The sequence below is a fragment of the Myotis yumanensis genome, unplaced genomic scaffold, assembly GCF_028538775.1.
Source record: "Myotis yumanensis isolate MYYU_CA2020_CCGP unplaced genomic scaffold, mMyoYum1.0.hap1 SCAF_8, whole genome shotgun sequence".
Classification (NCBI taxonomy): Eukaryota; Metazoa; Chordata; class Mammalia; order Chiroptera; family Vespertilionidae; genus Myotis; species Myotis yumanensis.
In genome coordinates, this window is record NW_027223759.1 from 58,376,379 (window position 1) to 58,448,467 (window position 72,089).

At 38.3% G+C, this 72,089-nt stretch overlaps 1 pseudogene; it reads left to right on the top strand.

Annotated features, from left to right (window-relative positions):
- The first annotated feature begins 34,766 nt into the window (after nt 1–34,766).
- On the top strand, nt 34,767–36,263 carry LOC139015782 (PRAME family member 6 pseudogene; annotated as a pseudogene).
- The last annotated feature ends 35,826 nt before the right edge of the window (nt 36,264–72,089 follow it).

The window sequence follows — 72,089 nt, forward strand, 5'->3', positions numbered from 1 at the left end:
ATTTAAATCCCTCTGTGTGTATAAACTCTTAACATAGGCCATCCTACTTCCCAGAGGAAACCACTATTCTGAATTTTGGGTTATGCATTCCTCATTTTGCTCTATAGTTTTAAAATACACACCCACACACATTTAACTAATATGTTATTTGGTTTTGCTTTACTTCAAATTATATATATATATATATAAAACAAGTTCTGTTATATATGTATTTAAGTATTTATTCCTTGTTCTTTAGAGGATTGTGATTAATATTTTTTCTGGTATGAACAAAGCTGTTATTAACATTCTTGAACACATGCCCTATTGCACATGTGTAAGATCCTCTAGGTGACATAACTGTGAGTGAGATAATCATAGGATATGTATGTATCTGACTTTAGTAGTTAATATGAAATAGTTTTCCAAAGTAGTTGAACTAGCAGAGATTTGTAAGAATTTTCATTGTTTTATATTGCCACTGACTTGGTAATGTTGGACTATGTTTTCTTTAATTTTATAAGAATAAAATACTATCTCATTGTGGTTTTGTTTTTCTTTTAATGATTAATAATAAAGTTGAACAACTTTTCTATTTTAGAAACCATACATTTTTCCCATCTTTGAAATGCTTGTTTATGTCTTTTCCAATTTATTAATGTGTAGTTATTTTCTTATTAATTTTGGAACCTCTTTATATATGTAATTGACATGACTTTTATTTTTATATGTGTAGTGCACATCTTTTCTTGAGTTCAATTTCTCTAAGAATGTTGTTTACTTTTATTTTAATTAGATAATGTGTTCTGTAAGATAGTAATATATTTTTTAAATTGTTGCTTTTTAAACACCTATAAGTTTATTTATCTAAATATTCTAAGTTAATTTGAAAGGAATGCATATTTATAGCTGTTGGGAGAAATATAGCATACATGCCCCTTCAACCAAGTATTAACTGTATATTGAAATATCTTCTATAGCTTACACATGTGCCTTTTATTTTAAAAAATTATTATATTGATTTCAGAGAGAGAGAGAAAGAGAGACAGAGAGGAGGGGAGAGGGTGAGGAGGAGAGAGAAACATCCATCTGTTGTTTCACTTCTTTATGCATTCATTGGTTGATTATTGTATGTGCCCTGACACAGCTCAAACCTGCAACCTTGACGTACAGGGATGACTCTCTAACCAAATAAGCTACTCGGTCAGGGCCTTTATTTTTGTTTTACGTTATTTATAAGTCACTAAATGATATACTTTTATGAAACCTTCTAGAGGCCTGGTGCACTAATTCATGCACAAGTGGGGTCCCTCAGCCTGGTCAGCAATTGGGGCTGATCCAGGGGGAGGTTGGCTGTGGGAGCATACTGACCACCATGGGGCAGCTTCTGCATTGAGTTTCTTCCCCCAGGTGGTCTGTGCACATCATAGCGACCGGTCATTCATTCATTGGGTTGTTCAGTCACTTAGGCTTTTATATATATAGATTACACAGGTGGGTTTGCCAATATATTTTCTTAGTTCTTTATATCTGTACTAGAGGCTGGTGAATGAAATTTGTGCACTGGGGGGGGGGGGGCGTTCCTCAGCCCGGCCTGTGTCTTCTCACAGTCCAGGACCCCTCAAAGAATGTCCAACTGCCAGCTTAGGCCCGTTCCCCACAGAGCAGGCCTAAGCTGGCAGTCAGACATCCTACCCTCAGTCCGGGACCCCTCAGGGGATGTCCACCTACTGGCTTAGGCCCACTTCCTGCAGGGATCAGGCCTAAGTTGGCAGTCAGACATCCCTCTTGCAGTCTGGGACCCCTCAATCCTTACTGCCCGCCCACCTGCTTGCTGCCTCTTACCACTCGCTGCTCCTTCCTTACTGCTGCTGCGGAGACAGGAGAAGCTCTGCCATGAGCCCGGCTTCTGGCAGAGAGGCTCTCCCCCTATGGAAGCGCACTGACCACCAGGGGGCATCTCCTGCATTAAGCAAATGTCCTCTGGTGGTTAGTGCACATCATAGTGACCGGTCATTCTGGTCATTCCTCTGTAATGGTCACTTAGGCTTTTATTATATAAATATATTATATATCATATATACATATATATGTTTAATAAATTATATAAATTTAATTTATAAAATTAATTTGGTTTAAAATGCCCGCAGCCTTATTTTTTCTGGGACTAGTCAAATACCATACTCAAGTTTATTTTAAAAACAAACAGAGCCCAGCCAGCATGGCTCAGTGTTTGAGCATTGACCTATAAGCCAGGAGGTCACGGTTCGATTCCTGCTCAGGGCACATGCCCAGGATATGGGTTCAATCCTTAGTGTGGGGCATGCAGGAGGCAACTGATCAATGATTCTCTCTCATCATTGATGTTTCTCTCTCGCTCTCCTCCCTCACCCTTCCTCTCTTCAATCAATTAAAAAAATAAAATAAACAGAAACAAACAAGTGTAACAAATAAAATGGGCAAAGAAAATGTGAAAGGGGGGAAAATAACCCTTCCAAACAATTGTTAGCATAGTATAAGGATTTAATATTTTAAAAAATACAGCGCTCTTTTTTTAATATATTGATTAGACAATGTTACCCATTTTTTAAAAATCTAGAAATTGAGCTGAATATGAATGGACATTTAGTAAGTGATAAAAATGTCATATGTAATCTTGGTAGGACATAAACTTTTATAATAAACTAGAGGCCCGATGAATGAAAATCGTGCAAGGGGCTCGGCTGTCTCAGCCACAGCTGCTTTGGCTGGCCCTCGCAGCCTCGGCCAGCTCTCACAGCCCCTCACAGCCTCGGCCAGCCCTCACAGCCCCTGTTTTGTCTGGAAGGTCATCTGGACAGTCATCTGGAAGGTTGTCCGGACAGTCGTTTTGCTGTTCGGTCTAATTAGCATATTAGCACTTTATTATATGGGATACTGCTTGAGCTATTACTTAGCCATCAGAGAAAAGATAATGATCATTTTAAAATCTCATGTCAGACACCAGGATTATAAGTCAATAATAAAAGTTCAAAATGTAAAAAGGAAATTAAAAAAAAAACACACAACAGACATTGAATTAATTCTTTTTTAATATCCTTGGATTGGATAGTCCTTACTAATTGTGTCAAAATATATAAAAAACATAAATGAAAGGATGGATAAAGCAAATTACTTAAACATTTTAAAAGTATGCATAAAAATACATCCTTAGTCAGAAAAAAGATGGCCAGACTTTAAACTACAGTTGGCACAGTACTGTGATCTCTGAGAGGAAGACATAAACTAGGTGAGCCCTATGCTTCTGTCTAGTGGCATTTGGACCGAGCTACCTGAGGAAGAAAATGTGTGTGTGTGTGAGTGTGTGCACACATGCACGCACATGTGTGAACGTATGTTATTCATACTTCATACCATAGTTAGGGAAAATATCCAAACCCCAAAGAAAATTGATAAAGGAGTCATTTCTTTTTTCACTGGCTGTTTTTAAGTCTTTTCTGCTCTACCATTTTATTAAATGTGTCTAGGATTAATTTTATATATCTATAATTTTAAATTTCATTTGTCTTCATGAATATCTCTATTTTTCTATTTTTTTTCTTTTACTTAGTTCTGAGATTGTGATTAGGCATACATTGAAACCATGCTTCCAAAAATCTTAATTTTCCTTTGATATCGTCACACTGATGTAGATACTCTGATGTAATTACTCATGACGTAATTTATTCAAACCTATCTAGCAGCTCATTAATTATCTTTCATCTTGGTCTACTCCTGTTTAACTCATGTATTTACCTTGTTTTATATTTTCAGTTTAATTTCTAGAAGTTCTATTTTTTCAGATTCCTGTTTATTTTCATACCTTCTTTTTTGTTTTTTTTATATAGTATCAAGATTTTCTTTTTTGTTAGTTAACTCTTTTTTTTAGCTTTTTTATTTTGTTAAATTTATTGGAATGACATGGTTAAATAAGATTGTGTAAGTTTCAAGTGCACAATTCTGTAATACATCATCTGAATGTTGCATTGTGTGCTCACTACCCAAAGTCAAATTATTTTTATTTTATCTGTTTTAAATATATTTTTATTGACTTTTTAAGAGAGAGGAGAAGGGAGAGGGAGGGAGAGAAATATTGATGTGAGAAAGAAACATCGATTGGTTGCCTACTATACACACCCTGACTGAGGACTGAACCCAAAACCTGACATGTGCACTGACCAGGAATTGAACCAGTGACTTTTTTCTGCATGGGACGATCTTCAACCAACTGAGCCACACCAGCAAGGCAAAGTATTTTTAATTTTTATGACTATATTTTACATGGCACTTATGAGACTAAAATTATATATAGTTTATGTGTGTGTGGGGGGGAGGCGGTGGTATATGTGTGGTTTAAGGTATGTGAGAGAGAGGTAACTCATACAAATCAAATCCATGGGCCAGAATACCAGAGGTGAAGTTGAAGTTGTCTAGTAGAGATGCATTTTAACATAAAAACAAATATTAAAAATAAAACAGTGGCAGGATGAAATTCTACACCATCGCTATCTCTAAGAAGACTGGAAAGGATGACATTGTATGGAGCAATACAACGAACAATTTATGTATTTTCAAAGTACAAATGAAACATGACACAAAATGGAGCATATGCTCGGCCATAAAACAAAATGTAATAAGTGTAATAAGTGCATCGAACAGACTGTACAACCTATGAGGGAAGGCGGGGGTGAGGGGGTAAGAGATCAACCAAAGGACTTGTATGCATGCATATGAGCGTAACCAATGGACACAGACAGTAGGGGGGTGAGGGCTTGTGCTTGGGGGTGGGGGTGGCCAGGGAGAGGTCAATGGGGGAAAAGGTGGCACATGAAATACTTTAAACAATAAAGAATTTAAATTTTAAAATGTAATAAGTATAAATGATTGAAATAAGGAGTATTCTCTGATGAAAACTGACTCTATTTATAAATTAGTAACAAAAATGGACTTAAAAACTCCAAAATACTTAAAAAGTAAATAATCTATGCATCAAATTTAGGAAAATTAGACATATTTTAATTAAATGATAACTAAATCACAACATATTGACATTTGTATAAGGTAGCTAAAGTAGTGCTCAGAAGGAAATTAAATATGTAAATGCTTGTATTAAAGAAAATGAAAACATAATATCAAAAACTCTGATTCTACTTTAATCTAGAGAAAAAATTAAACCCAAAATAATAAGAAAAAAAGAAATAATAAAGAGTATCAATGAAATGGAAAATAGAAAAAGTAGTGGAGATAAATCAATAAAATCTGAATTGAGTTTTCCTAAAAGATTTTTAAGCATTACCTTAATTGTTAAATGGGGGAAAAGCCACAAATCACAAATTACTGGTATCACAACTTTAAAAAGGAACATTAAAAGGAAAATGAGAAAATAGTATAAACAAGTTTAGTCCAATTATTCCAACAACTATATGCAATGGCAATTGTCTGAAAAGCATATATCTAAACTTAAGTTTCTAATGATTAAAATTTCTACAAGAAAATATAGGAAAAATGCTTGTGACCTTGGAGGACAGGATTTTTTAAACAGGTAAAAAAAAAAATAACCACAAAAAGGTGATAAAATTGAATCCACTTAAATTAATATATTTTGATATTTAGAAGACTCCATTTACAAATGAAGGTTTGTGTGGGGGTTTTTTTAAAGTTATTTACTGAAGAAAATATTTACAATATGTGCACTTCTAAAGGACTTTTATTCAGAATATAATGATTGCAACTCAGTTGTAGAAGATATAGTATTTAATAAAGCATTTAAAAATATTAATAAATGCATGCCCTCAGAACCAGAAAATACGTACTATGCACCCAATATAAATGCTCCCATGCATATGTGTAGCAAAAGATACATAAAAGAATGTTCATGATAGCATAATTCATAATAGGTCACACTGAAAACAATTTAAATAATAATCAACTGTAGAAAATACATCATGATTATATTATGTTGCATTCTACAACATGGGTACATTTCAAATCATAATGTTTAGTGTAAATATCCAGGCAAAAAGGTCAGGGCAAGTAAAAACCATCTACGGAGATGGTGATTGACTGCGAATGGATATTATGGGGGGCATGAGAGGTACTGAAAATCTTTTGTTGCTGTTGTTATTGTGGTCTTTCTAATATTCCCTTTAAAAGAAATAGACTTTCTTCTGAAAGCAGCTTTATAGCAAATTTCAAAAACTACAGAGCTTTGCCATATACCCCTTACACCCCGCACATGCAGAGCTTCCTCTGTTATTACCACCCCCCTCCCCAGAGTGGTATATTTGATACAACTGATGAACCTACATTAACACATTATTATTACCCAGAGTTCATAGTTGCTGGTCACGTTTTATTTCTTGACATAGTGTATTAAGTCACATTCAATGTAGGAGCTTTTGGGTAGTGATCTCAGGAATGTAGCCTTTAAAGGAGCGAGGGAACCCTAAATGGCTAGAGCAGCGATTTTCAACCTTTTTCATCTCATAGCACATATAAATTAATTATTAAAATTCTGTGGTACACCAAAAAAAAATACTTTTGCCCATCTGACAAATAAGTTAGGTATAATTTTGATTCATTCACACCAGACAGCTATTGTTGTGTTGGGTGTTGTCATTTTTTTAATTTGACATTCTAAGGGAAAAGAGGTCAGATAATGGCATGTTTTAAAAATTCTTGCCCCCGTTGGTTTGGCTCAGTGGCTAGAGTGGCCTGAAGGGTTCTGGGTTCAAGGACACATACCTTGGTCGTAGGCTCCATCCCAGCCCAGTCAGGGTGGCCGCCCACAGCAGCCAACCAATTGATGTGTCTCTCTCACATTGATGTTTCTTTCTCCCTGTCTCTCCCCCTTTCTTTCTGTCTCTCTAAATATCAATGGAATCCTCAGGTGAGGATTAACAAAATAAATAAAAATTATTGTGGCACACTGATTGAAAAATGCTAGGCAAGAAGAACATTGAATTGTGATCTATGAATCTGCAAAAATGCCCTCAGCTGAACTACATCTATGGGACACTTCAAATCTGGGATAATCCTTTAATGTTTATCAAGTTAAGATAAAAGTGCCATTTTTTTGTAGCTCTATTGTGACAAGTTACTAAATGGAAGATGTTCACAGGAAGAGACATAACCTTGGGTGATACCTTCCCTGTAGAAGACTTCAGCAGATAAAGTTTCTATTAGCTTGGGGGAAGGAGAGCCTCAATCATTGTTATGGGCTAAATTGTGTCAACTTGAAAGTCATATGTTGAAATCCTAACCCCCAGTACTTCAGGATGTGATTTTATTTTGAAATAGGCCTGGTAAAGGGATGATTAAAAGAAGGTGAGGCATTTGGGGTGTCCCTAATCCACTCTTACTGGAATCCTTGTAAGAAAATTCAACACACAAAGAGCTCTCAGGTGCATGTGCACACAGAGGAAAGACCATGTGAGAATAGCTAGAAGGAGGTCATTTGCAAGCCAAGCAGAGAGGCTCAGAGGAAATCAAACCTCTGACACCTTGATCTTGGATATCTGGCCTCCCGAACCATGAGAAAATAAATATTTATTGTTTAGACAACCTATTCTGTGGCATTTTGTTATGACAGCTCTGCCAACTAATTCGGTCATGAAGGGATGATCTAGGTGGAACACCACAGAATTTACTACAACTGACCCCCTGCCCTACCTTTATTTATCTATTTTGTGTAGAAAGTTTATCCCAACTGCAAAGAGTTTCAGCAGGATTCTAGCTTGCTTTTTTCCCCCTAGAGAAACTTAAAAGAGGAAAATTAATGAGATAAATCACATAGGACAAGGGCTGCAGCTGGTCTAGAGGCCACAATTGGTATCACAGCGTTCACTACTATGTGCCTATTTTAAATTTTCTCACCCTCAACTTGTATCTCTGCTGATCCATATGGCTTATTTGGGGAGGGATCTGGTCCACTGGTCATCATGTCCTCTCAGATTTGTTGAATTTTATCCATTTTCCATCACCATTGTGCAGGGAATAGCAAGAGGTACTGTGTTGAGCTTATAGTTGCCAAACATTTTAAGTACATGGGCTCAGATGCTCCTATTCCGAGTCCAGAGTCCTATCTCTTCCCAATCGCAGCACTGATCTTAGCATAGCAGACTTTCTGGGACTGAACATCATCCTTCACTGGAGCTCTGTTACCACTAGAATGAAGTCCTGGACCTGATGACCACCTTTTCTGCCCTCTTGCTGCAGCAAATGAGTCTCTTTATATGCTGCCAAAGAGGCCCTCTGGCTCTTACATTTCACCTTAAATTGGTGATTCATTACCATAAGCCTTTTATTGTTTTTCTTCAATGCATGATTAGTCCCATCCAATTTCATAGTCCTTGTAACTATTATTTTCCCCTAATGTCTCAAATGCTTGAAATAGTGTACCCACCAATGCATTAATTTTGATTAGTATTTCAGTCCAGTTCACCACCAGTGTAAGTTTTAACAATTGCACTGCTACGCATGCCACAAGCTATCAGTATTCTACCTACCATCTACTAGTATAATTACTAGTAGAGTCCTCATTACAAGGAGGCCAGTGAATGATACATTTCTATAGTCCTGTTTTCAATGCTACTTTCTAGGATCAATTCTCTTACCAACTCTCTTAGATGACATCCTTTTGAAAATAGACACTGAAGCAGAAATTTAGATTCATGGACTCTTGGGGAAACTATCCCCAAGATAAGTAGGGTTGGACAAAACAACAACAACAACAACAACAACAACAAACACCACACGTTGAACTGCAAAATAGATGCAGGAGGTTCGACTGATACAATGGTGAGCTTTGGGGCTCAGATAGCCTTTAGGATTTATCTTATTCAAAGCAAGGGTTTTAGGCCTTTGTACTCACCTGTCAACCTGTCATTGGATGAGTTCCGTACCCAGGAGACAACATAGCCTTGAAAATGGCAGCCACTTTGGGCCAACGGTATTTCCTATGGAGGCACTTAGTTGTGAGGAGCCAACACTCTTGGCAACTGAAGAAATGAATGTCTCACTCTCAAGAAGAGAATTTCAGTGGCAAATACAGCATACTTTGCACCTATGAAGTGATTGCATAGGTGTGATAATTTTGCCAAAATTAACTGACTGGAAACAATGCTTTTTGAATTTGTAGACGTGTATTTTTTTTTAATAAGAGTATTAGAAATTGGAAAACAAAGAGTATGCCAATCGTTGTAAAAACTTAAGAGTAAACTGTAAATTTACACCAAGAGATAGCAAAAGCATTGGGGTGAGATGCAATTCAAAGTGTTGCAGTGTCACTTTTTATGAAGTTCTATTTCGCTTACCTAATTTGCAATATTTTGTTTGCTTATATCAGGTAAATGAATGAATAACTGAATGTAGTTCTATAGTTTATTTCTTTGGAATTTTTTTCCTCTTTGTATTTGTTCTTGAATTATGAAAAAGAATTATCTGATTATATATTACTCTCTACTGATTCTATTATCTATCTATAATCTATTATGTATATCTATCTATCTATCTATCTATCATCTATCATCTATCTATCACCTATTTTCTATCTATCTATAAATCATCTATCATCTATCATTATTGACCATTATATTTCTGGACATACATTAGTATTTATTACTCATTTTCCATTTCTTCTATTGGCACTGTTTATGCTTTTTTGAAGAACACCAGGGAGAGGTAGGCAAGGGCAGTGCCTCTCAAATTCTGCCTTGTGCGTATTAGCAGACTGACATATCATGTGGAGGAACATGTGTTCTTTAAAGGGTAAAATGTGAGGCTTTCAAAAGTGATCTGCAAAGATTAAGGTGCTCTCAATAAGAAAACAATTTAAAAATGATGGTTGTAGAGTGAAGAGAAAAAAGTTTCAGGGGGAAAAAAAAAAGAGGACCAAGAATATGGCATTTACAGAGCACGTGTTTATTGTGTTTCATAAACAATTTCCTATGGTGAAAAAGCAGACAATGAACTTTAATATTCATAATAATTTAACATTTTATTTTATAATGGCCCTTTAATTGTACAAGATTAAAATTTCCATAAATTATAATGAAGTAAATAAAATATCTTGCTTACAAAGAATATAATCTGTTAAGAGAAATAGTGCAATCATGTGAAGTAAATTAAGAACACAAGATTGGCAACAGGTATAAATCAGAACAGGTACTAAAAATTCTCCAATGACATATAATGGAAAACAAAGTGGTTCTAATAAATACAAGATTATTTGAGATGCTTTAAAATTATTTGAAAAAGTGTAAATTTTCTGACATCATATGTGATTTTTCCTCATTTTCCTTTATTTTGATGAGATCCAATTTATAAAATTTTTCTTTAATAAATTCTGCTTTTAGAGATATTTTAAAGAAAATATTGCCTACTACAGGTTCACAATTTTTTCCCTTAGAAATTTTCTTCCAAGCTTTTTATAGTTTTACATTTACATTTAGATTTATGATCCATTTTGAATAAAATTGAATATAACAATGTGGTATATTATCATAGTTAATTTTAGTATTCGTATATCCAATTCTTCAGCATCATTTGTTGAGAAAAGCACTCTTTCACCAAGAAATGTTCTTTGCATTGTGTTTGGAAAGTAATAGAATACATATACGTGTATCTATTTCTGGATTGTCTATTTTGTTTTAGTTATCTACATCTGTCTTTATCCCAACACTATGCTGTACCAGTTATAGTAGAAGTCAGTAAGTTCTGAAATCTGTTAGTGTATTTCATAATTAGGTGCAAAGGATGCAATTAAGTTTTTTGTGGGTTTTTTTTGTTTTGTTTTGTTGTTGTTGTTATCTGAGGATATTATTCCTATTGGTTTTTAGAGAAAGTGGAAGTGGGGAAGAGCGAGGGAGAGAGGAGGAAAATCAATATGAGAGAGAGAAATCAATTGGTTGCTTCCTGCATGCACCCTGACCAAAGCTGGGGATCAAACCTGCAACCCATGTACATGCCCTTGACCGGGAATCGACCCCAAGACCCTTTGGTGCCCCAGCTGATGCTCTAACCACTAAGACACAGCAAGGGCAAGAATTATATTTTTTAACTGGGAATCCATGTACCCTAGAAAGTTAATACCAATGAAATAAAGAATGGACTTAAAAGGGACAACTTATCAGTCACCATAATTATCTGTTCTTATCAGTCACCATAATGATCTGTTCCTTTTGCCAACCAATTCTTTTTCCCGTATATGAAAAATATTCACAAATAACCAGGGGGAAAATATCAGTATCCCATATAGCAATTACATTCAATTTAATGTCCAGAATATATCTTCTCATGATCTGGTGACTAAAAACTCAAAGAAAATTATATGCCTGTTAAACCAACTGAATGTATAATGATAGGTTAGAATAATGATGAGTGCATTTTATAAGTTCTATTTCAAAAAGTTAAAAATAGAATACATAGAGTGCTCACAATTACATATCAATATTAAAAATCTGCTATGCAAGAACTGCAGAGACTCGGCCCTGAGAGTAGAATAAGTAGAGAAAACGTAATGTGCTATGTTATATATATTTTTTTCTTGAGAGTTGGCCTGACTTACCACCTGCTATTCTATAACAATAGGGGCACAGATTAAAGCTATATCACTAAAAGGGGATGTTCATGAATTTCAGTTTAATTCTGTTCATTTTCACAAGTTACTTTGGCAGGATACTGGTTAAAGCATGAAAGATTTCTGCTACACAGAATCTGTGAGGAAAATAATTGGAGGACAGGACAAGTCCACAGATCTGTGATAGAAAGGATTATTTCACTGGAGGAAGTTATTGAAGTTGGGTGCTCCAGGCACCTTGGAGGTCATAGAACCATTGGCAGAGATCTAGAAGTGGCAAAAGTAAGGGGTAGATTAGAGACTCTGCTGGGAAGGATTAGATTTATAACCATTGAAAGAACACAGAACTATAAGATTTCAGGGAAAGAAACTGGGAAGAAATTAAGTTTCCTCTGACAGATACAACAACAGAGCAGAAATTTTGCTCACATGGGTTCTATAGCACGAACTAGAAACATTTCAGCATTAGCTGAGTCCATAACTATTTCCTCTCCAATTAGAAGCCATTTAACATTAATTTCTATAAACATTTTTTCTATCACAAAATCTGCCTGTGGTATCTTCTTTTGTCCTTTTCTCTATGGAAAGTGACATTTCTGTTCTAACTTGTCTTGTGTCCTTGCCTTTTCCTCTCCATCTTTGCAAAGATTCGGGGGCCATTCTGTTTTTTCTTCCAAGCTCTGTCGTACTTTCCAACACTCTGCGGAACATCTGCTTAATTCAAATTAAGCAGAATAACAACAGTAAATATCAGCAAGGTGTTGGAGCAACGAGAATGCTCATGTAATGCTGGGAGGATAAATTGATATGAATTTAGAAAATAGTTTAATAAAATCAGGTAACTGTCCCAGGTACAAGTTTTGATCAGGAATTACACTCCCATATTTATACAAAACAGAAACTCAAGCAAATATGTACCAGTAACAAAAGGCATTTTAAAGTTTCTTATCTTACATTTTAATTTTTACAATACAGGGCATGAGGATCTCAGTTATTCACACTTGTTTTTGTCAGTTTTTTACATTTTAGTCTTTGTTTTTATTGTTTCTCAAATATCCCCAAAATTGTCTGTGATAATTTAACTCTTAGAACATCAAATGCTGTTCCATGAGAAGCTCTCAATGCACTATTGTTTCTTTCACAATTGAGTCTTTTTTTAAAATACATATTTCTTTATTGATTTCAGAGAGGAAGGGAGAAGGAGAGAGAGATGGAAACATCAATGATGAGAGAGAATCATTGATCGGCTGCCTCCTGCATGCCCCCTACTGGGGATCGAGCCCGCAACCCAGGCACATGCCCTTGGCCGGAATCGAACCTGGGACCCCTCAGTCCACAGGCTGATGCTCTATCCACTGAGCCAAGTTGGCTAGGGCCACAATTGAGTCTTTTGATGGTTATCTATGTCTTTATGCTATATAGACATATGACAAATTGTGATGATTTCCTGGCTTTATTAAATAGAATATTATTGTAAACTAGTAGCCCGGTGCACAAAATTCATGCACGGGGGGGCTGTCCCTCAGCCTGGCCTGCACCCTCTCCATTCTGGGACCCCTTGGACATCCCACTCTTAATCTGGGACCGCTGGCTCCTAACCGCTTACCTGCCGGCCTGCCTGATCGCCCCTAACCACTCTGCCTGCTGGCCTGCTCGCCCCCAACTGCCCCCCTCTGCTGGCCTGCTCTGCTCACCCCCAACTACTCCCCCACTGGCCTGATCACCCCCAACTGGCCCCTCCTGCCGACCTGCTTGCCCCCAAGTGCCCCCCCTTGCCAGCCTGATCACCCTCAAATGCCCTCCCTTCCTGGCCTGATCGCCCCTAACTGCCTCTGCCTTGGCCCCACCACCATGGCTTTGTCCGGAAGGTCTCCTGGTCTAATTAGCATATTACCCTTTTATTGAATAAATAACACACTGCTTTTTATCACTTTATTATCAAATATTATTACAAAACAATTCAGTCCATGAAGAATTATATTTATGAGTGAAAATAATTGTAAGCCTTTTTTGATCTCCACATTTTGTGAATCATTTTCATTCTCAACATTTGGTGTACTACTACTGTTGATTTAAATGAAAGCGTATATTTTCCTAATAAAAACAATTCTTGTAATCTTGTTTCACCATGTGAAATTTGATCAAAAATAAAGAGTAGAAATTTTACTTTCTTAATTTATATAGTAAATGTTGAACTAAATTTAAAAATAGCCTTCAATAAAATTGATCATAAAAGTAACAAAATAAATAAATGTTTAGTTATTTTTAGATTATTTTTAGGGGCAGTTACAGTTGAAAAACATTATATCAGTAGTTTATGAATTAAAATATATTTAAATATATCTGTTAGTATGAATTGACAGAAAAGCTGAAATAATAAGAAAATAGGAAATGTGAAAACATTTTATAATATTCCCTTTTATTATCTCCCTTGTCCTTTTGGGTTCTGTTGGGTATCTGAAGGGGGTATGGAGGATAACAGAATGGTCAAATAGTGCCTCAGTCCTGCCACAAAGCCACTGTGGCAATAAGAATATTAAAGACATTGGAACAATTCTTAGGCCATAAATATTCACAGAATCAAATATGCTTCCATATGGAGGTGACATTTAATGTGAGAATGGAAATAATGAGTAGGATTTTAACAGGTGTGATTTCATCAGACAATTCCTCAGACTGACACTATGGCGATTACACCAAAAACAGCATAGAAAAATAAATCTTGGCCTGGCTAGGGTGGCTCAGGTGGTTGAGTTTTAGCTCATGCATTGAAAAGTCTTCAGTTGGATTCCTGGTCAGGGCACTGTGGGAACCACTCCAGAGTCCCCCAGACAGCCAAGGCCACTCAGAGTGTGAAAGGCCTCATATTAATATGCCGCACTGGCCAAGGCCACTCTGAACATGGGATCCTAGTCAGAATGTCCAGGAATTACACAGCTGCAAGGCCACAGAGATCTGGTGGTACACTGTGCCTTGCTGTAGCCAAATGATTGATGTCACTGTTGGCAACTAGCCTCCTTTGTGGAAGTAGAATTAAAAAGTATATTGCTAAGGCTAGAGAGCTCAGAGCTGTGAGGGAAGCTCAGAGGTAGTTACTATGTGAGGCTACAGAGACCAGCCAGTGTGCTGGGCAGGGGAAATAGGAGAAGCTGCTGAGCCAGAAGGGCTACCAAGGAAGTAGCTCTAAGAGAGAGCTTAGGTCCTGCTACGATGTGAGGGCTGAGTCGAGGGGGCGGCATGCAACTGCTCAGATAAGACTGTGGGTACAAAGACTATTAGAGGTGCTAATGTGTGGGAAACATGTATTTACCAGCTGGTGTATGGCTGTCTGATTGGGACACTGTTATGAAGGTCTGTCTTGTCTAATGGCTTATGGCCACTGTATTCTGCAATAAAGACTCATTCTTATACACCCACAGCTTCTCACGGCTTCTCTGTCTAAGACCAGGCATCCTAGGAGGCCCAGCCCCAGGCAGAGGGTCTCAGACCCAGCACCTGTACTTAGTGAGCAGAAGATAAAGGAGGAACTTGGACTGAGTTCCCAATAGTTAGTGCAGTGGGCAGGGTTCCAGAAGGAACCTGCACTGGAGTAGTCGGGAATAATTTAGAAGAATATATGGACTCAGAGCAACTCAGAGCAGCAGTGCTGTACAGTGCTCATGTGTCTCTGACAGGCACATACCCAAGTTTCGGGTTTGATTCCTGGTTGGACTTGTGAGGGAAGTGACTGATCTCTCTCTCTCTCTCTCTCTCTTTTTCTCTCTCTCTCTTCCTCTCCCTTCTTTCTCTCTCAAATCAATAAAATAGCCCTGGCCAGCATGGCTTGGTGGTTGAGCATTGACCTGTGAACCAGGAGGTCATGGTTAGATTCCTGGTCAGGCACATGCCCCGGTTGCTGGCTCAATCCCCAGTGTGAGGCATTCAGGAGGCAGCTGATCAATGACTCTGTCTCATCATTGATGTTTCTATCTCTCTATCACTCTCTCTTTCTCTCTGAAATAAATAAAATATAGTTTAAATCAATAAAACACATTTTTAAAAGTCTTCTGTTTTCTCACCATGCAACCTTGTGGCAGCTAACTTCTGAGAGAAAGAGATAGAGAGAGAAGGAAAGGAGAAGAAAGGAAAAAAGAGGAGAGGAGAGGTGGGGAGAAAAGAGGAAAGAAGAAAATGGACAAGATGAGCACCACAGTGACTTTTACAACCTAATGTTAGAAAGGGCTTACGGTCACTCTGGCATGTTCTATTGGCAATGCAGACCAACTCTGTCTCACGTGTTAGGCTGAGGAAACCAGAAGTGGCAATCTCTGGGGACAACTTGGAGGCTGTTTCCTACTGGCTCATTCACTGTGAGGCTACCAGTCACTGTGGTCAGGAAAGCAGGACAATGCCATCTTTCATTGGAAACAAGGGTGGAAGCTGTATTTTCAAATAATTCTGCCTAAGAGGGTCAGGACTGTTCCCAGGGGAAGAAAGTAGTACTGTGCAATTGCCTCCCTGAACCACAAACACACACACACACACACACACACACATACATACACACACGTCTACTACAAAACGAGAACATTTTAGGTCATATTCATTCAGTGTCATCATTCCATTTCTTTTTCTGCTTTACCTTCTTTTTGACTTATAGATCAAATAGTTGAAAACTATCTGACTCAAACAAAATATTTGTATATTCAAAATGCAAATTCAGTATATTCCCATACATTTTTATTGGAATCATCACCTTGTGTGTTTTTGAGTGTCTAACACGTAAGAAATTTAGTTTCACATCAATTATGAAATAAAAGAAAGCAAACATATGTTGTTATGAGTTATACTTTCACTTTAGCCCCTCAAACAAATATTTCCTATGGAAACAGAGGCAAGAAGTGTTATAGTATACTATCATATTTGTTCCTTAGGTTTTATAATCCATATAGACTCTTCCAATGATGGTTCTATTTTTAGAACATTAAAAGTTTTCTTTGTTGTTGTTGTTTTATGTCTCCTATGTAGAAAGACTCATCATGATGGCTTAAATGGAAGACTCTGTATACTTTATACTGCTCAAAGTAGCCTGGTTTTAGCATTTTTCAGATGTATAAAAGAAATGTAAGTAGTTACAGGACAATATCTTTCAGAGTCTTGAAATAGGTCTTTTTATTACTTTATTTGTATAGTTAAATTTTTGTGGGACCATAAATTTAGACATATATATATGTGCAATTCTAAAAAGCACCACTGAGAGGAGCTCTAACCAAGATGATACAATATCTGGCTCTGATCCATAACCCCTTTCCTTTAGTGAAGTTAACATGAATTTGTTTTAAAACCTTAGTTTTGTGTTTCATCTTTTGGAAAGCTGAGGAATATTTTTGCCTTAATTTACAAGAAATATCATTATTTTTCTCTAAGGTCCCAAATTTTCTGTAGTTTTGACCATTGTAAGTGTAAAAAGATCCATGCTTACTTACCACACAGAAATATAGAAAAGCCTTTTTCCTTGAGGAAAATATTTGCAAGGATCCTGAAACATACAGTAGTACTTAAATAAGCAAGTATCTATATCTAAAATTAATATAATTCATTTTATGGATATAATACTACTCTTCTTTTGTAAATGTATTATCATAAATTCAAACTTACCTAATAATAATAGTAATAATAATAATAAGAATAAGAAGAACAACAATGCTTTACATATCATTTACTCAGGTGCATCAATTGTTAACATTTGCCCTATTTTTCCTATTCCAATTTGTTAAGCCATTGAGAGTAAGTTGTAGTTATCCTAGTGATTTACTTTTACAAATACCATATTTTTCCATGTATAAGAAGCTATATTTTTTTTTTCAAAAATCATTAGACTAAAAATTGAGGGCATCTTATATACAGAAGTCAGCCGAAGAGGGAGCCACATGGGTGCGTAGCTGCCCATACCTTGTCAAATAGGCTTCCTTCCATCAGGAGCCTTATCATTACTGACGTCAGCTGATGCCGTAATTGGAGGTGGAGGTAGAGAGTGCACAGATGCAACAGGGACCAGAGCGTTCCGAGCGTATAAAGATTCAAAAAATAAAAAGACAAATACCAGTAAGCGATTGTCTTACTCTACAAAATTCAAACTGAATGTAATCAGTTATGCAAAAGAACATGGAAATAGAGCTGCAGAGAGACAATTTGGACCTCCTCCCACTGAGTGTATAATCATACAGTGGAGAAAACAGGAAGAACAACTCCTTAAGATGCCAAAAAAGAAGAAGGCCTTAAGAGGAAACCCAGCAAAATGCTTAAAATGTTGATTTCTTAATTTTGAGTTGGAAAAGTGGGAGGCACCTTATACATGGGGGCATCTTATACATGGAAAAATATGGTAACTGTGTATTCTAAAAACAAGGATATTGCTTCATACAACCTTAGTTACAAAAGTCAAGAAATCTGTTATATAACTGATATTGACATTGTGGATGAAGGGGGTCACATACCAAACTTGCATGGTGGCCTTACAAGCTCAGAGACCCAAAATAACCGCACAGGATGGTCTGAAGTTAAAACTTCTTAACTAACAGTGAGTCATGGTCAGTAGTCATCTTCAAGGCCAGTATCTTCCTTGACAATAGTTAATTGTTACCTTAATTGAACCTGTCCATTGTCTTTTTGCTTCTAGGATAACATACCTTGGGAATGTCAGAGCAATCTCCTTTTCCAGGACCCTTCAGGGCACAATATCTTACCAGAGCAGGAGACCACAACCCCTCACTGTTATTTATTCCCCCACACCATCTCTATGTCCCATAAATGTTCATTGTTAACTATCTTACACCCACCAATCTAAAGGAAGTATTTGTAACCTCATTTTACTTTTTGTCCAATCTCAGAGATGGTTCTCCCCCTCCCGCCCCCGCTTTGCTTTCTCCCACCTCCCTAATCTACCACCAATGGATTTCATGTAACCCTCCTTATGCCTCCTCCTTTAATTCTAACGTAAAACATAAACTGTAAAACTGACATTCTTCAGAGCATTTTCTCAATCTATTGAGATTTTGCTTCATCAGTTTGGCTCAAATAAACTCATAAAAATACAGGATTGGAGGTTTCTTATATGAGCAATAAAATACTGTTGATATAATACTGTTATCTAATCTATAGTTCATAATAAAATTTTTTCAATTTTCTCAATAATGTCTTTTATTGCCACTTTTTTTCCCTCTTCAGGATCTAATCTATGATCACATATTGCTGTTAGTTGTCATGACGTTTTATAGTTTTTTTAGCTGGAACATTTTTCCATCTTTCATAACCTTAACATTCCAGGCCAATTATGTTGTTAAATGTCTTTTAATTTGGGTTTTTTTAATCTTTCATCATGATTAGATTCAGGATGTGCGTTTTTGGCAAGATTTCCACAGAAGTAATGCATCTTTTTCATCATGTCGTATTAGTTTCTCCTAATTTTGGCAATGTTATTTTTGATCATATAAGTGAGGTGGTATCCTTTGAAATTAATTCATTTGTAGGGAGACTATAGTATTCATAATTATACTCACTAATTTATGTGTTTCTTATACAATGTACTCTTAACTAACACTATTAAGAGGTAAAAATTATTTATTTTTACTACGTAAACAACTTAAATAGAACATTGGGGAAAGAATCAAAGATTGAGTCTTATTCCTGCCTAAAATTGTTTTTGTCCTCAGATAAAACTTTTATTTTTTTACGCTGTACTACTGCAAAACTCTAAAGTAAGTAATTTGGCTCCCAAAGAGCAATTATTCTACTCCTTTTACACCAATAATTTGCTGTTACTCCTTATTTTTAACTTTATTTTAATTGTTGACACTATTACCGATGCCCACATCCTCCCCCCTTCCTTTGCCCACCTCCCCACATCCCTCTCCTCCCCCTTTCCTCTGGCAATCACCACACTCTTATCTGTGTCTATGGGTTTTGCATATATTTTCTTTGGCTAATCCCCTCACCTTCTTTCACAGGGTGATCCCTGCCCTTTCTATTCTGAAAACTGTTGGTCTGTTCCATGTATCCATGCTTCTGTTTCTATTTTGTTTGTCAGTTTATTTTGTTCATTAGCTTTCTCACATATATGATAAGTGAGATCATATGGTATTTGTCTTTCTCCAACTGCTTTATTTCACTTAGCATAATAGTACCTGATATATTTCATAGTGCCATAGTCTTAAAGCTACAAACATTTCAAAATTAACCTCCTTGTCTTTCAAAAGCTTTTACAAGAACTAATTTACATTTAAATCACTGTATGTGTTACTTCTTGTAAACCATAAAAACTTAGATGAAGAAATATTACAGAAAATTTTTGAAGTTTTAATGGGTGTTTAAATATGATAATGTTAATCACTATTTAAATAAAATCTTAATTTTAAATGAAATTTGATTATTGTCTTAAATTTTGCTGCTGGAAGGAGAAAAGAGCTGAACTGTGTAATCCATTTCTTTAAAAACTAGATGCCTGGTGCACAAAAATTTGTGCACTCGGGGCAAGGAGGTCCCTCAGCCTGGCCTGTGCCCTCTCACAGTCTGGGACCCCTCCGGGGATGACCATCTGCTGGCTGAGGCCTGCTCCCCAGGGGATTGGGCCTAAGCTGGCAATCAGAAATCCCTCTGGCAGCCCGGCAGCCTTCGGGGGATGTCCACTTGCCAGAGGGGAGCAGACCTAAGCTGCACTCAGACATCCTTAGTGCTGCTGAGGAGGCAGGAGAGGCTCCCACCACCACCGCTGTACTGGCAGCCATCAGCCTGGCTTGTGGCTGAGCAGAGCTCCTCCATGTGGGAGCTCACTGACCACCAAAGGGCAGCTCCTTCATTGAGTGTCTGCCCCCTGGTGGACAGTGTGTGTCATAGTGACCAGTCATTCCTAGTCTTTCTGCTGTTAGGGTCAGTTTGCATATTACACTTTTACTATATAGGATAGAGGCCTGGTACATGGGTGGGGGCTGGCTGGTTTCCCTTGAAGGGTGTCCCGGATCAGGGTGGGGGTCTCGCTTGGGTGCCTGGCCAGCCTGGGTGAGGGGCTGATGGCTGTTTTCAGGCTGCCTGCACTCCCTTTAGGGTAGGGGTTGCCACTGGGGTGCCGTGCCAGCCTGGATGTGGGACTGATGGCTGTTTGCAGGTTGCCCGTACCCCCTTCAGGGTGGGGGTTTCCACTAGGGTGCCTGGCCAGACTGGATGAGGGGCTGATGGCTGTTTTTAGGCTGCCCGCACCCCCTTCAGGGTCGGGGTCCCCACTGGGATTCCTGGCCAGCCTGGATGAGGGGCTGATGGCTGTTTTCAGGCTGCCTGCACCCCCTTTAGGGTAGGGGTTGCCACTGGGGTGCCGTGCCAGCCTGGATGTGGGACTTATGGCTGTTTGCAGGTGGGCCAAACCTGCAACTGAAGCTCCCAGTCTCTCCTTTTTTTCATTGTTTTGTTTTGTTTTTTATTCTGGGATTTATTTACCTTCTGTAATTGAAACTTTGTTGCAGCTCCAGATCTGAGGCCAGCTGGCTGAAAGCAGGTATCTGGGGTTTGTTTAGCTTCTATAATTGCAACATTGTTGCTTAGAGTGCAGCTCAGAGCCGGGCGGGGAACCTTGGCTTCCTCCATCACTGGAGCAACCAAGCCTCATGTTCGCTTCAGCTGCCTGGCTGCCGGCTGCCATCTTGGTTGGCAGTTAATTTGCTTATTGCCCTGATTAGCCAATGGGAAGGATAGTGGAGGTATGGTTAATTACCATGTTTGTCTATTATTAGATAGGATTAGAGAAATCAGAATTTTATTTTTTATTTCTAACAATAGCAATTCAGGGAGAGTTTCTTTTTAACTTGACAATTGGAGAAATATTAAATGAATAATGCATTAATTTGGGAAATTAAGCTTCTGCTTTCCAAGCCAATTTTCCAAGAGACACAGAATATATATACTCTTAATAAACCATGCCCCTCATGAGTTTTTGTTCATTCCTATAGATAAATCTCTATTACACCTTTTCTTTTGTGTGAGATTAGGACTGAGGTCTGTACCTTGAAAAATAAATCTGCATACAATGACCAAGGATATTACGACACTCTATAGATCTAATACTGTGTAAACACAAGCCTATTTGACTCTAGGGCTTTTCTAATTTGGGTTTGAGAATCTCAACTAATATAATCACATGAACAGCATATTCTGATGGAAAGTCAAGACTCTTCATTGGAAATGCAAACTTAAGAGGCTTCATGCTGTCAGTACTTTCACATTTGTAAACACATAGTGGTTGTTGGTGACTGTCTCTTGAGGTGCACAGAGGAGGTCCTAGTTAGTTAGACCTTATGTGACTAATTAGATGGCACTCTGTCTTCTTGAAGCTTGCATTTCAGATGTTATGTAGAACGTCTCAAAGATCATTAATTACTACCCACTCCTGGTGATTCATTTTGGAACAAACAATTAGAAAAAATATAAAATGTATTTTTCATGGTTTTAAAAACATAAAATATGAAAGTGAATTACTTTTTGGCATAGGCACTTAACACTTATTTTTAATCTTTTGCTTGAAAGGAAATAAAGGTCTGGGGGTTCAAAGATTAAAATTTATATACCTAGAAGCTAATGTTTGAATATGATCTTAAGAACCAGACACTAGAAACTTCCATATACGTGCCAGAAAAAACAGAACACGCACACACAACAACAATAACAAAACATTTATCACTATTTCTGAAAGAAAAATGATCTCCCAGAGTGGGCACTACCTTATATAATTCATTTTCTTCTCCCAAGTCACTCTGAAACATTTGTTTTGAAAAGCCCAGCCTACATTAGCAAACTAACAACAAAGCTGTCTGTAAAATAAAGGGGTTAGCTTTCAAACTTCTGCACTCTGGAAAGACATGCTAAAGACTGTTGAAATAAATGTTGACAAGGCAAACAATATTATATCCCATAAACGTGGTAGTATTCGTAGTAGGTTGGGATTTTACATTCACTTATCCAACAAATATCTGAGTGTCTCTTAGGTTCCAGGTAGTCTTCTAGGTGCTGGTATACAATAGTGAACACGTGAGAATTGTGTGGCGTATATTAATAGACAGTGTAGGAGTTAATTACAAAATGGCTCTAAGTTTTCACCCAATTCTCCATCCAATGCTTCAAAAGCAGCATGATTTTACAGCTCCTCCTCTCAAGAAGTAGAATCTACTTCCCTACATCTTGAATTTTGGTTGGACTGTGGATTTTTCTGCTTCTTCTCTCTTCCTGTGAAGCCTGCCACCCCCAAGAGAAGCATAAGTAAGACTGCCCACCTGCTGGATGGTGAGTAACAACCTGGACAAGAGGAGAGTCATCCCAACCCTTCTGATGAAACCCTTCTAGAGCAGGTATCAGCCAGCCTACTCTCAAACATCTCCGAAAGCGAACTAAAGATTAGCAGACTGTGTATCAACCCAAAATTACATGTATGGTCCTAGTCAAGGCAGAAAAAGCTGCCCAGCTAACTTGAAACAATGTGAGTTTTTTATGTTTTGTTTTGTTTTTTAATATATTTTATTGATTTCTTTTTATACAGAGAGGAAGAGAGAGGAATAGAAACATCTATGAGAGAGAAACATCCATCAGCTGTCTCCTGCACGCCCCCTACTGGGGATGTGCTCGCAACCAAGGTACATGCCCTTGACTGGAATCAAACCCGGGACCCTTCAGTCTGCAGGCAACACTCTATCCACTGAGCCAAACCGGCTAGGGCGAAATAATGTGAGTTTTGAAGTGGTTTTCATACATGGCAATAGGTAACTGATGCAGATGCTACACTTTCTTTCAAAAATATATATGTAAGTAAAAGGAAGATATTATAGTAACATATACATATTGAGTATTTCATATATTATATGTGTACTTAAGTAAAAAAGATGTTATAGTAACATACATATTGCATTCTGCATATGTATATATGGAAAGATTTGTTGTACATAGAAATGGGTGAAATATGTTAGTATTTCGCTAAAGTAAAAATTAAGGGACTTGGGGAAGACATGATGTAAAAATTAAAATAGAAATTTACTGTAGATTGATGAGTAGAAGTTATAGATAACTAATTTTATTTTAAACATTGTAAAGTTAGTATTAAGGTAAAATATAATGGTGATGATCCACTAAACTTATTTTTATTTATTTTTTTATTTAGGTAAAATTCACATTTTAGGTTGAAATAAACTATACAAAATTGATTTTCTTTACCAAAAATAGCAGCAATATTTTCTGTATTATTCCTAGATAAACAAAAAACACATTTTTGTAGGTTTCCCAGGTTTTGCTTATAAATCATGATGAGGCGATAGATATGCTCATGGAAAAGACATTAAACAGACAAATCAGTTGTCAGTATCCATGGCTTGAGTGTTCAACATATATATACCTGCCAAAAAGATTATGGAGCTATAGGCTCAATAAAGGAATGTAAACAGCAACAACCTGATGTCAGGCAACAATGGCAGGTTCTTCTATTCAATCTTTAACTGTAACTTGTTCCTTTAAGATCACTGAGTAAAGACAAAGTCTACACTGAAATCACTAGTTTTATATTGATGAATGTCTTCTTTAAACAAATATGGACTTTATGTATGTCCTGTATTGACTCAACCAAAACTTAATTTCTCAGAAATAAATAAGGATATACTGAGAGAAGTTATTTTTCCCTAAATACCTACCAGTAGGAATATTTATTTGTGAATGTTTAAATCATGGAAGAATCTTGAAGTAAAGGAAAATGCTATTGGTGGCATAGAATGTTAGACCCAATTTAATGTACTCTTTAGATTTTATGACAGTGGAAAAACTTGAAAGAAATTTCATGAACCATGGCATGAAACTCAAATAAGAGAAATGAATTACATTGACTGGTGAAATTCCAACAAACAAAATTTATTATAAGTAATCTTACTAATCATACTTAACTAGGTGATAATGATATTATACATAAAGTATAGGAAAAGGCTGAGAATTATACTTATGGCAATGTTTAGAATAGAAATTTCTAAAATATTTTCGCTGTACTTGGAAGTGCTTAAATAATGTGACATATGTTTTCTCTATTTCTCGGGGGTGTAAAGAAAGGACCAATTTTCTCAATTCTTTTTATAATACTTGGAATTAGGCCTGTGCTCCTGTATTTGTCCCACTACCCCAGGGTTTCACACCCTGTGGTAGGTGATGATCAGTGCCTATGAAATCATCAGGAAGCAGCATCACTGAAGCATGTAAGTTCTTCTTTTTATACTAGTATACTCTCCACTAGAATATGTCCTTTTTCTACTTTCAAATTATGGAATTATAGACCTAGAAAAGATTTTACAAATCATCTAATCCTCGCTTTTCATGTACAACAAAAACCTTTAATCTTTTATATGATATATAGAGAGTGAGGATTTATGTTCAACAAGATCTATTCTGATCACTTAAAAATGTGATTTTTAAGGTTATTTCAATTGTGTGTTCTTTCTGATCATTTTTAAGTAAAACAGTAACATATGCCTGTATAACTCTACATTTCTGATGTTACTTATCATTAATTCTTTTCACAATAAATCTCTTCGGGGCACTACATGTAATTATCGAGGCCGTAACAGATGGAGAAGAGGCATTGCCTGAGTTATTACTAAGGCTGGCCAGGTTTAGCAGCCAGCGCAAAGGGAACGCAGTAGATGGCTGTCCCAGAAGAAGCACACAGATGGACAGCTTTCTCAGTTGTCTGGGACATTAATAGAATGGAAAGCATTTATATACAGGGTATTAACTGGTCTATTAAAAATGCTGAGGCAGTTTTTCCTGCTGAGTGGCATTCTAGCATGACATAGCACAGAAAATTGGTAGATGATTTCTATTTGCCTTCCTACATTATTAACCTGTATCTTAGATTTGGCTCTTCCATGGTAGAGCCCAATCTCAAGTGATGGTGATCATTGGGGATTGGGTTAATCTCATTAAACTGTGTGTGTACAAAATAAGGTCTTCCAGAATTTTTTTCCTAAACATATTTGAAATTGAAAATGTTGTAGGAATTTAATATTTCATATTATTTAATAAATATAATAAAGAGAAATGATAGTTTATTTGATGATTCAGAAATTATGATTTCTGTTTCTGATAAATGCTCATGTAGAAATTTGAATTTTGAAAATAAAATTCATATTGTCAATAACCTAAAATACAAGTGCAGGAAGAAAATATTCCCATATTCTTAAAATCCTTCCTTGCTGAATAATATAACTTATTTTTATAAATTATGTATTTATCTTTTCTTTTTCTTTACATTTTGATGTTATAGAATAAAAGGTCAAATATTAATTTGCCTAAAACACTCTATTATTTTGAAAATAAAGTTAATATTTCAAATGTTGAGAAACTAATCTCTGTTTAGAAATATTTTAATTTTCATGATAAGACTATTTCTTTTCTTTTGGATAAAAGAATAAATATGTTTTCTAGAGTACACAGAGACGTCACCTTCCATCAACATAGAAAAACTGACCCAGAGTGGTAATTCTGGAAAATTTGGGATAAGTAAGTTTTATAACATTCATCAACATTTATATTATAAACAAGTAAGTGGGCTATAAGGGTGATAGTAAATAAAAGCTTTTAAAAATAATCTAGGTTATGCAATTTTCCAGCAAACATAAACATACCATATATTATGCAATATAATTAAAGTATTAAGTGACTATCAGAATTTTATATTTATTGAGATATATATAGATTTTTCTAAAAATGCAAAATGAATGTATCATGAATTGAAATTACTTAGGAATGCAAACACAAACAATAATCTCACTTTTCTAGTCTCACCCAAGTGATTAAATTTACCATACAGATTTATTTGTAAACTAGAGACCCAGTGCACGAAATTTGTTCATGGGGAGAGAGGGGAGTGTCCCTCAGCCCATCCTGCACCCTCTCCAATCTGGGACCCCTTGAGGGATGTCCGACTGCCCATTTAGGATCAGGCTTAAACGGGCAGTCAGACATTCCTCTCACAATCCAGGACAGCTGGTTCCCAACCGCTTGCCTGCCTGCCGGCATGATTGCACCTAACTGCTTCTGCCTGCCAGCCTGATCACCTCCTAACCACTCCCCTACCAGCCTGATCGATGCCTAACTGCTCCCCTGCCAGCCCGATTGCCTCTACTGCCCTCCCCTGCAGGTCTGGTTGGAAACTGCCCTCCCTTTCAGGCCTGGTCCCTCCCAACTGCCCTGCTCTGCTGGCCTGATTGCCCACAACTGGCCTCCCCTGCTGGCCATCTTTGACCACATAGGGGTGGCCATCTTGTGTGTAGGGGTGATGGTCAATTTACATATTACTCTTTTATTAGATAAGATTACTTTTATTCCATAAAATTTATGTCATTGCTTGAAATGAAAAGGACTCTGTCCTCTTGGGAAAGGGGAAAGCATCCCCTGACATCCACGATCTTTTATAATCTCCTGAGCCGTGGTGTTGATATAAGCTGACTAGATGCTCATAGTTAGGCCTTGGTGTACTAGTAACAATTTCACATAACATCACTGTCAGACAAGGCCATTCTGTGACCTGGTGGATTAAGATAAAAACATTCCATATCATATCTGAACACAGACAACACATGGGCATTCTATAACCAGAAAATATCAGCTATCCCCTTGTCCCAGCTAATGTGAATGACTGCCACTTCTTTACAATTACTGTATAGTTTTGCTTCAGCCTAATATGACCTCCTAGATAAGATTTAGATATTCAGTCAATAGTATTCCTCCTGCCTCTCATAGCATCTCATCTAGAGCAAAATCTGTTTGTTTAAATCCTCAGTCCTCACCCAAATCACCAAACATGAGGCAAAATCCTGTCTTAGTCCTTTACAAAGCCTCTTGTTGAAGTGTCAAAGGCATGGATTCTCCCTTGTCACGTTGAGCACGGAGATATCTACATGCAGCCATATGTAAGGCCCTATCAGGGGTCCTCAAACTACGGCCCGCGGGTCACATGCGGCCCGCCAAAAACATTTATCCGGCCCGCTGGGTGTTTTTGCCGCCACTGTGTGCATAGGAATTTGTTCATAGTTTATTTTAAACTATAGTCCGGCCCTCCAACGGTCTGAGGGACAGTGAACTGGCCCCCTGTTTAAAAAGTTTGAGGAACCCTGCAACTACTCACTTCAAACCACGCCATATTAATTTATTCACTATTTGTTTAAAATAATTATGTTAAATATCCTTTTAAAATTATTTTATTGTTCCTTTTATATGGTCTCTATTTAGTCAAACTCAGATGTTACCTCCACACAGGGGTTTCCCCAGATCACTCCATTTAAAGTCTGTAAGAGACTTTCCGTATTTGTCAGTCCCTGCACACACTTGCTCAGCCTACTTGGAGGGTAGCAGCAGACAGTTCCTAGACACAGCAATAGTCCCCTGTACCTCCCTGCCTGAGAGTGTCCTCCTTTCATTAAAGAGAGCCCAGCCAGTGCCAGGAGCTGAATGAAGGGGCTCAGGGGGTCTATTAATGCCCAGAAGCAATAATTAGGGATGGGAGTTGTTAGTTGAATATCCCAGCTTTCTCTTCCTTCTTTGGAACAATGCTGAACTGTGCTATTTAGTTGTTCAGTGGGTTCCTAGTAGAATTGAGCTGTAGTCGTCACCTGCTCCTATTAATGCTCCCTCTATTGACCTTCTTCTCTTCTTATTTCCTCACTCTCCTTCCATGCTTACTGTGAACACCTAAATAAATCAAATGCACCTACATGCTATTGGAAGAACTTCGTGAGCACTCTGGTTGGAAATCTGGAATCAAATGACTCCACATTCAAATGGTGACAATGAGCCTGTTGTTGGTGAAATCCGAGCTTGGAGAAGGATCATGATTGCTCAACCTTTCTTCACTTGCAGAATATTGTCCTAAGGTGTATATATACCTTAAGAAATTGTTCTAGCATTGGAAGATCTGAGAGCAATACTAATTATAACAATTAAGGACCTGATTGGATTTGCTAGCCAACAAAGGCATACCAAAGGGGATGGGGGGGCGGGGAGGAAGAGAGAGAGAGAAAGAGAGAGAGAGAGAGAGAGAGAGAGAGAGAGGTTTAGGTTAGTCAACTATCAACTCAGGGCATGCTGTAAAAACGAAGAGCCTCCATAATACAGAAACTTTCATTTCCTCTCACTCGGAAGGAGATAGTGCTGGCAAAAAAGCCCAAGATTTAAAGGTTAAAGGATACAAAGAAGCTTGGATTAATTATTCTGGCAAAACTCACATGCAGGGGCCAGAAAATTATGGCCCATGAATAGAATATAGCCCACATCCTTTTCTTTAAATTTGTATTAAAACATATTATTGAAAGTATTACAGATGTCCCTCTTTTTTCTATTGACCCCTTCTAGCCTGCCCCTTCCCCATCCTATTGTCTGTGTCCATGGGTTATGCATATATGCATACAAGTTCTTTGGTTGATCTCTTCCCACCCTCTTCTCCCACCCCATCCACTCCCACCCTGCCTTCCCTCTGAGATTTCGCTGTTTGTTGTTTCTTTTAATTGATAAGGGGAAATGAGAAAATGAAGTTTTTATGGTATATGAGGTTATCCTATGCAAGCTTAAATAAACAGAATTTCAGATTCTTTGCTTTTATCTTTATTCATGTTGCCGAAATATATACCAAGAGAGATGAACTCTCAGAAAACTCTTTCCTAAGATTGTGATGACTCTTTCTGGGGATAGAGTACTGCAGGAAAATGCATCTTCATGATACTTGTGTCATTGGTGATACTTGGGATTTTGAAAAATGAAAAAAATACATTTAAATTGAGTACCTTGGAAAGTAATTGGCAAATTCTAGAGAAAGACGATGTGATTGTGGGTTCAGAATTACTTGAAACGAATTTTCTTAACTGGAAACAGCTACATCTCAAGAAAACATTTAATTAACAATGTTAAATCAGGAAGGTATTTAAAAGATTATTGGATCTCATATGTTTTATGTTGTGGATGATGAACTGTAATCTATCTGCTTAAGTCAGATCACAACTGTCAGCTGGTCTTGTGTGTGCTCTTCGCCATTACATTCTTCTTTTAATTCAGTTTCCATAACAAGCAATCTTGGTTTACTTCCATTCCTTATTTTTGATGATTTCTCTAGGAAATAGGAACAATCAGAATTATCAAAAAAAGATTTATTTTGTGATTTGTGTCACTATTTTCCATATTGGGGGGGGGAGCTTTTTTTTTACTCATATGTGGTAATCTAAGATTTTCCTCTGGAATCAGCAGAATCTGGAAAGCAGTAGCACATTTCATTATAAATTGTGAACTCTCTCTGTGGATTACCCATTAGATGGCAATGTCATCATACGTATCTGGAGGTGCAGATCTACTGCTAAGCAACACTAAGAAAAATAACATTGCTTTTTTCATTTTCACCGTTTAAAACGTAATTTTTATTACACAATGCTACTGTACAGCTAAAGGGTGATTGTGAGCAAGGGAATGCTCTTGTGTGGGTGTGTACATACTGGGTTTGAATGTTATCTTTGCACTTCTGTACTAAACCGTGATTGCCTCTTTTAACACTAAAATTAAAATGGTGAATTCAACCTTGATAACTTTTCATAAAATCTGGCCAGCTCATGAAGAGATGTGTGGAATAGAAGTGGGAATTCTATTGACATATTACTCCACTCAGTGGAAATGAAAAATTTTTTATTATACTTAATTATTGTATTATTTTCCATATGAACAACTGTAAACCTACTTTTATCCTACTCTGTATTTGGTTTTCACTGAGTCTTGTGGGTTTGCCTTGGATAGTAATAAAGAAAATATTAGAACCTAAAGATATGAAGAGGTCCATCTGGATATCATTGTTCGAACAATATATTTGAATATTACAAATCTAGGTAATATATATGAACTGCCCAACTTTTTTGAGTGAACCTAATAGGCCAGGTGAATAAGAGTGAAATTGTGGAATGTGGTCTACTCTAGGGATATTCTGCAGAAGTTATTGAAAATGTAATGCTTAATGCTATTGTGCTTATCAAGGACTCACAGTAATGTTGAAGCTAAAAAATATGTTTGGATCAAAAAGTAACAAAAAGTAATATTGGAAAATAAACTAATGTCTATAAAAAAAACATTGCATGGTTGTTATTAACTGCTAAATTAATATTGTAGGAACTTTATTAGAATCAATTGCATTTAAAATAATTTGTGAGATTTCTCATTTTGCAAGAATTTCAAAGTATGTACTGACTGCTGAAAAATTATAGCCAATTATCAAGTACATGCATTACTCATATCATTAACTAATTTAGAAAACAAAATTGCTAAACTCTTTTAAAAATTATTGTAGAAAAATTTCAATATAGAATGTCAAATGCAATTTTATTATGATCATACTAGAGGCCCAGTGCATGAATTTTTGCATGGGTGGGGTCCCTCTGTACAAAGACAAAGATTCATAGGGAGAAAGTTATATGATGAAAACAGAGATTGGAGTCATGCATTTCAAGCCAAGAAATATCAAAGATTGTCAGCAAAACAACAGAACCTTGATTTCACTTCTGCACTACCAAACGGTGAGACAATAAATTTCTGTTAGTTTAAGCCACCTAGTTTATGGTCCTTTGTTATAGCAGCCCTGGGAAACTAATCAACCAGCAATCTAAATATTTACTGTCTTAAAAAAAAATACAGGCCATACTTCAGATGATTTTGAATGGTTTTGGATATAATATTTTGGATTCCAGGTTTACTAGAGTGTCAAAATTGCAAAAGACCTTAAAAATTAGTATTCAGGTTCATTTTATAATCAACTTAACTGAATTTAAATGTGGTAAAATGGTGTCTAAAGTACTAAAAGAGGTAATATTGCCTAAGTCAGTGATGGCGAACCTATGACACACGTGTCAGAAGAGACACGTGACTCATCTTGGGTGACATGCATCGACAGAGACAAAAAATTGCATAATTCAAATATTTGTCTCTCGCAACGGCCAAAGTTGGGCATCATTCGAGTAATATTATTACTCATGTTACTCATGATCAATAATGCAATTCTAAAACCGGCTGTAAACATGTACATTGGTGTTGTGTAGCAAAGATACATAGTGAAAACATCCAAGAAACATTGTTTGAAAATAGACATTAATATAAAAAGGCTAAGATTTGCACTATAAAGAGATTAATCTTTACTCATGACATTTTATTTTTACTCGAGTGACAAAATGCCCAATTCTGGAAACGGCTTCGTTATTGTCAACATGTGCCTCGGGTAAGCTTCCTGTGCATTCGGTTGCATTCGGCAAAAGGACACACTTGATCACCATGTTCGTTAGGAGACAAGAGTGGGAGGGTTAGAAGAAAAACATATACAGTGCAACAGTGCTCGACGAGACATTCTGCGTGTTGGATAATTGATTACAGCACCATATATTTGTTGGTTATACATACTATCTTTGAATTGTTTTGCACCAGGAGTCAGTGCAACAATACTGCAAAAGGTAATAGGTAAGAAACCTATCAACCTTTTATAAAAAACGCGGTGATTTATATTTATTTATTTTTGCAGCCTTGTGATGGAGAATCAAAAAATAAAAAGCAAGAATGAATGATAAAGGAAGTGGAAATAGCAGTAGCCAACCCTTTCAAGACATATGGACTGAGATGTACGGGATTGTCGACAGAAACAACAGATCATTGTGCATACTGTGCAATGAAACGGTAGTAAGACCTCCAGCTGTCCAGTCACTGCGGTGGTTCTCCACCAGGTCTGAGATCTGAGCCCCAGCCAACCCGGTCACAGCAGGAAATGCCAGCAGAAGCCTAGCTTCGGACTCACTGGTCATGTCTGGTACTACTGTGCATTTGGCTCATGGGCCCACAGGTGTGATTTTGTTCTGCAGACAAATTCCATGATTCCTCGTGGAGGCAGCCTGTGTTTGTGCTGTCCGTTTCCAGGAGAGCTCAGCGACAGGCATCAGCCCTGACAGCAGTGCCTCCCCTCCTCACTCCAGGGTCTGTTCAGTGGCCCTGTCTTCTCTACGTGACTCAGAGCTCCCCAGAGTCAGAGCCTGGCACACACAATGGGTGCTCAGGGGTGTCTTCAGGGTGAGTGACTGACAGGAGAAGGATGGAGAACTAGAGGAAAGCTGTGCAGGCCAAGAGCTCCACATGGCAGCAGTGGGCTGGCCACAGCTGGCCTCTCTCACACCACCAAGAGCCACACATTCATTCCACAGATGTCTAAGGAGCAATGATTGTCCGTGGCTTCAAAAAGCCTCTGGTCCTGCAGACCACAACGATGTCAGACAAATATAGAACACAGTGATATTGGGGGGCAGGCTTACTGAAGTGGGGACATTGGGAGCTGGTGGTCATAAGGTAGATCACTGGGGATGTGGTGAAGTGAAGGGGTGCCATGAGGGCAGGAATGGGACCGTGGAGACACGGTGTGGTGAGGGAAGGCACTTGCTATCTGGGAAGGGTTCTCTGTGGAAGAAACCCGACCCTCAGAAAAATGCCACTTGGTGGCAGCTGCCATGATGTTGACAGGGTTAGGTGTGACTGGCCCATGTTTATTTCTCTCCAGGGCTCCAACACCCAAAAGAGCCCATGCATCCTCCTCCAGTGCTTTTTGGGCTTGAAAATGTCTAACTCCCAGGCCTGGCCTCTTTCCCTCTGCTCACATTCTTAGATTTCATCTTCTCCACCCAGTTGCTGAGCTAATCCCATCTTTCCCACAGGAGACCCACCCTTTCCTCCTGGGAGGGACAGAAGATGCAATCTCTCCCTTTGCCCTCTAGGATGGCACTGTCTGTCCTCCAGCTTGTCTCCTTTTAAACCCTAAATTCACCCACAGAAGAGTCTTTCCATTTCTCTTCTTTCCAAGAAAAAACACCCATCTGTTACATGGCCCTGGGTCATTCACAGAGTTCTATTAGGATGGCTCAGCCCCACCTTGCTCAGTCCTGACCCTGCTTCCAATGGAGGTTCTTACCTGACCTCCCTCAGAAAAGCCTTGGGGTCTACAGGGACAGCCACATTCTCACCTGCCCACCCCTCAATCCCTGTGGAGCTCATGATCTGCTATGGCACCTGACATAAAACCTCCCTTGATGCATGGACACATTTCATTTGTTTTCTTTGGGGATGACACCAAATGGTGTCAGCTGTGGGTGTTGGCTGCTTAACTGTGGATACATTTGGAGTACTCTGATGCAGCCGAAGACCTCCAGCCACCATGCTCTCAGGTTGTATTTTTCCTATTTAACATCAGGAACCAATTACACCTTTGCTGGTAGCCGGTCCATCATTGCTGCTTGACATAGTCGCTGCGGGGAAGAAACATCTGCACAGCATATGTTTCAAGGGACATGGGATATATGGCATACTATTCTTAATATGTTTGCTCACCTTCTTGGCGCTGTGTGTTTTAACCAAGGTCACCTCTCAGAGAAAGGTTGTTTCCCCAGGTAGGGATTTTTCCCTGAAGTTAGGGAGGGAATAAAACCCCTTAACTAAATGCCAGGCAGGTAGTTAATCCCTTTAACTACAAATAATCACCCTTAAGCTACATAATCTTTACTCCCTGGAATGGAGATAAGAAACGCCCTAACCTTTGGAATAGAAACTGATAGGATTATAATCAACTGGTATAAATACAGATGTAACAAGAAAATAAAACACAAAACTTGGCTGGAGAACTTGGCTAGCGATCCTGGCTAGGCTGCTGATCAACTGAACACTGATTCCTTGTCATTTCTTCTTTGCTGACTCCATCCATACCTTTGGGGACCCCTGGACTGCCAGGGTTGTACTCCAACACACCTTCACTGTCTCACACTGAGGATGACAACTGGGGACCATCAGTCAACCTCAGTCAGTGTCTGTGGAAGGAATCAATGAGACAGGCCTCAACCTAGCCCCTCCCTAACTTTCTCTCAATCCATTAATCTGGAGAGAGGAAATAATCCTAATAAGATTAAGGGGTGGAGTCTGAGGTTTCTGATTGGATGTGAACTTTTGAGAAGGTGTTTAAAAATCTCAGGCACCAGAGGAGAGATTCAGAGTCCTCCAGCTCTGCAGTCAGTGCTGTGGTTCTCCATCAGGTCTGAGATCTGAGCCCCAGCAAACCCAGTCACAGCCGACGATTCAGAAGGATTCCATTCTGAGCACCATGAAGATGGACATCCAGACCCCACCCACACTCCTGCAGCTGGCAGGAGAGAGCCTGCTGAGGGACCAAGCCTCAGCCATCGCAGCTCTGGACTACCTGCCAGCTGAGCTCTTCCCGCCGCTGTTCATTCAGGCCTACCGCAGGAGAATCCTGGAGCCCCTGAAGGCGATGGTGCAGGCCTGGCCCTTCACTGTCCTCCCTCTAGGGGGCCTGCTGCAGCTGCCTGAGCTCATGGTCTTAAAAGCCCTGTTGGATGGGCTTGACATTCTGCTTGCCCAGGAGGTTCGGCCCAGGAAATGGAAACTGCGGGTGCTGGATTTAAGGAGCACAGGTACCAACTTCTGGAGAATGTGGTGTGGAGACAGCACCTGGAATTGCTCACAGAAAGTACCAGTGGCTGTGCACAGCTCCAGCCCCAACCAGGAGCACCCCTTGGCTCCCTTGGAGGTGTTCCTAGACCTTAACTTCAATGAAAGGGACGACGGGGATGAGTTTCTCAAGTACATCATCCAATGGGCCCAGCAGAGGGAAGGGTTGCTACACCTGTGCTGCAAGGCGCTGAGGATTTCTGAGGTGCCCTCCCAGAGGCTCAGTGAGGTCCTGGATAGGGTGAAGCTGGACTGCATCCAGGCGGTGGAAGTGAACTGCACCTGGGACCTGCCCACCCTGGGGACGTTTGCTCTTTACCTGGGTCAGATGAGTAACCTGCAGAGACTCTCTCTCTCCCACATTCAGGTGTTGGCAGAGGAGGAGGAGTGGGAGGAGGAACAGGAGTGGGAGGAGGAAGAGGAACAGGAGTGGGAAGAGGAAGAGGATTGGGAGAGGAAACAGCAGGAGGAGCAGCGATCCTTTTCCCAATTCCTCTCTCAGATGCTCAGGCTGCGGCACCTCCGGGACCTCAACATGGATTGTCCCTCCTTCCTCCAAGGCCGTCTGGACCAGATGCTCATGTGCCTGCAGACCCCCTTGGACAATCTCTCCATAACACATTGCCAGATGCTGACGCATTCAGACCTGACACACCTGTTCCAGTGCCCGAACCTCAGGCAGCTGAAGTTTCTGCATCTGTTTCACCTCAGCCTCGAGGATTTTAGTCTTGAGCCCCTCCGAGCTCTGCTGGAGGCAGGGGCACCCACCCTCCAGGTCCTGGGCCTAGATAACTGTGGGATGGGAGACTCCCAAGTCGAGGCCATCCTGCCTGTCCTGAGCCGCTGTCAGCAGCTCAGGTGCTTCACCATCTCTATGAACAACTTTTCCATGGCCACCGTGGAGAAGCTGCTTCGCCACACAGCCGATCTGTGCAATTTATACCTCGAGCTGTACCCCGTCCCTCGTGAATGTTACAGGATCCAGGGGATCGTCAACCAGGAGAGACTTGCCCAGATCCGGGCTGAGCTCAAGGCCATACTGAGGGAGTTAGCACAGCCCAGGACCATCTATCTTTGCGACAAGTGCTGTCACACATGCAGCAACAGTGACATTTATGACGTGGAATTTTCATGACCTGTAGCCATGCTGTGCCCCTGTAATGACCCTGCTCAGTGGGATCACTCAGCAAAAGCTTTGTTCTGGGGCCTTGGAAGCTGTAATATAGAAGACGGTGCATTATGCTGGGGTAACCCATGTTCCAGACTAATGCTCCTATGAACGGGGAAAGGAAGGGACCAAGCCCAGGTCCACGATTACAGGGGCAAATGTTGGGGAGTTCATGAGACCTCAGGGGGCAAGTGTCCTAGAATCAGAAATAATAATCTGTTTTGCTTGGGGGGTGGGGGTTGCGCTGCAGCTGCATGTGTGGAAGTTAATGCTGAGGTGTATGGTTGTAAAGGAATGATCAGAAATAAAGACAATTTCAAAGGCCAAAAAAATAGAATGGTAGTAAGCAGAACGTGTTATGTAAAGAGACAATTTGAAACTAATCATTGTCAGCTCTTGAAAAAAAGTATCGATGAAAGGAAGGAATACATTTCTAGGCAGCTACACCTCTATAAAAATCAATCAAATTCCATCATTAAATTTGTAAGATGCTCTACAAATTAACATGAGCAAGTTACTGTATTACTCACCCCGTAGCTCAGAATGGAAAAGCCCTCAGAGATGGAGAATTTCTTAAGGAAACATTTCTAAGATGTGCACCAGCTCTATTTCATGATAGGAAAAATAAAGATGATACTACTAAAAGATTTCTGAGTTACCACTCAGTAGAAATACTATCAAAGACAGAATAATAGATCTTAACAAAAACGTACAACATCAATTAAAAAAGACTTAAATAGTTGTAAATATTTTTTGATTTCTCTTGATGAAACTACTGAAGTCACATCAAATGCTTGGTTGGCCATTATTGCTAGATATTCTGATGGTCTCACAATGAAAGAAGAGTTGATAAAGTTAGAATCAGTGCCAATAAGTACATCAGGAAATGAAATATGTAAGGTTGTTATAAAAACAATCAGTGACCTAAACATTGATATCTCTAAAATTGTGTCAGTCACAACAGATGGGGCACCAAATATGGCAGGAAAAAATGTGGGATTCGTGAAATTGTTTATGGAAGCTATTAGACATCCACTTGTACCTTTTCATTGCATTATCCATCAGGAGGTGTTGTGTGCCAAATCGGGATTCTCAGAATTGAATGATTTAATGTCAGGTGTAACAAAAATTGTGAATTTTATAGCTTCTCGACCCCTTCAGAAGCAAGAATTTACTGCACTTTTACAGGAAGTTGATTCAACCTACAGTGGACTACTGATGTTCAATAATGTGAGAGGGCTGAGTCGAGGTAAAGTACTTGAGCGATTTGTGGAGTGCTTTGAAGAAATTACGGTATTTATTGAGAATAAGGATCTGGCAAACTTTCCTCAGATCAATGATCTTAAGTCGGTCAGCAATTTGATGTTTTTTACAGATCTCTCTGTTCATATGAATGAACGAAACTTAAAATTACAAGGTTTTGGCAAAAGTATTGACGTTATGTTTGGATACATCAAATCTTTTGAAAGTAAACTTAAAATTTTCAAATGAGATATTATAACTAAAACTTATAAGTATTTTCCTCGGATAAGAAAGTATTTTGAGAAGGCCACTACAATGAGTGTAATGGAGTCCATACTTATGTACCAGAATATAGTAAACTCATTATTTGAACAGTTCAGCAAAAGATTCGACCAATTTAGAAGCCCAGAACAGACCATTAAAATAATTAAGTATCCGGCCGAAACCGGCTTGGCTCAGTGGATAGAGCGTCGGCCTGCGGACTGAAGGGTCCCAGGTTCGATTCCGGTCAAGGGCATGTACCTGGGTTGCGGGCACATCCCCAGTGGGAGATGTGCAGGAGGCAGCTGATCGATGTTTCTCTCTCATCGATGTTTCTAACTCTCTATCTCTCTCCCTTCCTCTCTGTGAAGGATCAATAAAATATATTTTTAAAAAAAAAAAAAAAAAAAAAAAAAAAAAAAAATAATTAAGTATCCGGATGTAGTTGTTTACAGTATTTTGGAATTAAAGGATTTCCAATGGATGCAAATTGACGATTTAGAGATGCAACTTGCAGATTTTCAAGGTAGCATTTGGACTCATGTGTTTGTCGACTTGAGGTTGAAACTTGAAAATCTGGAACAAAATCGTTTGAATAATGAAGAGTGCAACTACAAACAAGAAATTTTGAGTGCTTGGAACAGAGTACTTAACACTTTTAGCAACATAAAAATCTAGCGATGGCCTTGCTAACAGTTTTTTCATCAACATATTTTTATGAGACTTTGTTCTCAGCATTAAATAATATTGAAACGAACAAAAGAAACCGGCTAATAGATGAAGTTAGTGGCACTTGCTTGGCCTTGAAGTGCACCAAGTATGAACCTGCAATCGAAGAAACTTCAGCACCAAAAAAGTCACTAATTTCTAGTTTTCGTACCATTTGATTATCATTTTTTTATTATTATTTTTCCTAAATGTACATTGTTTTTCTGTTTTTTTTTCATTCTATACATATTTTTGGTTGGTTTTTCTTTGTTAAATGGCACTTAAATATATAAAATAAATATCAAAATTATAAATCTTTTTTTTACTATGGTTGCAAATATCAAAAAAAAAAATCATGAATATTTCTATATGTGACACAGCACCAGAGTTAAGTTAGGGTTTTTCAAAATTTTGACACTCGGAGCTCAAAAGGTTCGCCATCACTGGTCTAAGTGGTCATAAAGTACAAATAAGTTTATTCTCAGAATGATTCCATTTTCCTATGGTTATGCAAGCATGCATTTAGGACCGTTGAGAAGTCAGGATAGTGACTTTGATACCTAGGGCAAATGAAAATGAATGTCTCTTTCCCACTCCTCATAACAACATCCCAGGAATGTAACTTGCACTGGACAAAATATCGTTGCCCAATGGCATACTTTGTTTTTAAGTAGAGGGTTCTTAACAAACAGCAAGAAGCCTACCACCAACTAAAGCACCTACAGCCAGGCACTCAATTCTAAGGAGCATCTTGCCTTCCCTTCTTTCAGCCATGTTCTTATTTTTGAATTTACTCCATTTTCCTCCCAGTTTTCAATCACTATATGAACAAAGAGAATAGACTATATGTCAGTCCCTTGCTATTCAGTGGTGAACAAGACAAATGAATAAAGTCCTGCTCTTAGGTGACTTAGTACATGTGACTTTAGATGTTGTCACCAAAGCCCTTATGTGGTACCCTGGATGGGAAAACTGAACTCAAGTTTCCCTAATCATGTACTTGATATCTCTTCAGGATTCAGTGTATTCTCAGCTCTGGGTTTTCCACACGCCTATCTTCGTTTGAAAGTCCTTCCTGATCAATCGCCAGTCCCTGAGACCTATGGTCTCCCCATCTGATGCATATCTATCTAAGCAGGGCTCCTTCATATATCCTTAGAAAGGAAAGAGAGTACTGCAGAGTTGGCTTGATGGCTTACCCAAGAAGCAAGGTTGACATAAGTTCAACCATTAAAGTCACTGATATGTCACAGGGGCTGAATAAATATTTATTTTGTTCTGGAGTGAACAATAGTTTATTGCTTAATATTTTTACTTTTATCCCAGAATGTTAATTAAATTAAAATTTCAGCTTATATTTATTGATGTTTCATTATAATATTTTCATCATGCTGGATTTGAACAATGCACTAAGCATTGGAAATAGTTCTACTCAACTCATTCAACTGAACTACTGCTTTTAAAATACATTTATGTAATAAAAACATATTGTGGTAATTTTACCAACAGAATTACTCTGAGTCAAACTACAAAGAGTAAGCCATTCACTGACACATAAAAAAATACAGATTAATTCTCTCTTTATTAGAGGACAGATAATGCAAGGAATTCTCAGATGATGTTCTTTTTTCATTGTAAACTTCCAGGGATTTGGCATCTTTCCTAACTCTTCTAGCCCCTCTATTTATTATTGTTTATCCCAACAGTTTTGTTCCTTGCTCACATTTTCTCTTAGCTCCATTTTGCAACCACGGCAGATAGACAAGTTTTTCTGTCAGTACTGGTGATCAGCTTTCCTGCCACTAAAGACCGAGAACTTATTTCAAATAATGTTCTTTTGCCATTAACCCTAATTTTTGTATAACTGCACTTAGAAATTAAAAGTATTTGTGTGTTATATAAAATATATGTGTATGTATATTTGTATTATTTTATATAATAAAGCAGTAATATGCAAATTGACCATCATGCCCTCACACAAGATGGCCACCACGATGTGGTCACAAGGTGGCTGCCCCCATGTCATCACAAGATGGCCGCCATAAAATGACTGGCAGGGGAGGGCAGTTGTGGGCAATCAGGTCAGCAGGGGAGGGCAGTTGGGGGTGATCAGGCCAGCAGGAGAGGGAAGGCAGTTGAGGGGGCAGACCAGGTCATCAGGGGAGGGCAGTTAGGGGTGACCGTGCTGGCATGGGAGGGCAGTTGTGGGCAACTGGGCTGGCATGGGAGCAGTTAGGCATCGATCAGGCTGGCAGGGGAGTGGTTAGGGGGTAGTCAGGCTTGCAGGCAGAAGTGGTTAGGGGCAATTAGTCAGGCAGGTGAGCGGTTGGGAGCCATCAGTCCCGGATTGTGAGAGAGATGTCCAACTGCCAGTTTAGGCCCAATCCCTGGCAGTCAGACATCCCCCAAAGGGTCCCAGATTAGAGAGGGTGCAGGCTACGCTGAGGGACAACCCCCTTTAGTGCACAAATTTCATGCACCGGGCCTCTAGTTTTTATATATACATACATATATAATAGTTTACCACCATTATTAGCCACTGTGGCTTATAACATTCTACCATAGAAAAGGACCATTCCAACCATAAATCTCACTTCCAACCCTCAATGCATACAACTTTATTTTGTGCCACCCTCTATTTTTTCTAATATTAAATTTATACAATTTAATACCATGTTTATGTTACTTACCTCTTCTCAAAATAGAGTCTGTTTTCTTTATGCCTAGATCCAAGTATGGGTGATCAATTGTTGGAAACCAAGTGAAATTCGAAATTGTTTTTTTCATGTTGATATTGATAACGCATATTCTATAAGCCAATTACATTAGAATTTATTTTCCCTTATTTTTAATGTACTCTCCATATTCCAAAGTTAATTTAAATTATTTTATTTATTTTTCTTAAAAATTTTTAAAAAATGTTTATTGATTGTAGAGAGAGAGGAAGGGAAAGGGAGAGAGAAAGAGACATGAATGAGAAGAAACATTGATTGGCTGCCTCCTGCACACACACCCCATCTCTACTGGGGTACTTTGGATCAAGCCTGAAACCCAGGCTTGTGCCCTGGCCATGAATTGAACTGGCAACCTCCTGGTGCATGGAATGATGCTCAACTGAGCCACACCAGCCAGGCTAAATTATTTTTAGAATATAATTATTTTCCAGTCTTCTTTGGAATCCTAAACTTTATAGATGCTATTATTTTTCTGAAAGAGTTTAATCTGTGTTCCAAAGAACTGAGTTAAAGCAGGTCAAATATAACACAATCTATTGCATGGATTATAAGCATGATTTTACATATGCTGAGATATTCACTTCTTTATTTCACATATTAATAATATACCAAACAAAACTCACAGTAAAATGAAAGCAAACCACTTCAAAATAAGCTTCTGTATTTCCCATAGAGACCAATTAGGTTTATAATGCTAAGACATTTCTCAAACTTATTTGGAAACATTGAAAGATGAGTTATCAGAGAAAATTACAATTCATTCCCCCTGGATTTAATTATAGGATGTAATTCAAAATATAAGGCAATGTGTGTGGGAAACAATCAAATCTCTTTGGGAATTGATTACAAGATAGCCACACAACATTACCCAGTTCCATATTTCACTTGAACACCTTTCATTAATTTAGGAAGAAAGTATACTGTGTCTTCAAAAAGTAGAATTTAAACGCTACCTCACTGACCATCATCACACTCAATAGTTTTATATGACAGAACCACACTTGAAAAAAAAAAAAGAGTTACAATAAAACCACAAGCCAATGGTTTATTTTTATAGTCAATTGCACGTGTCTAAATCAACCACTGACTCTTTTATTTTTGATCTGCTTTTATTCTTTTTGTCACTCATTTCTAAATGGTTGTATTTTTAATTCAACCATTCCTAAATATTAATACCAGTCCTGAAGATATTTAAAAACCAGGTTGGATTGCTCTCTAAAAACTTAAAGCTTGTTGGTGAAGAACAGTAGGTCTATTTGCAAAACCCTTGAATCCTATAGTTATTCTTCTTATCTTCACATTAAACTAAGATTTCTTGAAATAACACATTGTTGAACAACCATACTCAGATATGCTTTTTCACCTACCAAATTCACAATAGCCAAGAAGAACAAATGCATAAACAAAATAAATTGTAAAAAAAATATTTTGTGCATCAGATCGCAACACTTTATTTTGTAATATCTTCTTCTTTCTAACTCTTAACAGACAAATTTGTCTTAAATTGAAAAGAGAATCATTCATTCTCATTGAAGGTTGCATACAAATGAATTAGGTTAGATTAGACTCTAGACTCCAGTGACTACAGATAGAGATTCAGGTTAGAACCATATTTATTTCATCTTCTTTGAACTGGCAGCTACAGGGCTCATGTTTGTTTTACGTGACCCATCCTGAGACCCATGCTTTCTGAGACATATTCCTCTCACGATAGGCCATCTAATCATAAGATCCAAGGCAAATCTTTGTTTTTGGTAACATCATTACCTTCCATTATCCCAAGTAAGTAATATGGCCGAGCCCCACATTAACGCAGGGAGTAATTATGTTTTACTCATATAAGAGGGACAAAATGTTGAAGTTTTACAAAATATAATCCAAATGATCACGTGCATACTTTTATTTTGCATTCTCCAACTTTACCTTTATATTTACATTTAAATTGTGGCTATACTCTAGGACTTTTATTCTATTAGTGTTATTATTCAATCAAAGTAACTTTTATTGTACAATCTTTTTTCAATAAACTACCTATTTTATTATTATAACTAATGAAGTACCTATTCAATGCTATTAATCTAAAATAAGCACACTTTGCCCTAACTAGTTGGGCTCAGTGGATAGAGTGTCAGCCTGCGGACTGAAGGGTCCCAGGTTTGATTCTGGTCAAGGGCATGTACCTTGGTTGCGAGTACATCTCCAGTAGGGGGTGTGCAAGAGGCAGCTAATCAATGTTTCTCTCTCGATGTTTCTGACTCTCTATCCCTTTCCCTTCCTCTCGGTAAAAAATCAATTTTTTATTCAAAAAAATAAAATAAAATAAGCACACTTTAATAAGCTTCTTTTTAAAATTACTAGACTACATGCTCTCAATCATGAATGAATCTCTTTCTTTCATTCCAAAAATCACTTTTATGTAAAACAATTTGCAGTTTTATGAAAATATGCTTTGAACCATGACAGCTTTGAAGATTTGTGCTTGTGCTCACCAATATTTATTTTAAAACTCTCTTACTCTAAATTAATCTTGGAGTATGATTTTGAGAATTTTTGCTCTTTATATTTTTTCTATTTTTCTGTATATCTATTTTTTAAAGAGTAATAGATGGATATGATTGGTAAGGACCCAGTCTGATGATATAGTTCATATCTATAAAAGAACAATTACATAATTTTATTTTTATCTATTTTTAACATCAACTGATATGCACAAATTTAAATAAAGAGGGCCTTGGATAAATCCTATTAAAATTTTCTACCAAAGATGGAACTCCCTACCAAGCAAAACAAAATGTACAGTTTCTTATGGGTAATTATAATTATAACTAGAGGCCCAGTGCACAAAAATTTGTGCACTCGGGGCGGGGGTCTCTCAGTCTGGCTTGTGCCCTCTCGCAGTCTGGGACCCCTCAGGGGATAACCACCTGCTGGCTTAGGCCTGCTCCCTGGGGGATTGGGCCTAAGCTGGCAATCAGACATCCCTCTGGCAGCCCGGGAGCCCTCGGGGGATGTCCACTTGCCAGCGGGGAGCAGGCCTAAGCTGCAGTCGGACATCCCTAATGCGGCTGAGGAGGCAGGAGAGGCTCCCACCACCACCAGTGTACTGGCAGCCATCAGCCTGGCTTGTGGCTGAGCCGAGATCCCCCTGTGGGAGCGCACTGACACCAGGGGGCAGCTCCTGCATTGAGCGTCTGCCCCCTGGTGGTCAGTGTGTGTCATAGTGACCAGTCATTCCCAGTCATTCTGCTTTTAGGGTCAATTTGCATATTACCCTTTTATTACATAGGATAGAGGCCTGGTGCATGGGTGAGGGCTGGCTGGTTTGCCCTGAAGGGTGTCCTGCATCAGGATGGGGGTCCCGCTGGGGTGCCTGGCTAGCCTGGTTGAGGGACTGATGGCTGTTTTCAGGCTGGCCACAGCCCCTTCAGGGTGGGGGTCTCCACTGGGGTGCCTGGCCAGCCTGGGTGAGGGGCTGATGGCTGTTTCCTGTCTGGCCAAGTCCCCCAGGGGGACCCTCACCCCATAAGTGTGTGGCCAGCCTGGGTGAGGGGCTGATGGCTGTTTGCAGGCTGAACACGTCCCCCAGCCACCCAAGCTCCCAGTGGAAGCTGGATGGTAGTAAGTATCTGGGATTTATTTATCTTCTATAATTGAAGCTTTGTTGCCCTGAGCAGAGGCCACAGCCAGCCAGGGCAGGCGGGAAGTTTGGCTTCCTCCATCGCCGGGGCAACCAAGCCTTCTGCTTGCTACAGCTTTGTGGCTGCTGACCGCCATCTTGGTTGGGTTAATTTGCATATACTCGCTCTGATTGGCTGGTGGGCGTGGCTTGGGGCATAGTGGAGGTGAAGTCAATTTGCATGTTTCTCTTTTATTAGGTTACTAGAGGCTGGTGCACAAATATTTGTGCACTTGGCAGGGAGACGGGGTCCTCAGCCCAGCCTGTGCCCTCTCGCTGTCTGGGACCCCTCAGGAGATAATGACCTGCTGGCTTTGGCCTGCTCCCGGGTGGCAGAGGGCAGGCCCAATCCCTAGGTGCAGCCCCTGGTCGGGCTCAGAGCAGGGCCGATAGGGGAGTTGGGGCGCCGCCCCCTGTCATGCACAGAGCAGGGTGGATCGGGAGGTTGCGATGCTACCCTCAGTCACGCTCAGGGTAGGGCCGATTGGGGGTTGGGGCACCGCCCCCTGTCACACTCAAGGCAGGGTCGATAGGGAAGTTGCGGTGCCACCCCCTGTCATGCACAGAGCAGGGTCCATCAGGGGGTTGGGGAGCTCCCCTCTGTCATGCACAGAGCAAGGCAGATCAGGGGGTTGGGGGGTTGCACCCTGTCACACACAGAGCCACAGGGCAATCAGGGGGCTGAGGAGCTCCCCCATATCAGGCACAGAGCAGGGCTGATCAGGGGGTTGGGGTGCCTTCCCCTGTCACGAACAGAGCAGGGCAGATAGGGAGGTTGTGGCCCCACCCCCTGTCACACACAGAGCTGCAGGGCGATCAGGGGGTTTGGGCGCTGCCCCCTGTCATGCTGATCCCAGTGCTGGGAGACATAGTACCCTTTTACTATATAGAATAGAGGCCTGGTGCATGGGTGGGGGCTGGCTTGTTTGCTCTGAAGGGTGTCCTGGATCAGGGTGGGGGTCCCCACTGGGGTGCCTGGCCAGTCTGGCTGAGGGGCTGACGGCCGTTTTCAGGCTGGTGGGTGACTGAAGCTCCCAATTGCTTCTTTTTTTCTTACTTTTTTTTTGTTATTCTGGGCCAGCTTTAGCTCTGAGGCCTCCTCTGCTGCTGAAAGCAAGTTTCTGGCCTTTGTTTCCCTTCTGTATTTGATACAATGTTGCAGTCCGGCTGGCTGAAGCCTGGCTGAATAAAGCAGGTTTCTGGGGTTTTGTTTAGCTTCTATATTTGCAACATAGTTGCTTAGAGTTGCATCTGAGAGGCCGGCAAGTCAGGCGGGGAACGTTGGAGTCCGCAGTCACTGGAGCAAGCAAACCTCCCTGTTGGCTTCAAGTTGCCTGGTTGCTGGCCGCCATCTTGGCTAGCAGTTAATTTGCATATCGCCCTGATTAGCCAATGGGAAGGGTAGCGGATGTACAGCTAATTACCATGTTTCTCTTTTATTAGATAGGATACTTTAAAAATATATTTTAGAAAGAACTTTCTATGTGGCCTTTTGTTCCTGGAAAATTTGATTTCTAATCAGTCACTTTTATTAAGACTTTCCACTTCATTGTTTTCTTATTTGAGGCATTAAAGGTTTTTGTTGTTGCTGTTCTTTCTGAATTTTGATACTGGTACAATATTGTAAATGAATCTTTTCCAAGACATGGAATAACACATGAAAAACTGGTGAAATTATGTTATGAAGAGTGTATTTTGGAGGTCTTAAATAGAATTATATTTTCAAAGCTTTTGCCTCTAATTAGAAAAAGGTCTAAAAAAATTGTTTCTTTGTTTTATGATACAAACTCTTAATTGATTAAGTAGCTTACATATATCTGAATAAAAAGGAAAATATACTGGTCATTGGTAATATTATTTCAGCCACAATCTTTAGGATAGAGTAAGAAGCAAATATTTCAGGATTCTAGTGACTTAGTTATTTCTTATTAGAGCAGGTATTTTCAAACATTTTGGGGGGATTTGGCTCTTTAGTCTTGGGGTATTAACACCTCTTACAACATGGTTCTAATATATTATTGTAGGGTCCTAGAATGAGTCCACAAAGAATGAAAAAGAGATTATTTTTGCTTCTGGTATGTAGGATGTAGCCACATAGAAAAGTATATCTTCTTAATTTGGGTGAAGATGATGATCTTGATGATTATTGGAAATAGAATGATCTTATGTCCCAATGCAAAATAGATTTGGTGATAGAATATGGAAATTATGGAAAATATGGTATTTCCTAAGTCCATTTAACTCAGTGGATGCTAAATGAGATAAAAGCAGAGGAGTCACCCACTTGCTGATATTAACACATGTTTTTTCTTTTCCTGGAATTTCTAATTCATGTAAATCTGGGCACTCCTACTGAGCTTTCACAATTCTGCTTAGAAATCTTTCCTTTTGTGATACTTCCCTAATGATTACAGCTTCCTGAGAGAATTAGTTTAATTTTTGAGTCATTTCTGGAACACCTACGTACTTTTACTGCTGCAAAGATCACAAATTACATTGTTTTTATTTATGCATAAGTTCAGCTCAGGTGGCAGTACCTTAATTCTCTTTTTTCCCAGCCCAATACTAAGATTGGCAAATGCTAGTTAATATATACCCATGGAAAGGAAATGATGTGATCCAAGAAATGGGAAGATTGAAAATGTTTTTTGTCAATTTTGGTTTTAATAATTTTTACAGATGTTTTTCTACCTTAAATATGAATTAGAAAATATTCTAGTGAAAAGGTAGGGAGAAATGCCATTGTATAGAAAAACGAATTTTAAAAATTGGATGGAGATATCTCAGCTGTCTATAGAAAGGATACAGGAATTTTTTGTGGAACATCAGAATTTTTATTCTCAAGAGCCTAAGAAATGGAGATATGGCACAGTTTATTGTAGATGAACTACACAGAAAGCAGATTTAAGTCAAGAATTACCCTTTGAGTAGCATATAAGTGAGAAAACTGAGGGTGAACAAAGAGATGGAGGAGGATGTGTCCAAGAGGAAAATATCAGAAACTATGAAGTGTTCACTGGAACTTGGAATGCAGAGGTCCAGCAATGAAGCATAAAATAGTATATGTCAGCACCATTCTATAAAGGATGCTTTAGAAAAACATGATTTTTGGAGGGTGGGAGAGAATGGAAATTTTCCTTAAGAACAATAAACTTTCATTTCATGATTTCTGTTTCTTCCTCATAAATGTAAGCATAATTCATAGGTTTCAGCATAAAATATTTTAACTTAAGTATACATTTCATTCTTTGTTATGCAAGAAACACCCAGGCTATTTTGTCATATTTTCTCAAATCATAGCATTGGTTAAATCCTAATCTGTCCTTCCTATAACAGTGGTGACTTGAAGGAAAAAGAAAGTATGGTACTGTTAATTATTGCAAGTTAGTATAAATATAGAGTGTTCAGATGCTAGGCTTATTTTCCTTTTTAATTTCTATTTAAACTTAAGCTAGTTTAAAAATTTGCCTTTACATTAAAGTGTATGAAGAAATAAAAATGTTAATGAAAACTCTAAATTTGTTCTTGGGTTCTGATTAACGATGTTAGAAGATACTTGGCCAGAACTCAGGATTCCTGACTGGTTAATAAGGCAGAAGTACAGAACAGATTCTCCATGTCAAATGACTTTCTTTACAACAACAAGACTCCTGACTCATATCACAACATAGTCTTCTGAAGTGGTAGACTAGCACACTTGAGTAAAAAATTGCCTCTTTTTTTTCTATTTTTTTTCTTCAAAATTCACCAGAAGCCTAAGTACTACACTAACTGTAAACGAATGGATTCCTTTGGGAGTACTAGGTATATCCTGAATATTTTACCACACAATTGGCATGGAAAAAGTGAACCGATGTGGGAGGCAGATATCTCTATAATACATGATTTAAACTGTTCACTACATACCTTTTTCTAAGGCCCCCCCCATCCCACTGTATTCTGCTTGATTTTTTTTATGGCCATGGAAGGGGGGGGGGCAACATTGAAGAATAGTTTTCCTGTTCCTTTTCAAGCTGTGACTAAACCTATATTCCAAGAAAGTCCATCACTAGAAACTAATTTCAGAGAAAAAGAGATAAAATAAACACAAAGCAAAGTAATCAATCCTACAGAATTAGGTATATTGAGATTAATCATACATATTTAAATATAAAGCTTTACCTGAAGCAACATGGTTGTAGAATGAATATACCTGAATCTAACTTAGTTACTTCATTCCTACAGAGGAAATAAAGAAAACAAAACAGATATATTAAACTCTCCAAAAGCCAATAGTTTTCAACAGCATATTTTGTAGAAATTAATAACTGCTGTAGATGCAACTTTATTGTTCTGCAGACATTGAGTGCCATGGCTAGTATTTCCAAATTCTTGATTTGAGAATCTGCATTTAGCTGGTAATGGGAAAAGAGAGGGTAACCTGCAGACCTAACAGGAGATTTTAGGAGTCGTATCAAGTTGCCAGTGCCCACATTCTATTGGACAGAATTAATTTAAAAGTACAACTTAGATGCAAGGAAGCTGGGGAATAGAAGGGAAATAAAATAATTGGATAAACATACTGCATGTTTCTGTCTAAAGACAAACCATATTCACTAATTTTCTATTCCAGTCAGACCACAATTCAATGAAACAAAGCTACAGTCAGTTCATATCACTCAACAGAAACTGAACTTTACTGATTTCCCTGAAATGAAACTATTCTAAGATGCTTACAGGAAGAGTGATGGGAGATGATTTTATAACAACCTACAACAAACAACAGTATGATCTCACTAAGGTAGCTAGGATATCAGTATAATGAAAATATCAGGATTTCAGGAAAATTTTAGATATATTACTTTTGAGCTGATATTGACAGATAAGTAGAAACTTATCAGGGTGAAGCAGTATGAAAGCAGAGGCTGAGAAGAGTTTAATTAGCAAAGAAAAAGTAGAACAAAAACATTAAGGACTCATTAGGGACTTTGGAGTAGTTCAGTCTGATTATTTCATAGGGCCCAAGAAGAGAGGAGAGACAGAAAGATTAGTGGGGACTTAAGTCATAAAGTCTTTTATATGTCGGTAAGGATTTCAACTTGGAGATGCTAAAGAGCTGTGGGGACCCTGACCAGAGTATCCCGGCTGTTAAAGGCCCATGTGCCATACACATGTGCAAAGGCAATGACACAGCAGTCTTACTGTGTGCACTGCACATGTGCACCTTTATCTTACGTAACACTGATGTCATTATTTGGCAAGAAGCCTCTTTTGCCTGAGTTAGTATAAAAATGTGTTGCTGAATAGCCGGTGCGGGGGCTACTTTGAATGGCGCTTTGGTAACAATGGCTGCTGTGTTTACAATGGCGGCTTGGTCTTCAATAAAACATAACCCACCTGAATCTGGCTGCTCACGTCTTCTTTCCATCCCCTGCTTCCAAAGAGGTCCTGTCCCTAGCAGAGGGTGTTGGATCCAACAAGATCAATTAACAAATTTTAAGCAAATGACTGGTTAGATTTCAATTTAGAGATAGCATTAGTTTCAGAGTGAAGAACTAGAAATAAGGGGACAGGAGTGGGCAAGAAAGGAGACAGATATTGAAATAACAGAGGCGATAAGTAAGCTCAGAACTAAACAGTTGGTCTAGATTTGAGAAATGTTTAGAAATAGAGTTGACAACTCTTGTTAGGTTACTGGATGTAGGAATTTAGGAAAGTTAGGTCTAGGATTGTGGTTAGGCTTCATGCATTGGCATTTGGGGAAGTAGACATAACAGATGAGTAGAAACTTTTCAGGGTGAAGCAGTATGAAAGTCATGGATCACAGGCCAGTTAGTCACTCTTATCTTTCTCTGAATATTATATGATTCTCTTATGTCTTCTGGTAAAAACGGATGGAATAGGTTTTGGAACAACCAAGTCTTATGGTGGAGATGTTCAATTAAAAAAAGTAGAAACACATAACAGAAAATAAGAGAATTCTCATAAATTGATGTATATTAGGGAGATATTACCATCTAGAATATCATTGAAACCACAAGTGGATAGTTAAGAAAGCTAGAGAGTATCATATTTAAAAACTTAGCAAGGAAGGAATAGCTCATAAGGAAGAGTAAAATTCAGTAGCTAGAAAGGTAGAATGAAAACCAAAAAATGTTGACATGAAGTTATCAGTATTAAATTAGGGCACAAAATAAGGAAGCCTTAGCAATGGGCATTAAAGTTAATAAATAAAAGATTACAGATGACTTGAACCATAGTGTTTCAATGAAATGATGGTAGAAATCAGTTCCATTGGTTGAAGAAGTAAGAAAGAAGGGAGATATCAGGGCAGCTTGTGATGGCTATATTGGACATTGGTGCATATGCTTATAGGGGATCAAAAAAAAATAGGAACTAGTACAATGCTCCCAGTAGGGTACTTTCACTTTAATTATAATTGTCTTTACAGTGAACACTAAAATCTAGAGAAAACTCTATGAACCATGAACCCACAGAAAAAAAAAGAATGAAGCACTTAGAACATTTATATTTAAGGTTGGTTAATGAATGCTAATTAGCTAAGATATGTAATAGTGTCTTTAACTCTTGCTCAAAAGCTGTATTTATATGATAGATTCACCACATAAAAGTGCAATAGAGAAATATCATATTTAATAGAATTACATGGACTATATTCTCTGATATTAAAAAAAGAAAACTGAAATTTTGCTTGATGTTTTAGTATTATTTTTGCCTATATTTCTACATTTTAATAGCTAAGTATGTAATTCATTGCATCCACTAAGAGTGTCACATTCTTATAATACCAAGGTGTCTGTTTCTTTTTTTCAAATTAATTTCCCTGGAAGTAAATGGTGTAGTGTTCAAAAATCACTCAAGTGAGTACTTGATTATACTAAGTGTTATGCTAATAAGTGAAGATGGATATAAAAATATATATCATAGCCTCAGCTATCCTAGAGCTTAATCTATAAGAAAATTGAAAAATGTTCACAAATAAGTACAAAAGGTAGTGTGGGAACAGTTCCATTAGTATATTCTTTATAATTTTAGAGGATCAAAGATCACTTCAATTTGAGGTCACCTGTCAGGGAGGAGAAGGTGATATTTACTTAGCTGGGAGGATTATAAAGTTTTGATTGATTAACATTGGGATAAAAAGTTAAAATAAATGTTCAAGGGGAGGATGTGACACTAGAGATGAAAGCCTTAATTAAATAGTGTAGGGACAACTGCTTCAGGGTGAAGCAGTATGAAAGTCATGGATCACAGGCCAGAGAGTCACTCTTATCTTTCTCTGAATATTATATGATGCTCTTAAGTCTTCTGATAGAAACTGATGGAATAATTTTTGGAATACCCAAGTCTTATGGTGGAGATGTTCAATAAAAAAGGTAGAAACACAGAACAGAAACTAAGAGAATTCTCATAAATTGATATATATTTGGGAGATATTAGCATCTAGAATATCAATGAAACCACAAGTGGATAGTTAAGAAAGCTAGAGAGTAGATCCTTTGTAGTAGATCCGGGAATTTAGTGATATATATTTGAATGAGTGTGCTAGTAGTAGGAAAGGAAGGAGAGAGTTATGAAGAGAGATTTCAGGAAATATAAAAGGTTCTGACAACTTTTTACCACTAGTTAGTGAGTGCAGATCAGAGGGTGAACATTTACTGCCACAAGAATGGAAAATTGAAGGGTCTAAAGGCATTTAAGTTATTCCAGTGTAATTCTGCACAGTCTTACTAAAATCGTTCTTACATCTGCATTGTGGCCTTTGATTTTAATTCTTACTCTTTGGAGAAAGTGAATCCTCATTCAGCAGCCATTTGTTGTTTGGCTGCACAGCTCTTTTGCAGGAATTCATCACATCCTTACCACTCCCTAGATTGAATTTTTCGTCAAGATTTTTCTTGGAAAATTTCCACTCATGTGGCATCAACCAGGCATCCATAATCTGCTGTTTTATAACTGTCTCTCTATAGAAAGTATACATAAAAGTAAAAAGACAAAGTGATAGTAATCTCTATGCATAGAGATTGCAGTTAAAAAGATGTACATGAAACAAGAACTGGAAAGGAATATTGGAAATTTTTTTCCATACAAATATTATAATAATATAATATTAATAATAAAATGTTGACTATGATTAGCCCATTTGGTAATAGAGGAAGCTGAAGCTTAGAGAGGAGTAGGTTAAGAAATATTTTAAGTGTAATCTGACTCTGCAAACTATATTCTAAGATGTACAATGATTATCTATATATACATATATAGATATATAGATATATAGATATAATCCTAACATGGAAATAGATCAAACAGTGGAACAACTGAACAACCGGTCACTATGAAGTCTGCTGACCACCAGGGGGTATGCGTGGAACATGGTGGGCATTTGCAGCAGGAGGCAGAGTGTGGAACATGGCAGGCGTCAGCCATGGCGGGATAGTGGAGCAGTTGAGTGGGGGTGCCAGACCAAGGCAGGGCGCCTGTTGCTGTCATCAGGGGAAGCCTCTGGTTGTTACTGAAAATTCTTTGCTTCCATACTCCACAGTCCTGCCCGGAGCTCATACCTACTGCCAGCGCCAGCCCCACTTACACCCGCAGCCGGTGCCTGGTGTCAGTCCCAATTGTTTGGCACCATCAGTGGGTATGAGTGGCAGCTGCTGGCCCCCATTGCCCCTCAAGGCTTCTCCACTTCCCCCTGCTCCTGAAGGGCTATTGGGGCAGCAGCCACTGCTCACACTGGCTGACGGTGCTGGCCCCGCTCGCACCCGCTGCTGGTGCCAGCCCCAATCGCTCTGGGTCATCAGAGGGTGCAAGTGGGGCTGGCGTCAGCATGTGGGAGCAGTGGTGGCGGGAGTGGGGCTGCTAGCAGAGAAGGGACTGGGGGCCATGGTGGGAGGGACCAGGCAGGGGCGTGGAGGATGGACCAAGACCCACCCCGTGCCCACTGCAGGTTCACAGCCCACAGTTCCTTTCAAGGTGCATGAATTCATGCACTGGGCCTCTAGTATACTAATATATATATCTATATATCTATATCTGTATATTTATATCTGTATATCTATATCTATATCTATATCTATATCTATATCTATATCTATCTATATCTATATCTATATATAGTTGAATGAAGTAACTGTCTCTGTAGCATACCCTCCTATGAAATGAGGTAGTAGAATTAACACCTGCACTGAATAGCTAGAATGCTTCCAATTGTAAGTAAAGGAACACTTGACAACAGGTCCTATAACAAACAAGAGCCTATTTTTTTCTCATATTATAGAAAGTCTAGAGATAGTTTGTTCCATTGATGGCTTCAAGTCTTTCCTAAATTTCTACTCTTCCATCTTCAGTGTGTCACTATTACCACCTCTCATGGTCACACAAAAATGACTATGAAGGATCTAATTGTTCTCATACAATAGTCTACAAAATCAGAGAGGATGGGCCCTTCTGTCTCCTCCCATCCCCTCAGATAACTTCTGTTGCAGTTTGTTTACATTTAATTGGGATCTTCAAATAGTAGACATCAAATGTAGTCTATAGACAAAATAGCCTATCTAATAATAGAGAAACATGGTAATTAACCGTAACTTCGCTACCCTTCCCATTGGCTAGTCAGGGCGATAAGCAAATTAACTGCCAACCAAGATGGCAGCCGGCAGCCAGGCAGCTGAAGCGAACAGGAGGCTTGCTTGCTCCAGTGACAGAGGAAGCCAAGATTCCCCGCCTGCCGCTGCCGGCCTCTGAGCTGCAGTCTAAGCAACTATGTTGCAAATATAGAAGTTAAACAAAACCCAGAAACCTGCTTTCAGTCACCCAGGATCTCAGAGCTGGAGTCGCAACAAAGTTTCAAATACAGAAGGTAAACAAAGCCCAGAAACCTGCTTTCAGCAGCCAAGGTCTCAGAGCTGGAGCGGAGCCTTGGAGCTAAAGCCAGCTCTCAGCTCCAGTGACAGCTATAGAAGGTAAATAAATCCCAGAATAAAAAAAAGAAAAAAAGGAGAGGTTGGGAGGAGCTTCAGTCACCCGCCAGCCTGAAAACAGCCCTCAGCCCCTCACCCAGACTGGCCAGGCACCCCAGTGGGGACCCCCACCCTGAAGGGGGTGTGACCAGCTGCAAACAGCCATCATCCCCTCATCCAGGCTGGCCAGGCATGCAAGCGGGACTCCCACCCTGATCCGGGACATCTTTCAGGGCAAACCAGCCGGCCCCCACCTGTGCACCAGGCCTCTATCCTATACAGTAAAAGGGTAATATGCCTCCCAGCACCAGGATCAGCAGAGCAGCAAGGCTTCACTGCCCCTGTGTCAAGCGGAGCCGTGAGGCCTCCTAGCACTGGGATCAGTGGAGCTGCGAGGCCTCCTAGCACTGGGATCAGCTGAGCAGCGAGGCCTCACTGCCCTGGTGTCAAACAGAGCCGAGAGGTCTCCCAGCACTGGGATCCGCAGAGCTGCGAGGCCTCCTGGCCTCTGGAACAGCGTGACAGGGGGCAGCGCCCAAACCCCCTGATCGCCCTGCAGCTCTGTGTGTGACAGGGGGCAGGGCCACAACCTCCCTATCCACCCTGCTCTTTTCTTGACAGGGGAAGGCGCCCCAACCCCCTGATTGGCCCTGCTCTGTGCCTGATAGGGGGGAGCTCCCCAACCCCCTGATCCGCCCTGCTATGTGCGTGACAGGGGGTGGTGCCACAACCTCCCCATCGACCCTGCCTTGAGTGTGACTGAGGGTGGCATCGCAACCTCCTGATCCGCCCTGCTCTGTGCATGACAGGGAGCGGCGCCCCAACTCCCCAATCGGCCCTGCTCTGAGCCTGACCAGGGGCTACGGGGCAGGCACCTAGGGATTGGGCCTGCCCTCTGCCACCCCGGAGCGGGCCTAAGCCAGCAGGTCATTATCTCCTGAGGGGTCCCAGACTGTGAGAGGGCACAAGTGGGGCTGAGGGATACCCCCCCACCAGTGCACAAATTTTTGTGCACCGGGCCTCTAGTAGGTATATACTCCTATATAATAAAAGCCTAATATGCTAAGTCTCTGTTTTTATATCATGTTTTTGTTGTTTTTATATCATGTTTTTGTCATTTTTATACCATGCCTCTGTTATTGTTATATCCTTATGTTACTGTTTATTTATCAATAAATTTATATATTATTTTTATGTACATTTGACTAATTTCCTTTCATCTCTTACACTTCTATTATAGAGAAAGTGCAAATAGTAATTTTAAAATATTTCCACTAATTAATTCCCTTTTAATGTGCACAAATTTCTTGCACTGGGCTACTAGTATTCAATATTAGCTTATGTAGAAGGGCTTGCCAGTTTAGTGATATGGGATTGCATGAAGAAATGATTAATCAATCCAGTTTAAATTTTGACTCCATTCATATAGTCAAATTTAGAGTTATCCCAGAAAGCATTTTCATGACCATCTTAAAATTATTTTTCTTAGTCTTTCAACACTTGCTGTCATGATTTGACTTCTGGAGGACTTTAAGGTACAGGGAATTTATTTCATTTAATTGAAAGAATACAAAATATTTCAGGGAACAACTCAGTAGGGCAGAATGTGAGATGAAAACACTACTGGGTTTTAGTTAATATTCTAAGGAGAAGAGCTGAACAAACTGAGATAGTGTTCAAAAGACTGGGTAGGCATAGGCATACTTGTAATAATTATTAATGGTGACTAATATAACATAAGTGGTGGAACAGAATAGTGGGACATTTAAGAAGCCAACAACCCTTGGGAGCTAAATGAAAGGAAGTCATTCCTGGTAAACTAGTCATAAATAGCAGGACTTCCAGAACTGGATGGGATGTAGAGACAATAAGATTCAGCCTTCTTTAGGGAGGATGTTGGCAGGAGCTAGGCAGACTCCCAGTTGCTAATGAGGAACATGAGTGAGAGTGACTTGTTCCAGTGGGACTAGACCAAGTGACTTGTCACACTGTAAGGAAGATTTAAGACTGATGAAAATATAAGTTGTTGAAACTTGAATGATTCATTCTCAACAAGTGCTAACATTTATGAATCATTCCTGAAGTTAGAAAACAGTCATGAATGCTAACAAATTAGTATCTGGGGAACTTATGCTAGACCTGCTGGGTACAGGGCTCCTAATAATCTTCATGCATGTAGCATAATTGGCTCAACATACACCTTGGATCTAGAACTGTATGTAGTCACCATCTAAAGCTTTACCAAAAAAAAAAACTGAAAAGAGAAATACAGTGTAAAAGGACAAAGACTGCCATTTTTCTGCATACTTGAGACAGATTATTTTATTTTTAAAATGAAATGTGTGAGTCTCTTAGTTGATTAGTGCATACAGCAGATATGGTGAGTAGATTTGTGATTGACATGAATGTTAGTCATCCAACAAGTAAGTTGCATTACATTACAAAAGAAAAACATCAAAGGTCATGTCTGATGATAATCAGCTTTGGAAGAAACCACAGTTCCTAAATAATAACTTTCAGTTACAGGAAATGCAAACCATAGAAATGTTATAAAGAGATGAAAGTGAATATCAGTGTCTGATAGGGTAGTCTATTAATGGATGTAATGGAAATAAAGATGTTTCTAGTGAAAAAATCTATAAAAATGAAAATGGTCCAGCTGTTTATAGTTCATCTGTCTTTTACAGTCAGCTCAGTGAGGCTAAGAGAACAGTGGTTTCCTAAGCTAAATATGTGGGTTTAAAGAGTCAAGGCACTTCATTGAATCTTATTTTCCTTATTCTATTAAATAATATTTTTTAAATTTTCATATTTGAGCTGTTATATTTGTTTACATCTCAGTTATGTTTCTGAGGAAAATCATCACATTTTACAGTGATTAAATTTCTAATATATTCTAATTTTTAAATACAAAGCATGTTAAAAGACTGATAAAATAATGCTGCATTGCAATGTTATTTACAATATCCAAGGTTTGGAAGTAGCCCAAGTGCCCATCAGTAGATAAGGGAATAAAAAGGCTGTGGTACATTTACACAATGAATACTACTAGGTCATAAACAAGAAGGGAATCTTACCCTTTGCTACAGCATGGATGGAGCTGGAGAGCATTATGCTAAATGAAATAAGCCAGTCAGAGAAAGACAAGTACCATATGATTTCACTGATATGTAGAATCTAATGAACAAAATAAACTAACAAACAAAATAGAAACAGACTCATGGATACAGAAAACAGAATGAGAGTTGTCAGGGGGGAAGAGGTTTGGGGGACTGGGTGAAAACATAAAGGGATTAAGCAAAATAACATACAAAATTCAGACACAGACAATAGTATGGTGATTCCAGGAGGGAAAGGGTTCTTGGAAGGTACAAGAATGTGAAGAGGAGATAAATGGTGATGGAAAGAGACTTGACTTGGGGTGGTGAGCACATAATACAATATACAGATGTTGTATTAGAGAACTGTACACATGAAAACCTATATAATTTTATTAATCAATGTCACCCCAATAAGTTCAATAAAAAGCAAACATTTTAGAAAAGATTAATGAAATAGAAACATCCAACTTAATTTCTTAATATAAAGGGAATGCCCATATAATTACTATGTAGGCCAAGTAATACCATGTTGCTGACCCTTCAGAGACCCCTGCCCCTATTTTGTATACTTTCCTTATAATAATATCATTCTTGCCCCATAAACGGTACCACCCTTCTGAATTTTATGATAAGGAAAGAAAATCTTGCTTTGCTGTTATTGTGTTTTACTATCTCAAGAAAATCATCACTAGTTTTGTTTTCTTTGTTTTTATCATTTTAAAGCTTTAGTTAAAAGGAATCTTGGAGTATATATTTTTTGTGTGTTTATCTTCTTTAATTCAAATACTAAAACAATAATTTCACTATACAGATTCAACTGCAGATTTGAACAGGCAGAAGAAAGAATCAATGAACTTGAAGAAAAGGCATTTGAAATTACCTAGTTTGAGATTGGGGTGCAGGTGGGGTGAACAGAACCTAAGGGACTTAAGGGGCACCATTAAAAATAACAAAATATACATAGTGCAAGTCCCAGGAAGAGAAAGAGATTGAGAAATGGACGGAAAAATTATTTGAAAAAATAATGACTGAAAACTTTCTAAATTTGATGAAGATATGAATCCATACATGTAAGAATTATAATGAGCATGAAGCAGGATATACTCCAAGAGATCTCCATACCAAGTAATGCTATAATTTAACTGTTGAATGACAAAAACAAAGCCCAGGCCCAGATGGCTTCACTGGTAAATTCTATCAAACATTAAAAGAAGAATTAACAACAACCTACCCACATCCTTTTAAAAATTAGAAGACACACTTTCTGTCACATTCTATGAGTCCAACATTACTCTGATATCAAAGCCAAAGGTATAAGAAAAGAAAACTGCAGAGTAATGTATTTTATGAATATAGGTATAAAAAATACTCAACAAAGCACTAGCAAACTAAATCACCAGTACATTGAATTGGTAATACATCATGACCAAGTGTGATTCATCTCAGGTATGAAGCTTGGTTCAACATAAGAAATCAGGTTAATAGAATGAAAGAAAAATAAAGATCGCACAGGATCATTTCAATAGGTGTAGAAAAGCACTTGCTAATACTTACTACTCTTTTATGGTTAAAACACTCAGCAAACTTCTAGCAGTAGAAGGCAATTTGCATACTTCAATAAAGGGCATTTACCCCAAATCCGCATTTTACATCATAGTCGCTATTGAAAGATTGAAAGTTTTCCCCTTAAGATTTGAAATAAAACATAGACACCTGTTTTCAATTTTGTATTTGATGTCTTAGGCAGAACAATTAGGTAATTAGACAAACACCATTCCATCACTCCAAATATTTCCTTGTGCCTTTTGTAATCCATCTATTACCACCACAACTATCTCCTGACAACCACTAGTTTATTTTTTGTCCTTTAATTTTGTCTTTTTTAGAATGTTATATAAATTTAATCATATAGAATGTAGCCATTGAATTTGGCTTTGTCATTTTGCATAATACATTAGAGATTCATCTACCTTGCTATCTATACCATTGCTTTGTTTCATTTTATTGTCGAATAGTATTCCATTGTATAAATATAGCACAATTAATTAATCCACTAACCAGTTGAAGGACCCGTGTTCTAGGTTTTGGTGATTACAAATAGAGTTATTTTTAAAATTTACATGCATATATTTTGCATATACATATGCTTGGATTTAATCTATTTCCTCCTGCGTGAGCATTGTAGTTTGTGTCTTTAAAGACTTAGTCACTTTCATCCAAGTTATCAAATGTATAAGCATAAGATTGGCCATAATATTCCCTTATTGTCTTTTTTTGTTTTTATGCATGATATCTATGAATTCTGTAAGCATTCTAAACACATTTGCTTAAAGTAATTTTTAAGACTGTTTAATTATTTAATCATTTAGATAAAACCATTTTCTTCATTGTTTCTTAGCATTAGATTTCTTTGTGCCATTTGGGATTTTTGTTTGCTAGCTAATTTTTGAGGAAGGTTCACCATTGTTAGCTGCCCCAGTCATATTCATCCATACCTTTTCACGTGCTCTACCATTTCCTTTGGGAATGCAACACAAAGATATAGTTTATATTGATGATCAGGGCCTTCTCAATCGCTATCATTTTGGGAATTTTGAAATAGCAGCCAGACATGTTATGGCTTTAATTCCTGGTTGCATGTTTGTATATCTTCTCTTCTATCACTCCGATGCAGTGCCTTCATATGGGCCAAAACCCCAAGGGGCTGGCCACTTATTCAGATTTATTCAGATTCCTTTCATGAGCTGGATGTTCCTTTTCCAGGCATTCTTTTGAAGAGATGTTTTTATTTAAGCTGAGTCTTTCACAGTGAAACACTTCTTTGTCTACCTTATTTTCCAGGCACTGAGCTTCTGGCTACTACCTGTTTCTACCCAGATACAGAGACAAGCAGTTCTGCAGTATCAGCTCTAACCCATAGTTCATTTGTGTAATAGTTCACTCCATTTCAGGTATATATTGAATTTTAGATTTTTTTGTGTGAATACAGTTCAATATTTCTAATATTCTTTTTTAAAACATTTTAAAAAATATTGTTTAATTGATTTCAGAGAGGAAAGGAGAGAGAGAGAGAGAGAAAGAAACATCAATGATGACAGAGAATAATTGGTCATCTGCCTCCTGCATGCCCCCTACTGAAGATCAAGCCCACAACCCCAGGCATGTGCCAGACTGGGAATCAAACAATGACCTCCTGGTTCATAAGTCAAGGTTCAAACACTGAGCCACATCCACTGGGTTCTAATGTTCTTTTTATCTGTTATGTATTTGTATGAAAAAAGGAGTTGTCTCAAAGTATCTTGCAGAGCTATCTTCATCAGAAGTTCAACCTCTGTTTCTTCAAAATTCCTTGTCTCCGATTTTATAAAATTATGATATGTCTCAGAATTTTGTGGTTACAAATACAGCAGGATAAGATAAGGTAATTTATATGACTCTGCACACAGATTAAATATGTAAATAAAGTAAAAATGCTAAAAAGCTGATATATTATTAAACAAAGGAGTTTACTTAAAAATAAATATTCATGATATTACTTGACCAAATTAGAATTTCTAAATATAATTATGTTAATTGGTTAGAATAGAGCCCTGTAGAAAATGTTCTAAAAGAGAGAACTATGGAAAAATCAGATAACTGTGAGAACAAAAGGGGACGGGAGGCCAGATATGAATCGTGGTATGTTTTCCAAAGAAACATTTAACAATATGAATTGTGCATAAGATAAAATTTCTCTGTCATTAAACTAACTTATTTACTCAGACAGCCTCAAGTGAATTTTGTGTTCTTGTGTAGAGTTTAACAGACTTTGCTGTTAGTGAAAAGAATTTATGTCAGGAATGTATCAATAGAGAACATTGCATCTTTTATTAATAAAGTATTTAAAGTAAAAAAGAACACATATTTACTTAGTTCCTGGGTTTGACTCAATAGAAAATTTTATTCAAAATGTTGAAAGAATGAAACACTATTTCTGTAGGGAGCGGCTATAGGGTTAAGCCTCAGACTGACTGTTGGCAAAGCCACAAACAAGTCCCAACTTAGAGGGCACAGCCCTCATAGCATAATTAGGCTTGACCTTATGACGCCCCCTAGATCTTATCTGGGAAGCTAATGGGCTGTGGGAGGTGCAGCAAGTGCTGCCAAAACAAGCGAAACTCACAAGAACATTGTAACTATGGTGACCACTACCTTGTTTACCTCTGGCTATAAAATAAAGGCTCAGCTTGCTGTCTGGGTCTCTCTCTGTGGCCTTAGCCAGGCACAGGAGATCCACCTAGACCCAGCTTATTCTCTTTGTCTTTTCTACATTTTTCGCCACCCCCACTCAGGCTCACCGAACCCTTGGTCCTTGGCTGAGCTGGCCCAACACAATTTCTAGTACATTAACAGAAGACTAAACACTAAATCTTTACTAACCATCCCTAGGCTTTTTTTTTTTTCTTCCCTTTTTATGCTGCTATTGATGGTGGCAGTTTATAAAGCTACTAGAGGCCCAATGCACAAAATTCGTGCAAGAGTAGACCTTCCTTCCCCCAGTTGCTGGCACCTGCTTCCCTCTGGTACCCGGGACCCAGGCTTCCCTCGCAGCCCCGGCTTCTTCTGGAAGGTCATCCAGTCTAACTAGCATATTACGCTTTTATTATTATAAATGACTAGTGCAACCACTATGAAAAACAGTGTGGAGTTTCCTCAAAAAATTAAAAATGGAACTGCCATTTGACCCAGTGATCCCACTTCTAAGCATATATCCTAAGAATCAGTAAACATAAAGGATATATGCACCCCTATGTTCATAGCAGTATTATTTATAATAGCTAAGATCTGGCAACAGCCCAAGTGCCCACTAATAGATGAGTGGATAAAAAAGCTGTGGTACATTTACACAATGGAATACTATGCAGCTGTAAAAGAGAAGGATCTCTTACCCTTTGTGATAGCATGGAGGGACATGGAAATTATTATACTAAGCAAAACAAGCCAATCAGAGAAAAACATGGAAATATGTGAATTAAAAGACAGAGAATTCAAGATTGCAGTTTTGAAAAAACTCAATGAGATGCAAGAGAATATAGGTAGGCAGTTTAATAATCTCTGAAAATAAATCAACAAACAAAGGAGGTACTTTACTGAAGAGATTCTGTTGATAGTTCTTAGTTTTCTTGGTTAAGCAAAGTACAGATCAACTTCCTAGAAAAATATAGTTCCTCTAATAGCTTTAGAATTCATAACCTATGAAGTATATTAGAAAATGGAAAACAAGTTTTTCTGAGAAGAATGACAAGATATGAGAACTGAAGAGACAAATTTATTAACTAGATAACTCTGGCATCATATTTAGTCATGTGTATAAGGCATGTTAACTAGAATTACATGTTCTTCTAAGATATCCTGGCATTGTAATGTTAATATCAACACAAGAATGGCAGTGACAAAAGAAGTTATAATTACATCCTCCATGTTAGATTTATTTTCTTTGAAAAGGCTTTCTATTTAATATTGGAAACAGTCAATAAATAAGCAAATAAAAACATGGGAGATCATACAGATGGTTAAGTTACTACACATTATATACAGCAAATAATGCGAGTGAAAAAGTGAGGAATAAAGATTGGTTGTAACATTTTCCCCAGTTTTATTGAAATATAATTGACATATAACAACATTTTGTAAGTGGAAGATGTTATGTCAGGTTTGTGCAATGATTATCTTATTGAGTAGCTATAGTAACTCTACAAGCATGAAAGATTTGAGGCACAGAGGAGTTACGTAATGTTCTGATTGTCACGAAGATAATAACTTGTGGAGCAGATATTTCAACCTGGGGAGAATGATTTGTGAGTCCCCTTCTTATTCAGTGCCTTGAGCAATAGTGTATTGTATTTTGGGCAGGAACAGGCTTTGAAATAGAATAATATGCCCTCTTGCTTTGTCTTAGCTTAGATGGTGGGTAAGTAAAATCTTCCAGGCTTTCTCCTTTCCTTCAAGCTTTGTAGCATAGCTTAAAGCTAGAGAATGCAAAGTGGGAGCATAGTCTGTTCTCAATAATGTGATTTTAATATTTACAGAACTGGGGAAATTTCGTACCCTCTTTGAACGATATTTTTATCTAAACAATTCAAATGGACTTCATACAAGTGTTGTCACTATTAATGAGGTAGTATGATATCTGTAAAGTTCTGAGCATTGTGCCAAAGCAAATGGTCAGTAAATAGTAGCTCACATTTTTTTTCAATTATGGTAAAAACATTTAACATGTGATCTACCCTTTTAACAATATTACATGTATAATATAGAATTTTTAACTATAGGCCAGATGTTATACAGCATATGTATAGCACTTAATCATAAATGATTGGAACATTATATCTCATTACAGCAACTCCCCATTTCCCTCTCCAAAAAGTTTATACATGTTTTTGCATAGAGCAGGATTTCAATTTTTAAAGCAGAATAATTACATGTAAACTGGATATTCACCTGCAAAGGAATGGATTTGGATACATCTTATAGAAAATACCCCAAAATGGATTAAAGACTTAAAGGTCAGACTGAAACCATAAAATTTCTGGAAGAAAATATAAGGGAAAAGTTTATGACATTGGTCTTGGTAATGATTCCTTGGGTATGGCACCAAAGCACAAACAGTAGCAAAAATAGACAAGTGGGATTACATCAAACTAAGCAATTTCTGCACAGTGAAAAAAAAACTTAACCACATGACAAGGCAATCTACAATGGAAGAAAATATTTGCAACCCTTATATCTGATAAAAAGTTAATATCCAAAATATACTATGAACTCTTTTAATTCAGTAGAAAAACAACAACAAGAAAATACCACAAGTAAACCATTTTAAAAATTGACATCTTCTAAAGAAGACATGCAAATTGCTAACAGATATTTTTAAATGATCAAAATCACTAATCATCAGGGAAATGCAAATCAAACCAATGATAAGATATAAGCTCACACCTGTTAGAGTAGCTATTATAAAAAATTCAAAAGATATTAAGTGTTTGTTAAGATGTGGAGAAATTGGGACTCTTGGAGGGAATGTAAAATAATGGCAGTTGAATATTGGAAAGTCGCTTGTCTTATCTCATAGCACTATGTTAGTAAGTAAGTGATCCATGTGAGTCCAAATCACATTCATTGTGTAGTTGAATGTTTCTCAAACTGTTCCACTTATGACTAAACTACTTGAGAATTCAAAAAATATTCACAATCATTTTATATTTAAAATGAATTTTAACAATAAATTACTTTTATGTCAGTTATAAAGGGGGGCAATATATAATGCAGTAGATGACATGTGATAGTAGAGACTACATGTGAAATACTATGGTAAATTATTCAGTGATTCATTCAATACACGTGGTTGGCTACCAAGATCAGATAGCAAGTGAGAGGTAAATATTTCTGCCTCCAAAAGAATTGAGCATTTTTAGTATAATCAGACAGATAAAGTTTGATGGCATGCTTCTCTCTAAAGTCAATAAGGTCCTTAGAACTTAGAAATATCCTTAATATTATAGCATGTAAAAAATAGATTAAAATATACGAAAATTATAATGTTTTCATTGAATTGATTTTAACATTTTTTAGTCTACATTTTACACAAAGTTGATCATCTAGGCCTTAAAACACTGCAGCCAGAAGGAAGAGGCTGAAGCATATATTTGGGTTTATAATTTGGTTTGAAGAAATCATCTGGCTGAGTGTAAAAGAAACATCTGCATCCTTGTCTTCTTCAAGAAACTATGGATCATTTTTGTGCAGAACAAAGAATAGAGTAATTAGAGTGTTTGGTTAGTATTTAAAGATATTTTTACTTCAAAGACGAGAACATATAGTTCTCTGATAAGATGTTGGGCAAACCTGGCTTAATATCTGTGATTTTCTCCAGAACACTGAAATAATAGAAAGGGGATTGTTTTTCCACTTTATTCAAGATCAGTGCAATTATCATTGCTCTCTAGATTTTATATAAATATTTTTGTGATAACACTGGCATCTATTTATATACATGCTTAGAGTATTATACAACTTGATTTTTGTTTTATTTACATATTGGAAAGGTATAGATGCTCATTAACCTATTATTAGTTAGCACAACTGTATTGTTCTGAACCACAGTTTCTCAACTTCCACTGGAAGGACTCTTTTTTTAAAAAAATATATATTTTATTGATTTTTCACAGAGAGGAAGAGAGAGGGACAGAGAGTTAGAAATATTGATGAGAGAGAAACATCGATCAGCTGCCTCCTGCACACCCCCCACTGGGGATGTGCCTGCAACCAAGGTACATGCCCTTGGCCCGAATCGAACCTGGGACCTTTCAGTCCGCAGGCCGATGCTCTATCCACTGAGCCAAACCGGTAAGGGCAACTGGGAGGACTTTTTGCAGACTGGGAATAGTCTGTGCATTGTGGGATGCTGAGCAGTAGCCAGGGCCTCTACCCACTAGATGGCAGAGGTAATGCCTCTCTTTATAGTTTTGACAACCAAACCACTGTTTCAGACAATTCCAAATGTCCCCTAAGGAGCAAAATCACACCCAGTTGAAAACCGCTGCTAAATTGAAGGTTGAATAACTGTTTACATTTCAAATTCATCGTTATTCCATCCATGTGTTGAGCATATGCTCTGTAACAAGCACGGTTCAATGCTGTTTCGAAAATCAGAAAAAAACTTATAAAACTTTCAGGGTCAAAGATGCATATAAACTTATATAAAATGTTAACATTCCTTACCTCCTCTATTGAGGCCATATTTTTCATTTGTAGTATAGTTAGGTTCATTTTTTGTGGTATGTATAGTGTTCCATTTTGCATTCCAACCACATTTTGGTTGATTTTAATTATCTCCTTCTAAGGAGCCACATGAATGTTAATATGGTTCTAAGAGTAAAAGCTATACAAAATACAGTGGTGTCCTTTCCTCTTCATCCCTATTACTCAGTTTCTAATTTTTCTTACTTTTCAACCTTTCCCCATGCAGCCCCTCTATGTAGCCAAGCTTTTAATTTCTGGTTTAGCCTTCCTAATTTTCTTTTGCACAAATGAAATATCTATATCTATAATAATAAAAGCATAATATGCTAATTAGACTGGACAGCCAAACGACCTTCCAACATCATTTTGGACGAAGCCGCAGTGGTGGGGGCCAAGGCAGAGGCAGTTAGGGGCAAGCAGGCAGTCAGGCCAGCAGTTAGCAGTGATCAGATAGGCAGGCAGAATGGTTAGGGGCATTCAGGCAGGCGGGTGTGCAGTTAGGGGAGATTAGGCAGGCAGGCAGGCGAGCAGTTAGGGGCAATCAGGCAGGCAGGAAGGTAGGTGAGCGATTAGGAGCCAGCAGTCCCAGATTGCAAGAGAGTGCAGGCCGGGCTGAGAAGCCCCCTACCCCTGTGCATGAATTTTGTGCACTGGGCCTCTAGTATATATATAAAAGCCAAAGAGACCGAACAACTGAATGACTGGTCAACTGGTCACTATGATGCACACTGACCACCAGGGGGCAGACACTCAATGCTAGTCAGTGAGCTTACCGAGCAGTTGTGGTGGGAGGCGGTGGCAGCGGGGTTAGGATGAGCAGAGCATTGGGGGCTCCTCCCAGCCACCTGCCACTTCCTGCACTACTACATCCCTTGAGGGATGTCAGACTGCCAATTTCTGCTCTATCCCTGCAGACTGCCTCACCGCCGCTGCTGCTCCTGCCAGCCATGAGCCTGGCTTCTGGCTGAGTGGTGGTACCCCTGTGGGAGAGCACTGACCACCAAAGGGGCAGCTCCTGCGTTGAGCGTCTGCCTCCTGGTGGTCAGTGCACATCATAGCCACCAGTCGTTCCACCAGTTGTTTCACCATTTGGTTGATTTGCATATTGGGCTCTTTTTATATAGGATTTTATTTTCAAAATCTGGTATCCTAGTACAATTAGATTACTATATTTTCCTCCTCTCATCTCCCTTCTCCTCATTTTTTGTTTGTACTATTTCTATTTTGTCACAACATGCAACATTTGCCCATTAGTCTTGACTTTTTTCATTTTTGTGATATTGAAAGGTTTTGTAAGATTCCTAGTTTAATGGTGTCCTCTTCCGCCAGTAGAGGAAAAGCCAGGGAATTTGACTGAGGGGTGTGTTGACAGAGGGAATAAAACACTGGGGGGGATCGGACTTGTTTGGAAAAGTCAAAGTAGGGGTTGCCGCCTTTGGCAAGGTCCCCTCAGAGGCCCCGTACCTTTCAGAGATTTCTCCTTAAAGACCTTCCAACCAAGTCCCATGCTTCTCCACACCAGGTGAACTTGTAGAATAAACTTTGTGGACAAGACAGAAAAAATATAATTAATAATTATGTACATAATCTTATTTATTCAGTCCCACTGCTTACTACATTTTATCATCATTTTTATTTTAGTGTCAATAATGAATATGAAAAATGTGTGCATAGAAGGTAAGAACAATTTTACAGAAAATCTCAAATGACCCTAAGGTTGAAAGGCACTCTAAGTTATTCAGCTTTTATCTGCATACCCTGCATGTCTGATATCCAACCACTGCATGGAGATCTCGGTGACAGAGTCCTCTCAACACCCATCACAGCTGCTTTGGAATATATTTTATTTTTAAAACAATAGTTATTTACTTATAGACAAATGTTGCCTTTCTGTGGCTTCAACTGATGCAATGTTTTCTCTATTAACTAGGATTACAGTTAACAGCTATCTGTAAGTGTATCTCTTTAATGGCTATCTCTTCCAACAGAACTGTGGAAATGGCAGTGAAGTATACCATATCTTCATGGTTCACTGTAATACTTCTCAGGATATAGCAGAGTGGCTAACAAAAAATCAATAAATATCTGTTTAAAATGTGAATAACCCTGAGGCACATACATAACGGATCTAGACTTTCTAAAAGATACCAACTTTTAAAATATTAGAAAATATCAGGTACTCTAAATACCATGGCACCTTTAACTACTTTTTATATGGTGGGAGTTTGAGCCTTTTTTTCATCATAATCAACTTGAGGTTTAGTTGGTTGAGCATTGTCCCACGCACCAGGAAGTCACTGGTTCGATTCCCAGTCAGGGCACATGCCTGGGTTGCGGGCTCATATCTCTCTTTCCTTCTCCCTTCCGTTCTCTAAAATCAAGAAAACCGTACTTTTTAAAAGAAGATCAAAGGCAAAAAAAAGAAAAAAAAGGAGTTAGAACAGGAAAGCAGAGTTTCGAATAATGTGCTTTGAAGATAGAGGCAGAGGCAAGGAAGGTGGCCGGCCTTCGGAAGCTGGAAAAGGCAAGGAAACATTCTCCCAGGAAGCCTCTGGGAGGAGCACGGCCCTGCCAACACCTTTTTGTATAGACTTCTGACTTCCAGAACTGTAAGAAAATAAATTTGCCTTTTTTTCAAGACACTAAATGTATAATATGTTACAGAAGTAATAGGACTCTAATATATCAGGCTTTCTCATCTGCTTAGGGGCATTGCAAGTGCTCAATAAATGCTGTCTGTTACAATGGGGTTCTTTTTCTAAAGTATAATACATAAATACTAGTATAGGATCCAATGGGGTGCAGTCCACTGGCATTATGTAGAAGTATAGATAGAGAGACTATCAAAAAGAAAAAGAAATTATGAATTCTTCAGAGTGTTATAGCATCTGGAAATGTAAAGAAGAAAAACAAATTCTGCAGAGTATTTAAGTAATGAGTGAGAATCATCAACTTGCAGAACCAATTCACATAGCAGAATTCATATTGCATATTCTGAGAGAGTGAATGACTTTTTTTTTGAAAGGTAACAGAAGGAATTAATGATGATAGTTTGTGAATTTATAGATTTTGAAGTTAATTTTCTCACAGGTTCTAAAATTATGATATCTGGGGAAATATAGATCTGTTACATTGCTTTAAAATAACAGTACATGATAAAATTAGAGACAAATTATACATATAAAATCCATTTTGTCTTAAAAGGAAATGGAAATTTGCAAGTGCATAAACTGACAGCTTCTTGCTGTGTAAGAATGGAAACAGATTAAATTAAAATAGATTTCTCCTCTTACCGCATTAGATTTTCCATGTTTCCATAATATCAAATAACTCTAAATCCATTGTTAATGCAGGATACCAGGCATCTTCCCATAACTTGCATTTTACATCTGAACTTTCTTTTGTGTCTACTGACATCTGGCCCTAATCTGATTTTTTTAAATTGGTTACTTCCCCTCTATCTCCCCCTCCTCCTCCTCTTCCTCCTCCTCCCCCTCCTCCTGCTCCTTCTTTTTTTTTTTTGTCAATCCTCACCCAAGAATATTTTTCCATGGATTTTTTTAGAGAGTGGAAAGGAGGGGGAGAGACAGAGAGAGAGAAACATGGATGTGAGAGAGACACATCGCCCTTACCAGGGCCATGGATCAAGTCTGCAACTGAGGTATGTGCCCTTGACTGGATCTAAAAGCTTGTTCCAATATTGATGATGTAAATTTGATCATTTGAATAACTGATGCCTGTTCAATTTTCTCCGTTGTAGAGTTACTAGTTTTCTTTTTGTAATTGACAATTAATTTATGTTAAGATACTTTATGACTACATATATATACCATTCCTCATCAAAATTTTGCCCACTAGTTTTGCATCCACTAATTCTTGACTGAAATAAGTAATATGATGATTGTCAAGTAGTAATTTTTTGACTATCTTTTCTTATGCATTTATTAGTTGGCATTCTATTTTGGGGAAAAAGAAGGAGGAATAAACCACAATAAATGAGATTGATTATTTACTGGAGATGGGTCTGATAAGATAGAAGAGATAAAAGAGGTGCCAATATTTCTGTGACAATACCCATTGAACAAAGTAAAGGAATTAGTCCATACAGAAAAATAAATAAATAAATAAATAAATAGCCTCTATTTTTATCTAGACATCTACTATATTTTTCCTTCTGTCATATGCAAAGATAGATTGCTTTTTCCACTAAAAGTCTATCTTTGTTTTTTCAAATATATTTTTTTATTGATTTCAGAGAGGAAGGGAAAAAGAGATAGAAACATCTAGGATGAGAGAGAATCATTGACCAGCTGCCCCCTGCATATCCCCTACTGGGAATAGAGCCCACATTCCGGGCATGTGCCTTGACTGGAAATCAAACCATGACCTCCTTGTTCATAGGTTGACAACCACTTAGCCACACTGGCCACCCGACAGTACATTCCTTTTTAATATTTTTACACAATTACATAGTATTTACATGTATACATGACCATTGTTGACTCAACCTATGTATTTCTTTGTTACTCAATTTTTTTTAATTATTACTTAATGCCACAAGAAAAAATACAATCCTGTACTTTTTTAAAATTTTTGGTGATATAGCTGCAGGGTAAGTTCCCAACAGTGATACGGAAGTCCTCCTCTTATCCAATTTCATTTCCTATAGTTAGTTAGCCCCGGTCACCCACGACACAAAAATATTAATTAAAAATTCTATAAGTGAATAAGTTTTCAATCATAATGCCATTCTGAGTAGTATGTTTAAATCTTGAGCCATCCCGCTCTGTCCAGCCAGGGACATGAGTCCTCCCTTTGTCCAGAGTATACACACTGCATATGCTCCCTGCAAATGAGTCACTTAGTGACACTCAGTTATCAGATCAACAGTATGGTATCACAGTGCTGTGTTCAAGTAACACCTATTTTACGTAATATTGGCCCCAAATCAGAAGAACAGTGATACTGACAATTATATACCGAAGAGGAGCTGTAAAGTTCTTTTTTTTTAAGTGAAAAGTTGAAAGTTTTCAACTTAAGGCATCTTGTTATCTCACGGCATTTTTATAAGAATAGTGAGTACAGTGAAATAAGATATTTTGAGAGAGACCACATTCGCATGTCTTTTTTTACAGTATATTATTATTGTCTGTTAATCAGCGGTTCTCAACCTGTGGGTCGCGACCCCTTTGGTGGTCGAACGACCCTTTCACAGGGGTCGCCTAAGACCATCCTGCATCTCAGATATTTACATTATGATTCATAACATTAGCAACATTACAGTTGTGAAGTAGCAATGAAAATAATTTTATGGTTGGTCACAACATGAGGAA